The following is a 72,089-nucleotide window of genomic DNA, read 5'->3' as shown; positions in this document are numbered from 1 at the left end:
ACTCCAGCTCTGGTGCTGGGCTGGTGGCACCCTCAGAAGTGCAGATCTTGGCTGTAAGAACACCCTGAAAGCCACCCCAAAGAGATGTGTTCCTATCTCTCACACATGGTCAGACCAGGGAGTATTTCTCATTGTGTTTTGGGAGAAAGAACAGAGAAATTGAGAGACTCATATTAAAAATTTATCAATGCCAATTCAGATGGGATTCACTTACTTTTTAATATATTTCTCTTTTGTGAACTTACCCATCTTCATATATGAATGTGTGAATCTTTGAGCTGAATAAGGAGCTGGGGATTTGCCTATGTAAGGGCACAGATAAATTAGAGAAACAAGCACCTTCTTTTGATAGAAAGGCTGTTGCTCAAAGAACTATCTGTAAGGGAAGATTATTAACTTTTTAATTTCAGATTTAAGGAGATGTGATTTCCATTCTGAGATTGAAGCACACTACTAAGAGTATAATTTAGATATCAGTTACCTGTTCCTTGCAGCTGCCAGCCTGTATTTGGTTTCAGGGTTCTGATGTTGACTATTAACCTATTTAAATATTCATCAACAGCCTTCTGCCAAGGTGGATTAATTCACTATCTCGGGTCGCTGTCAAGTTGTCAGTTTGTCAGATATTTTTTATTTGCCAGTGCCCTTTTAGAGTGACAATGATGGCACACTTACAGCTGAGCAACAATTTTACTGTTGGTCTCTCCTGCTATAGAAAAGCTCTCCAATACTTGAGTGGGTAAAGCTTGCTGTTGTGGCAGGTCTGAAAAATAGTCTTTTAACCAAAAAGCAAGAATTGTATATGGAAAGGAGCTGATGAACCATCTTGTTTGATTTATGACAGTGAGGGCCTGTAACACCAATATCAAAGTTGCCTCTGAAGCTAAAGAAACATTATCAGTTTTTATACCCACTTCATTTTTTATCCAGAACCATGAATAAAAGGCATTAATATTAATCATGGAAGGATTCTAGCTCGTCCCTCCAGTGATGACCAGAATAATCCCACAGCACCTTTGATAGAATATGGAATCATTAACTTATTTACTGAACCAATAAAAACATTCTTTATCATTAATGTAATATTTAACATCACATTATTTACGTAATAATTGATACCAGTGCCTTTAAAAATCACACACAAACTAACTAGATTTCTTTTGTTTACCTCAACTTTTAGATCACCTTTTGAGGGACACATTTAGAAACTTTCAAGACATACCCCTGCAGCTGGTGATTCATGTATTTTTCATGATGGAAATCAAGTCTGCTGCATCCAGTGCACAAACTCCTTTTATAACTCAAGTACTTCCAGCTTCCAAGTGAGTATTAAAAACACAAATTAAATAAAAGAGTTTCTCAAAGCAAGGAAATTCTGTTGAAATGTACAGAGAGAAATGTTTATTTTTGTATTTTGGGGGCATTTAGGAGTGGTAGTCCTCCAGGAAGAAGTCTAGGTAAGTCAGTGGGTTTTAGAATGGGGATGTAAATGGGATGAGAACGAGACCCTTGGACTCCCAGACATGCTTCCCTCCCCAGGGGCTGTTTTAGGTCAGCTTACCACAGTGGAAGGGGTTTTCCCTCTCTCAGGCATATCTGATGTGGAGGGTGAGCAGAACATGACCCAGCAGGTCAGAGCCCAGGAGAACTTCACTGCAGCCACAAGCATCCCAGAAAAGCATTTCCAGAAAGTGGTAACTCAAATATGGCTTTTCCAGGCTCAAACACCTAAATGCATCTCCCAGGACCTGCACACAAAGAAGAAACTCAAGCTTTAGAGAGAGCTCTAGGCTGGAAACTGAATTTTCTCCCTAATTATGTGGAAGCTCTGACTCCTGACACCCAGTGACTTCCAGCAGGCTGGTTCCAAGTCTAGAGAGGGCACCAGTTTTCATTTAGTTAAACACAGTAGAAACAGAAAACCATCTAATATGGTCTGAAAAGTCTGACAGTCCAGATTAATAGCTGTGTTAAAAAAGATGACCAAACACACAGAGATCTGAACAGTTCAGTTGGGCAGATATCCTACCCCCTTTGCTAGAAGCAGTTTGCATACGGTGATTGATTTCAATGTAGTCTGCAGTTCTGTTGAGCAGGTGCTCTATTAGCAAATCTATCATTAAATAAATATGACACATGTAATTCTACACGTGGGGATGCTTTCACAAGGCTTTGGATGTGTTACAAATTGGTACATGGGTAGACTGTGCTATATAAGATCAGATAGCTGAGGCTGCAGCCTGTGCTGTATATATTTCCACTCTGATAGCAATGCAGTGATGCTGCTAGGTTAAGAGAAATATGAAAAACAAAAAAAAGAAAAACTCCCTCAGGAGATCCCTATTTCCTGCAGAATTTTTTTTTCTTTCTTTTTCTCTTTTTTTTTTTCAGTTTTGACAAGAACTGAATGACGGTGAATTGGAGCAAGAAAGAAAGGAAATGATATGTGGACAGGCAGAGTCAATCATCTGGGAGATCAGTTCCAACAGATCCAAGGAATGAATCTCTTTCATCATCTTCAGGTTCCAGTGATGCTCCTGCAGGCACTCAGCTACACAAACAAGGACTAGGGAAACCAGGAGCATTCAGGACTGAAGTTAATGGCGTGCACATTATTTTAGCACCCAGAGTGAGTTCCAGAAGAAAGCTAGTATGGTCAAATAATGATTTGTGTTTGTTTGCAGTTTCTGTTCCTAATTAGTCCGTAGGGCTGTGAGCTGGCTGTGCCAACAGTGCATTTCCTGAGGGACAATTAATCCTCACCCTTCCAAGGCTGCCTTACGGGAAAGGCAGTTCTGAAAAATGTTAACAATACTTGACACAGACAATACAGAATGCATTTTAAGTCATTGTTTGTCACTATTTGCCCCAATGAGTAGATCTGCTACACAGAGGTGCTCTTCACAGAGCAAGGTATCACAGAGGAGAAACTTCTCACTCACCAGAATGTGATTCCGGTTTCTCTTCAGGGTCCTCAACGGCCTGGTGAGTTAGGAGATTAAGATTACATTTCCACAATTCACTCTCTTGAAGGGAGTTCTCTCTTCAAGAGCTGCTGATGAGCTGCTAAGTTAATTTTAAAACATTTATTCTAAATGTTAATGATAGCATAGTTTCACAGGTTATAGTCTAAACTTTCTACTCCTACAGGCCAGGAGTTTCACTCCGTATGTCCCATATGCAGACTTATTTTAGTGAAACCACATATTTCTAGTCCTCATTTAAAAAACCCAAACAAACAATTATTTACTTAATGACTTCAATGAGAAGCGCCTAGCCCTCCCTTGTAAAGCTGTTGCAGTGTTCAATCCCAATGGAGGCAAGACTTTATCCTTAATCTAATTTAATGTATCCACTGGATTTCAGTCCAATACTATCAGATATTTTAACTATGTAAATATTTACAAACCACTGTCTACTCACTTTTGTGTTAATCCACTAAATGGATTAAGCTTTCTACGGTTTTCACTGGGAGTTGTTCATTTCCAGTACACTCCTCCAGCTGGTTTGCAGACAAGCAGTGCTTTGTGGGAATCACATGGCCAAAAGTGGAATGAATGAAGTATTGCAAATCAAAACCAGAAAGAAAGAAGCACCTGTGAAGGCCAAACCACTTCAATGCTTGGTGTGGGAAACAGTATTACCTGTCCTGGCAAAACTAGGATTGGAATAGCATTCAAACACCCATCAGGCTCATCCCTGACTAATTAATCTGATTTTTACTGCCCAGGCCAGCTTCCCCATTGAATTTGCTGTTAGCTGGGTGTAAAAAATAATTAGCCAATTTTATCAATAAATAATTTCATTGAAAAATTGCCAGATGAAAATCTGAGAAAGCCACAAGCAAAGTTCAGCACGGAGTCTGGGGTCAGTACTGGGTGAGCCTCAGATCCTGCCTCTGTTGCACTGAATCACCCCCAGTTCACAAAGTTCGCTTTTGCAGGGCTGGTTTTTATACAGTTTTTGGGCCAGAAAGAAGGCTGCCTCATCCTTTTGTACACCTGGTCGTTGTTCCATATTCATATTTCTTTTCTTCCCATCTGCCGGTCCAATGAATAATTTTCAGGCAGGGCTGGATGCCTGATTACGTTTACAGGAAGCAGGCATTGGATGCACACCCAGGCCGATGTGGATAAGATTTCCATCGGGTGTTGATCACTGGGTCATTGGGAATCCATCTTCGGAGAGACCCATCTCCTGGTGGAGCCACCCTTCTTTCTATTACAACTGCACTGCTTCCCCTGTTCCTGGCAGAGGCTGCAGTTTCCCAATCGTCTTTTATTTCTTATATACAAAATAATTTTTACCAGACGTTTCTATAAAACATGAATTAATTCTACAAAAATCATCACACTGGCCATGGAGAGCACAGAGCAGCCCAAGCCTCCACCGATTCCTATTCCACATTTCCTATTCCATCCCCTCCCACTGCAGCTTCCCACGCCTCTGCCCAGGAACCACAAAAAGGATGTCACACCCCAAACCCAGCCCTGTCCCACAGTCTCCTGACACTGACAGAAGTACAGGGAAGGGCCATAGGTCGTTCCCACATCTCAGCATCCCTGGATGCACCTTGGTGAATCCAGCTCCTCCTCCCACTCCCTGTGAGCACATTAGGAACATCTTGGTGCTGGGCGGCAGCAATTCCCGGTGGGGAGGTTTGCAGGCAGGAGGGGCAGGACCCGCCTTGTCATGTCCAGGAGCGGGGCTCACCGTCCTGGTCTTGCTCCAGTGCATCCTGAATTTCAAAAGGGAATGGAGAAGCAACATAATTTTTAAGAGGCAGAGAAATAATTGGGTAATCGCCGTCAGTTACATGCTCAGCTTTCTACTGTTTACACAAATGAATCACAAACAGCAAGATTGATCCCACTGGAAACCTTGGGCTACCTCTTGAGGCAGAGATAATCGTTCATCTCATGCTTAGGCAGTCGGTAAACAAACAATAGCACCTTACACTTCATTTGTCAGCCTACAAGGCACGGGTTGTATTCATGTTTTATCTCTACACTCATCTTACACAATGCTCTCATGCAATTCGCAGTGATTTTTTTCGAATTAGCAATAATTATAAGGAGACACACACCACTGAGTAAATTATAGAGTCACTTGCCATTTCCCCAAGCAGCACACTGCTGCTCTCTGCTTCAGTTTTCATGCTCATCTGCACCTGCTACAGGGAAAAACTCAACATGACACAAATTCAAAATATAATCAAAAGCAAGCTGAACCAGTCCAGAGGAGAGTGGTCAGTATTTGTAAAGCACTAATAATTTCTGTATTATAACTGGACTGATCAGCTTTATCAGCATTTCTCAAGCTACAGTTTCAGATCCTTGCTACAAATATCTGAAGGATACTACGAGACCTTTTTTTCAGTTTAAAGCACACTGTCAGTCATATGTATTTTTGTAAAAGTGCTGATGTCTGTCTGTTGGCCCAACAAGTTCCCAAGAGCTCTCTGGTAATTTCTGAGAACTCGGAAGGACAAACCAAGTTTGTCTCCCTGTTTGCTGCAGAGACCATTGCTCAGTGCCATTCAGCATCTAAATAGAAGGGATGACACAACATTCAGGTTTAGGGGAATGCAAACCAAAGAGACACTGGCTGTAAGTTTGCCATTCAGTGCTCCTTCTCTGAGGACCATTCTCACTAGCACTGGCAGCCCGAAAAGTGAATTGAATCTTACTGGCATCAACCAATACCTTGGAACTGAGGTGTGAATCTGTCTTTATCATCATAGACTGTACAAATGGGGCTGCAATGCCTGAAATAGCTCAGAGTTTTTAGCCTGAAATAGCCCAGCCATTTTTGAATGGCTTTAAACTTCCACCATTATGCTCATAAGAAACTGTGTTTGCTCAGCCTGTTCTTTTTTCTGTTCCCTGAACACCATTTCCACTCAAAATGATCTGTTTCGAAACCTAAGGAGAAAACACAGTTCCTCAAAAATTTCCATAGAGCATCTGTAAGCTGCACAATATCTATAAATTTCAGTATATAGCCTGGAAGAAAACACGGTGATGGAACAAGGAAATTTTTATAGGCATGAATTTAATCATTTAGAACCTGAAGGATGGAATAGCTAAAACCCTCTGATTTACACCATCTTCTTTCAACTCAGCCATAAGTAAGCACAGTCAAAATTATAGGAAATCAAGACAGAAATGAAAAGTTACAGTATCCTGTGCCACTTGTTGGCAGCCAATATACTGGAAATGTTTAATATTGGCTAAGGAAGAGCTCACATGGGGATAGCAGGATTCTCTTTATCGACACATCTTCAGCTCAGCCTATACAAATAGAAGTTCTGGATATATCCACACCTTGGCAGGATTTGTGCAAGGAAGAAGCTCTCTTAAAGATATCCATAAATCAGTTCTGAAAGCTGAGGTATAGAAACACTTCTCTGTCCAGCAATGTCTGTAAAGGACTTGGCACTGTGGAATGAGATCCACTCATTTTCTTCAAATAATTGATGATAATCCCTGAAGTCCTGCTCATGTTATTGCACCTTAGTGTCATTTCCAGGGCTTGTGCCTGTATATTTCCTATACTGTGATGCTCCAAAATCTGTTGTATGTACACATATCCAATACTTTATATTGGATCATCACTGACCAGATTCTCCTGCAGTTCTACTGGAACCCAAGAGAACCAGATCCTGCTAACGTTTTTACCCTGTTATCAGCATACAGAGCTACCAGCAGGCCCCAGCCCGGGACCTTTGCTTATAAGGCTCTTTCTAAATAATCACTCTGCTGAAAGGCTTTAGTAAACCCAGTCTCCTCTTACAATGGACTCTTTACAGCCTCCCTTGCTTCTGCCATTCCTTATTTATACCACTCAAATTACTCGGCTCTTAGTCTGCCATTATAATAGAAGTCCACTTTAGTTTATTTACTGTTTGTTAACAGCCTTTGCTTTTACAGAATGGCATACTTATTTCTGCATTTGCAGAAATCTGGAATGTAACAGGAGCAAGAGAGTAAAAATCCATCAGAGCTTTTAAGGACTTTAATCATTCACATAAACAGCCAGATGACTGCAGTCATTCAGAATAAAAAATAAATCAAAACATACAGACTTCCCTAAGCAAGTAGATAGCTCTTGAAATGGCTACGAGATAAAGGAACAAGCCAGTTAAAACAGTATGACTGAACCACATTGCTTTTGGAAACTCTGATAATGACAGAAAGCACAGAAAGAAATAGAAGTATTCTGGCTACACTGAAACACAACAAAACAGATTGCTTCCACTTAAGAAGGCTTCAGCTCTTGCGTTCTTCTTAAAGGGGTTGTGTCACCAGGATTTATTATTAATGGGACATAAGCTTGCAAGACACTCAGCTTATGTTAAGAGGCCTGAGGCAGATTTAAGGTGCCAGTTTGGCATTGTTGCACAACTCCAAGTAGATGCTTAACTTCAGCTCTGTTGTTCCCACTGCTGAGAACAAATCATCAATTAGATAACCTGTGTTGGTATGACAGCAGGAACTGGAGCTTCTGAATTAGGGACTCATGCCCTCATTGACATGTGGTGAATGCTGTCAGAAAGGCCACACAACATGTAGGCAATTGCTTCTTGAATCCTTGCAGAGGCAGCTGGAATTGAAAATTGTGGTTTAACAAATTGTTTGAAGAAGTGAGGCCAAATTTCCACTCTGAAATTTTTTGCTGCGACTTTTTTTGACTGGGATAAGCAACAGGCCAATTTCTGTGAAGGAGGAAAAAAAAAAAAAAAAAAAAAAAAAAAAAAGGAAAAAAAAAAAAGAAAAAAAAAGAAAAAAAAAAAAAAAAAAAAAAAAAACAAAAAAGAAAAAAAAAAAAAAAAAAAAAAAAAAAAAAAAGAAAAAAAGAAAAAAAAAAAAAAAAAAAAAAAAAAAAAAGAAAAAAAAAAAAAAAAAAAAGAAAAAAAAAAAAAAAAAAAAAAAAAAAAAAAGAGCTATCTCTAAACAACTGCAGCCAATTACCAGAATGGAGCTGGAAAAATAGAAGGCTGTTTGCCTCATGGTAAGAAGTTCAGGCAGCTACTGCTTTGCAAACCTCCTGGTGCAGAGGCTTGGAAAATGGAACAGGGTTCACCTAGACAGAGATGTACTCTTACGCCAGAGACAGCTAAAAGCAAGAGTTAAGGCTTACCATCCTTGGTGAGTGTTTAGTTTCACTTGGATGGATTGTTTGAACTTGTAAACCAGGATTGTTTAATGTTGCACAGAATCCATGAGCTGATGGAAATGTTAACTCCTACCAGATAACTCCTGTTACATCTCTCTGTTACACAGGATGTTGCTATATGGATTCTTGTGTGTAGCATACATCCGATTGAATTACATTACCAATGTGCTCTTAACAAAATGACAATGCAGCTAGGTCAATAAACTAAAAATAACTTCTAGAACAGGCTATTGGAAAATTAATTCGTTTGGGTCTAACCCAGTATTCACTTCACTCTATGGAAAACCATCCACTGGTAAGCACAAGGAATGGCAAACCAAGTCTTCACAAGATTCTTTATCCCTGGGCAAATGATTTCATAAATGCAAGTCTAGAATAGCATCACTAAGTGAAGAACTGAGGATAAAAACTGGCTGAGTCCCTAGCAGCCCATTTCAGGCATTTGTTCACCCATACTGTTTGTCAACTGAAACCAAGTAATTTAAGTTCTTTTACACTTGTACTGTACACTGCCAGAGGCGAAACATGACTCAGTTTGCTGCTGTGTCCTTAGAGTTCTCTGCTGTATCATGAAGGCTCCTTTCCTGTTCTGGTTGAATTAAGGACAATGTCACCATGAACTGTGAACAGTCTTGGTTTTGCTACTTTGGTTTTTGACCTCAACGTTACTTAAACTAGAAAGGAGACAGTATTAAAATACATCCAAGTAATCCCAGGAAAGAGTGTGAATGAATTCCTAAGCTTTAATAAACTCCCAATCTTTTAAATTCTTCCTAAATATTCTTCTACACTTGTGCTAAGCAGCCCTAGATCTCACAGCCATGGACTACTTGCCTCCAGTTTTAAGCATTTAGATGTCAGTTATGGCACTGAATTCAAGGACTGAGTTGTAGTGCCTTATCTTGGTGTAACTCGACTGGGCAAGACTGCAATTACTACGAACTATGAACCATGGCTATGAATCAGCAATGCTGATTTCCACCTCCTCTCACCAAACCACTCCTCAGTTACATCAGTGTGAATGAAGGAAAGTGAACCAAGCCGTAAGTACCAGCATAACAGCTTAACATGCACAAAAGTTTCTAAACTTCTAAGGCAAAAGTTCTTATAATATGATGAATACATAGAATACTGAAGTTGTGCTCCCCGGAAATCAATGTAAGTAGGAATTAGTAGCTCAGTAGTTGACAAGATGCAGAGTTTTTCTAGAGTTTCTGACATACTCTGATTTCTTTCTTAGTCATTTCCAAGCATTAATACAAGATCTTTCTTCTAAGCATGTTAAGATACCTCACAGGAGACATCCTTAGAAACCAAGTGAAGAGAGCAACCTGAGCCAGGAGTGAAATGCAGACCCAAATCTGCATCACTTCTCTTCTAGGAGAAAGCTCTGACTATCAACAGTTTCCTGTGGGATGCAGCCTGCCAAGTGAAACACTTTTGCAGGGAATGAAGATGGTAATTACTGTTTTACATCACATTATGGTCAGGACATGCACTTGAGATGTGTGTTCAGGTTTAGACAGATTCCCTCTCAATAGCCCACAGCCCAATAACCACATGCCTCTGAGTACCTCTGCAATGTTAAACAGTAATTGTGGCTAAAATAACAAAATTACAGCAATGAAGACTTACATGGAAGCTCCAATGCTTTTACAACTGATACAATTCAGATGTTGTATTACTGAATCCATTTAGTTTTCTGTCCTTCTATCAGCTTGAGTGTTTGTGCAAATGGGACTGGTGACTGACTTCCTAATAATCAAAATGTAATTATTCCCTAACTTTACATCATGGAACTGTAACTTTTTATTTCATCAAAATAAATGTTTAAGCAGTAGCATCAATGAGGAGCAGCTACCTATCAGCTGAGCTGTAAGTGACCTACATCACTGTTGATCATGCTTCTTGATTAGTGTAAGCTTTAAAGCTCATAAGCTGTACTCTGCACTAAGACAGACATTTAATAACAGTGATAATTAGCAGTAGCTTGCAGTTTTCTAGTACTACAGTCTACCTAAGAACATAAAAAATCTTAACTTATCTCTATATATAGTATTAAGAACAAATTTTGAGCTACCCTGAAGTTACATGTCATCATACATGGTTCTTGGGTGCAGTTCTCTTCTCATCAATATATACTATTAACAATGCTTATGTAATCTAAACCAAATCACTAATTAAAAACCTTTAATAAACGTTTTTTGGAGCTGATAGTTTTCTTAATCTAACAGGCATACCCATAAAGCAATCACAAATGAAAATATTTCTGTGTATAAATACATACACATGAGCAGCTGGCCTGAATTTCCAAAATAGTCAGCAGCAGATTAGGGAAAGAGACTAAGAACGAGGGACGCATTCAGGGAGCCCTCCTTGTAATCTGGTGTTGGTTTCAGGCAGTATATTTGGACATCATAGTTGTCAATATTCTGTGGGTCAGTGATTTTGAAAATGATCTTGGCTATGTGGGAGTCAGAGCAACCTCAGGGCTTTCAATTTCTCCACCACACTTCCAGTGCAGCTAGCCTCTCTATTTTACTGCCACGTATTTCCCTTGCTCATGGCTAGTGTCAATCTGCCTGCAACAGGAGGAGTGAGAATGCAGATGGAATGGGAGGAGAAAGAAGCCCAAGGCTGCAGGAGAGATTCCCCTGTACCATGTCACTCACTTGCTTTTGCAACCTGGTTGCTGGCTGGGTGCCCAAGTAGAAGGAAGTTGCTCAAAGAAACAGGGTCAAGTACTAAGGAGAAAGATTTTTTAAACTATTTATATGGCTAATGGTGTAGACAGGCAATTAGTGTGACTTTCAAATTGCAGTTCCTAATTGCATTGTTAAATACTTGAACACACTTCATAAAATTCAGTGTTTTTTCCTACTAAGATCAAAATGAAGGGAGAACAGGAAAAATTACAATCCAGTGTGTAAGCAGCCTATTTTTGTGCACCTAAATAAGATGCCCATGTGAGAAGTGCAGTTTCTCATCTCTTCCCTGGTATTATCAATTCTGCATGGCTTTGCAGTGCTGACCTGGAGGCTGAAGATGGGCTGGAGCTCGGCCACAACCATCCCAGCTTCCAGAGAGCATGAGTGGATGGACAGGCACCAGCAGCAACCCCAGCAGCCATCCTGGGCTCAACCAGCCCCACCCCTAAATCAGATCCTTAGCTCCATCTCTGAGTGTGGATTGGAGCCACTAAGCAGGACTGTGGGTAGTAACTATGGGGAGGCTTGTTTTGAGGCACTTGTGTTTTTTTCTCAATCTTTCACAGATTCAATTCACATTCCAGGTTGGACATGATGGCAATGCAAGGCTGCCTCCCAACTGGGGGCTGGGGTGGGCTAGGAGTGGGACCTTGAGGGTGAGACAAGATGGGCAGTTAACACTCAGACCTACAACACATTCAAAAATCAAAGCCTTTCTGTGATTCAGAGAAGCTTCTCTGGCTAGTTTGAATATCTGTGCCAGACACTGGCAGTTACATGATGTGAACACCCCGTCAGAGACAATTATTTTGCTGATTTGTCCTTGTGACAGCTCAGTTATACACCAGCATTTACAGAGAGTAACAGAACAAAAAAACAACTTAGAGCATAGCCTGAAGTGCAGTGACAAGAGAGATTCATCTCAGGGGAAAATAATAAGGAAATACATTTGAGCACAGGAGCATCAGAGGGTTCAGAAAGTCACCGCAGAGCGTGGGAGGGCTGGGTGTGAAGGCAGCTGACAAACGAACGCACCAACCGCGAGATGAAGTGCTTCCCTCCGGAGGAGATGGCAGCCTTTGAAGAGACACAGCCTGGCGCCCAAGAACCTGCTCTGTGGCTTTGGCTACTCTCTCTGACTTCCCACTCATCCTAAGCACTGCCGTTGCCCTGTAGGTGGATCCTTAATCCCCACAGGTAAATTGCTCCCCCCCACTTCTAACTCTTCAAATCCGTGTCTCTGATCTGGGCTCCCCCTGAGCCTGGCAGTTTTATTTCTGGTGTTTTCTGAAACAGCGAGCCTTCTCCTCCCTGGGCTTGGGGAACTTCTGCTCCAGCTGAGAGGTGCAAATCCCAGTGGGCATTATCATTACTGCAGGCAGGCAGGTGGAAAGATGGCAGATAAAAAGGAGCCCTGGGCGCACTCTCCTGCTCTTCTGCTCTAGCCTCATTTGAAGCAGAAGCACCCTTCTCTGTCCCTGTCTGTGAATACAAATAAAAAACCCTGGAGTGTGAGAATGCTGTAAATAGTCAGATTGGAGATGTGTGTCTGACAGCTCCTGCGCTCCACGGGGAGGACGTGTTCTGTGTTCTGGGTTTGTGACAGACTTCTTACCTCCCTTTGAACACATCTTGGACTATTTCTGATTTCAGCCCTAAATGTGCTTGTCTCCCCAACTTTCAGACAGCACTTACAGAGGCTTAACTCTTGCGCCAAGCCTCAGCCTTGACCTGGCACCCAACCCGCTAAGATGCCTTTGGGAACTCCAAAGTCAAGCAATGTCATCCAAGTGCTTTTCCCTTCAGATGAGTCTTGGAAATGCAAAGTAACACTGCAGGGATGACCCTGAGATGGTGATATATTCGTTTCTGAGTGTTCACAGGATAATTTTCCCATTGCTTTTCCAGTGCAATAACTGACTCTTCAGGTGCCCTTGACAAACCAGCTATAACAGCATCATCCAAACATCAGCTGGATCATTACATTACCAGCTGCCAGTCAACATTTTTCCCCCACTGCAGCCATGGACCATTTTGCAAGCAGCCCTCCTGCAGTAGTGAGTGGCATTGCTCTCTGTCACTGAACCCAGTTGTAAAGTTACATTTTTTCCAGAACAGTTAGAGAGCATTAGTTTAAATCCCTCTGATTTAAAAGTACAATGGCCAATCAGCTGACTGGCAAGCAAACAATGTCACCATTAACTCTGGAAACCAATCACACTTTCAAAATAGCCAGAGAACAAGAGGAGAAAAAAAGGCAATGCCTTTTGTTACTGAATTGTGCAACAGAGGCAGGCTCCAAAAAGCTCACCCATCACTTTGGGTAGTTCCCAGCATACACTGTTTATCCCTGTAATCAGAATTTTGGGGGAGCTAGTGCAGCAGAAGCCAGTCACAGGGATACCCTTTGCTGGGGCAGACAGTGCACAATGACTGATCATTTAGGGCTCGAGCACAATAAAACTCTTTGCAAGGGGAGTCAGAAAACTGACACCCACACTGGACTATGCTGGTGCCTAGGGAGGGCTCAGAGCTTAGCAGCTTGTTAGGCCCAGACCTGCCTGGGATGACTGGTGTAATTTTGGCCAAAATCTTCACTTATTGCAGAATAACTGCTATTTCAAGAGCAAGCTTCCAGCTTTCCTGTTCAGGAGAAATGAAAACAGCTCTTCAAAAGAGTTTAATGATGATCGAGAAATTTGAGTTTAAGGAGCATCTTGAATTTTTCAGTTGATAAATTGTCTGGCAGCTAAAGTCTCAATCAAAATAGCCTGGAAATAATATGCTATCTGATGTTTTCCTAAGGAATCCTGCTTGCTCAGTGCACCCCGTGTTTATGCACACTTCCTATTGGTATTGCTGTGATTTCCAAGTCACACTACATTCTGTACAGCCTCACATGAACCACCAAGGTGATGTCAGTCCTGCTTCAGGTGTTCAATCAGAATTGTTGAAAATTACAGATGCATCTCTTGCCCTCAGTTTTATGTCACAGATTTAATACAGATACGGATTAATAAGCCTTTCCTAAGTGTCTAGGGAAGCAATACTTAGTGGAGGACCAGTTTTCACCTGTGTGAGCTGATTTAAAAGACTGATTTATATCATCCCCCAGAGATGTAGAGTCCCAAGTGTGGGGAAATCAGCGACTTCACTTTAAGCTTTCTCTCCTTAGCACTGAATTCTTTCTGCAGCTGGTAGTTCCCTCCTCCCTCAATAACAGAAACTCCTTTCCTATTCAGAGAGCTCAAAGACTTTGCTCGTGGAATCCACAGTATAGAAGCAGTGGAAATTAGCATATGCGTGGGTTGAGAAGGGCATATACACAGTATTAAAACCTCAGAAAATTACCCAGTAGGCTTACTGCTGATTTTCAGAAGATACAAGGAAAGTGATGTTTTGTTATTTTTCTTTGTGGACTGGGAAATCAGATTTTATTTTTCAGGAAACACTATTAAACTTCTTATTCCTATCAGTCTTCAATGAAATACCCATGATTATCTGGTCTTCACAGAGCCCCTCACAGAACAGGTTTTGTATCTGTTTAGAACCATTTGCAATGAATTTTAGTAGTGACATGAACCCTACTGTGACTCACCTTCAGCACAGCCTGACCAGCCCACGGGCTCCTTCTGCCCACACCATCATCACTGCAGCTCTGTGGATTCAGACAGTTCTGCCATCAAATGGCACTGAACCAGAGCAGAGTCCAGCCAGATTTTGGAAGTTACCTTCCCAAACCATAAACCCCAAAGTTTATGACGAAACACAGATACACTGAAGACTTCCAAAACAAAAGCACTCAGATTATCTGTAGGACTACGCTGCTGTGCAAACAAGTGTGTGACTTCAGGAATTCTCCCACAAGGAATTAGCTTGTGGGGTCTCTGGCTTTCCACTAAGAAATAATTTGTGCTTTTCAGCAGAGGCAAAGAAATGTATTATTAATGATACGATACTAATAGTGCAGGCCAAGAGCCATAACTGCACTGCTGGATGCCTGCTCCTGAGCAGAACATGATGCAGGGAGCTGCAGGGATGTGTGGTGAGGAAATACTCAAGCTCCATCTAGTGGAAAATAAATCCCGGTAAAGTCAGATTTGGACTCACGGCCGTTGAGAGTGATATGCACTAAGGGAAAAACAAACAAACAAAAAAACAAACCCGGGGTATCGACTTGGTTCCCTGGGAGGGAATGGTCTCTTTTGTCTTTCAAAGGCAGTTAGGGTGTCATTACTGAGAAAATAAGTTAAGGCTAGGAAGAAAGGGAAAAAACTCTGTCTGGCTACTGGGACTTAAGGATTTAGGCTTCCTGCACATATATTTTATTCTCCCTTACTCCTGCTATATCCACCTTGAGCTTCTCACAGGCTCTTCCTGCTGTCAGAGACCATGTGCTGGCTGGTACAGGCTAACCATGCCACTGTGACCAGGAAGAGTTAAGAAAAAGCTTTTGTTCGTTTGGCTCCATGGTCCCATATCAGAGGAGGGCAGAAAAGGCCCCTTTCACATGCAGTGACAGTGTTACTGCAAAGTTCTACTTGTACAAAGGGAGAAATGTGTGTGCTGGACTCACACAGCTCCAGCCCACCTTGTCATTTGGAGGAGCCAAAACAGAACAGGGACCCTGTCCCTGCATCCTGGACTTGTATGATGAGAAGAGCTGCTAAGTTTGAGCCTGACTTGTCTCAAGATGCCTGGAGTTTCTGCTTGACTTCAGGGTTCCATTAATAGATGATGCATGTGTGTAAATCCTCCCTATGCCTCCAAAAACCTTGATGCAGAGCTTTAGAAAAATTGAGATAAAAACTTAATACCTTAGATTATTAAAATCTCAGCACTTCTTTTACTGCAGAAGCTTTTTGCAATATCTACTAATCCTTTTCCTCCATAAAACCCCATATCCTATCTCACAATATACTTTGCTGTGTTACTGCTAATCTTTTAAATCTGGGCATGTCTTCAGGAGGTGGACATTAACACAAGCACTGGGGAAGTGCTGCACTTAGGGGGTGCTGGATGTGCTGCCTTCAGCTGCAAAGTCAGGGTGAGACAAGTCTCCTCCACCAGTGCCCACCCCACCAGCTCCATCAGCACCACGGGGCTGGGGCAGGAACTGCAGCAAGGGCACCAGGAGGTGCAGCAGGTTGTAGAGGGGAGGGGAATTTTAACGGGGCTTTCTTACCAAAACCAGGACGATACATATGCAGAAACCAGCACCTCTTAGAAACCACCTAATTCTGCAAAAGGTGAGTGCTCTCCACATGTTGAAAGTGCTCCTTCATCTCTGCTTTGCAAAAATGAAACGAGCAGAGAGAGAACTGTAAAGGCTGGTGCTACAAAGCCACAGGTTGTGTTGACAACACTGACAGGTTCACAGTGTCAGCTTTAGTTTTGTTCAAGTCTCTACCAGCAAAGATAAAGAGAAACTTGCCATTCCTTTCCTGAGATAAACCCAACCATACTGTTTTTCCATTCAAGGATTTTTTAGAGGGAGAAAGTGGTAATGTTTGAATTAAACTGTATATGCGCATGGAAATAATTTTTAGAACTTCTGTGGCAGGCCAAATACAAAACAGAAGTTCACTCTAAGTAAGGTCCTTCTCCCTGTAGAACAGAACAGAAAATTGTTCTGCTTATTCACATAGAAAACCTCTGATGCATTTTCCTGTACTTTTACTTTAAGTGAAAGTAAAATGCTTGCAATAATAAAAATGCAGTGGTTGATCATGTTCTAAACACAAAGAACTGTTTCTAGAGGCTTTTCTGCGGAGAAGAAACACCTAAAACTGCAATCTGTGTATTATAAAAGCAGTTAACTGTAAAGAATATGGGAGAAAGTAAGAAAAAAACAACACCAAAGCCTCGAATTTGTGTGGGATAAGATATGAAACCACAGAAAGTCTTAGTATGCCAGTGCATGCAAACAGACAGGCTGTGGCATGGCCAGACACAGACAGGACAGTTTAGATCTGGTCTTATCTTTAAATGATCTGCATCTTTCCTCTTCTCTGCCAGTGCCCATGATGTCTCCTGCTGAAATAAGAAGCAAAGGAGATACAGCTACAGCCAGGACAGTGTCCTTTGGTGTTTGAGTGCTGCTCTTTCTGCTTCAAACACAGCTGCAATCTCCTCTGCATTTGTTTCACCTTATCAATAGCAGAGGAGCTCACATCCTCCAACCCACTTAGTAAGAAGAGAGTTTGTCCCTCTCTTGGGCCCCAGCTTTATTATCAGAACTGCGAGAGAAGGCCTTAAAATGCTTCTCCAGCACTTTCATTTGTTGTCCTGTGATGTGGCCGCTGTAGTCGCTGAATATGTAGATTTGGAGGTAAGTTTCTAAAGCAGGGCTTGGGAAGTATTCCTGTTAATCCCATTATCTGATAAACGGATTTTTGAACACACCTCCCGCCATCCTGCATTAATAACTATCCCTCAGGCACAGTAGGGAATGAAATTTAAATGCTTGTGAGAAGTTGATAGACCATATGCACAAAATCTTGGAATTAAACAAAACGAGTTTATGGAAAGTTGCAGCATTGTCAGGATCACATCCCTTGCTCTCTCCTGCCAGGTCCCCATCTTTCAAATCACCAATTGGTACCTGCTGCTGATTTCCTGCCCATTTGTTGAATGTGCCACCCCATGCAACTTGTCTACCCCAAAGTGTGCTGGAAGCTGAGCAACACAAGATCTAGCCACTCCCAGAATTTAGGAAATTTAGATTCTGCTCCAAAGCTGGACACTGGCTCCTACTCCTGAGGGAGCCATTCATTCTTAATCTTCTGAAATACACCAAATCCTATAATATAGGGAGTTAAAATCTGTGGTTTACTGTAATATCTCTGCATGTTAGCAGGACTTTTCCATCACATCACTATGAAGGATGGCAAAGAAAAGCTTTTGCAGCCCAGACAACCAGTTGATACTGAAACCAAACCTTTTACATCCAGGCCCTCAGTTTAAATTCAGTATAGGCTGCCAGCAATGAAGAACAATGGTTTTCATTTATCTGTACTGAATAGATATGGAGACTGGACTTAGAGTCTCCTTAAAAGATATCTTTTCAGAGAAGAGACTTATCAGTGCCCTCTGAATATTTATTATCAGAGCTGTAGATTAGTTCCTTGAAAACACGGGCGGGATGCGGGAGCCGTGCACCGCCCGCCGCCGTCGCTAAAGGGAGCTCCAGGCTCAGAGCTCGGCTCTGCCTCCCACTTCAAATGTCACCAAACCCTTCTCTTCCCTCCTCCACTAGCCAGGGACATGGAATTAACAGGGTCATTTGCGAAATGTAAATCTGCTCCTTCACTTCAAGTTTGTAAGACAAAACTCTTTGGGAGTCTGGGCAAACTGTGAGTAAATGGGAGATACGCGTCATTTCACCGAGTATTTCCCGGGAAAGTCTTCAAGATATATTATATTTTCGAGCCGAATTCTGTAATTGGTGTAAAAAGTACACAGCCTAAGCTTGCAAAGACAGGCTCAATATACCCCCCAGTAATGCTCATCAATTTCTGAAGGCTAAGATTTTAAAAGCATAGCTACGCATCACTTACAGCTTACAACAGAAACACGTCTGAAATAAAGTAGCTCCACTGATTTCATGTGATTGGCTTTGAAGGGATACTGTAGAAGACCAGGGTATTTCAGTCACAAATGCAGTGTTTGCCGAGGTGCACATCACCCTTTCACAGAGAAACACACGGCAGCTTCGGATTGCTGTGGCATCGTCAGTGCAATCAGTGCCCAAAACATGCAACAGGTAAGCAGGGCAGTTCAGCAGAAACACTCCGGGACTCCGGGACCAGGAAAACACCATCCAAAAAAACCACCCCAAAACCAAACCAAACAAAATCCCCCAAAACAAACAAAAAACCAAAAAAAACCCACAAAACCAACCAAACACAATACCCACAAAATCGCCGCTAACTGTTTTGCAATGGCAACGTGACTTAAACACCAAGCAGCCAACCCCCCCCAGGGAACAGGACCTGCTGCATGGCAAGCACAGCTTCCCAATTCAAGGGTCCCTGGAGCAAAAAATCAAAACTTGCAAAGACCTCCAAAGGCAGTGATGGTTGGGAAGGGCTGCTCGCAGGGCTGGGGACCAGGCAGGAGAATATTTCTCATTTGAAGTGTTTCTAGCAGGTGATGAAGCTATAAAAGCTACTTTTCTGGTATGAGCAGTGGTACCTTTCCCAATTTTGTTGGCCCTCCTGGGGTAGCTCTGATTAGCCAGTTTTGTTCAGACACTGCTGGAGTTAACTGTTTTTGAAGATGTGAAATACCTTGTTTCCTACAGTCTCTTCCTACAAAAAACAAAAACAAAACCACCACCACCAAAAAACCCCAAAAAAACCCAAAAAAACCAAAACAAAAAAAACAACCCCCCCCACAAAAACAAAAACAAAAAAACCCCAAACAAACAACAAACAAACAAACAACAACCCCCACCCCCCCAAAAACTCCCAACCCAAAAAAACCCAAAAACCCCCCCAAAACACACAAACAAAAAAAACAAAAACCGAAAAACCACAAAGAACCCCCCAAACAACACAATCCCATGTTTGGGGTACTGCTTAGAAACAGGTGACCTTTCTGCATGTTATTTGTCTTAAAGAGACTCACAAGTCAATAATGTATTCATTATCATTATTCAGTTAATGCAAAACAGTAATATGGTGCAGAAAGCAGCAGGGGCAAGCAGGCAGTCTCAGAAAGAGCTGGGAAATGTCTGAAAGGAAGGAAATTCCCACCACTAGCCTATCTGCCATGCCAAGCTTGTGCCTGTACAGATGAAAAAAGGGATGGGTTCCAGACAACTCATGATTCAGGTTTATAATTACTGCCAGCATTTACAGGAAAAAAGAGGGGTTGTTTTCCTTACAGGAAAAAGAGGGCTGTGTACTCCAGCTCTGGCTCCTCACCTGAGCAGCTGCAGCTACAATGAAGAAGAGGGACAGTTTCTATCTCAACTCTGAAAAACCTCAACCAACTCTGAAAAAACCCCAACCAACTCCAAGTTGATGATCTGAACATTACTTAGCCAGCCATTAGGGACAATAAAATCCTCCAATCAGATCCGATAGAAAAACCCTAAAAATCAGATCCTGCACTTAATAAGACAGGGTTATCTGCTGCTAACCCTGGCTGACTGCTCTCCACAGGGCATGAGTAGATGTGCCATCAGGAGGGAGGTGGGAAAGAACAACCTCCCTTAGTTCACACAAGTGCAGCAGAGCTCATTATGTGCCCTGCTGCCTATTGCTGTGAGAGGTTAGAAATGCTTCTTTATTTCCCCTGCCCTAATGCACTTGCTGCCTTCCCCATTCTGTTTATTTTGTGCCACCAAAGCAATGACAATCAGCCATGGGAAGCATTATTCCCTTATTCCCCAGCCTCCTTTCTGAGGTGAGCACAGTCCTGAAACAGGAGTAACTTCCAAAATTAAAAAAGAAAAAAAAAAAGGAAAAAAAAAAAAGGAAAAAAAAATTACTACCACATCAATTTCTATTCAGATTTCTTGGCACATTTCTCCAGTTCTTTTGCTAGAGACCAGGGTTCACTTCCAACTCCCCAGCCTTCAATACCTCGGGACAGTGAGTGCTGGCACAGGCTGAAACCTGGTGACCTTCCTTTGAGAATGGTAAGTCTTGCTAGAGTTTCTGTGAGGTTAATCGATTCCACTCAGTCCTCTCTTGCGAAATCCTCGGACAGGAAAGAATAAGGAGATAAAAAGCCAAGGGAGATTTTCATGCAATCCCTATAGATTTCTTCAGTTTTTAATGGTGTTTGTCTCAGTCTCACCATCTTTGGAAAGTATGCTGCTAGATACTCAAATTACTCCTTAAATAAAAACCCTCAAATACTGAGCTGCACTTTTAATTTGCCAAGACCACCCAGTCTGTGCCATATTTGAAGTGCTACACAGCAAATTACAGTGCAACACCATGTGAGTTACCAGAACCACTCGAGATCCCCAAACTTTGTGGAGAGATTTACCTTGTAAAGCCTGGCACGCAAAGAGCATTGAGTGCAAGGAAATTTGAGTGGTTATAGACACGTGGAAATTGTGTTAAACACTGCCCTGTGGAGCCATCCAGGCAACACTGAGCCAAATAAAATTGTCAAACCCTCTTTCCTCTTTGCCACAATTTCTGTTGAGTGCGTGCTCACAAATGCAGTTTTGATACTGAAGGTCCAAACTCATCCCTTTGCAGCAGCTGGAGCTCAGTGGTGCCTCTGTATTTTCCTATTGCTGAAGGAAAACGTGGACTGGCCTCCAGACTTTCCTCTTGCTCCCTCACACTGTCAGTTGTAGCATGACTGGGGCAGTGGTGGGCCTTTGTCTAATGTGGGCATTTCACACGTGGCAAAAGCAAATGCTACCTCAGTGAAATATTGAAGGAAGCAAAGTGCTAAAATCCACTTCGCTCCTCCCTGAGTAAGCTGGTCTCCAGAGGGCTGTCCTGTCAAGGCACTGCTCTTGTACCTAAGCTTGGGCACACTTTGGGTTGTGTACAATGCTGGGCACAGGAGTGCTTGAGCTGTGCACATGACTGGGCTGAACTGGCCACTGTCCTGCTCAGGGCCAGCAAGGAGCACCAGTGCCCTCAGGGCCTCAGCATTTATGGAGCTGTGGAACACACAAGGTGTCCTTGAAAACATGACCAAAAGGATTTTTCTGCTGGTTAAGCACCCCCATTCCAATGTTTGCACCTCACCTTCTGTGATCAGTGCTGCTTTGACTTGATCAGGATCGCTTTACCCTGCAGGTCCTCAGCCATCCCGGCCAGCAGCAGCAGGAGGATCCACATGGAATAACTGGGCAAGGACTGCTGGCACAGCCCAGCTCTGCACAGCACTCAAATCCCTAAATAGCAGCATGAATAAAAATAGTTCAGTTTGGACATCTGAAAACCAAAATGGGGTAGGAATATATTTAAATCAAGAGGTAGTTTCTGAAATGCAGAGTGATTCCTAGTTATTTGCCACTGTTCATGAGGTTGCACTGAGGGATGCTACTTCACTTCATCACATTTAAAATGCTACACAAACATCACACAAATACCTGACATTTTGAGCAACAATCTTTCCATCTTTCATCTTAAAAAAAATCTTCATTTTTCTTCTAGGTTGCAGACACTGATTAAGAGTGCTATATAATCTTTGGATTCATTTGTCCAACAATCATCTAATTAATTAATCATTGGTAATTAAAATGACCTCCTTTTGACTGCTACCTGATCTCAGAAAGGTTCAAAAGAAACTTGACACATGTTGTGTCATGTTCCAGCATAACCCACTACAGGTATTTTATCATGTTATGCCACATCTAGTTTCCAGAGAACACAATCTACTGAGGAACAAATTAAAGGAGGAACCAGTTGTACATGTATCAGATCTAACCAGTTCAAATATCTGGAACATACAGGAGCAGGTGAACTTCCAGTGTACCTGTAGGACCATCATTAACCCCAGAAACAGCATTATTTTTGAATATATCTAAGCAGGAACATCTGATAACAAAGATTATCTGTGCAATCTGTACTTAGATGCTACAAGAACCCTCTGACTAAATCGGACTAAAATCTCAGCTAAAACTGACAAGAGAGAAAAGCATCCCTCATGTTTTGCCTTTTCAAGTACTGAAAGCCCATAGACTTGAATCTGAGACGTGCAAACTACGAGGAAAATGAGTGGTGTGGGCCCATCCTACACTCCTGTGAATTTCTCTTACATGGGATGTGCAGACTGACCCACACCTCCCTCTGTTGTATTTCCTGGTCACTGCAGTAATGAGGGGAAAAGGCTCCCAGGTGCTTCAGATGAAACACTACCATGAAAATCTCAGTTCTCCAACCACACTAACATAATGCTGTTCAGGGAAAGCTGCTACCCCCCCATCCCATGGGCAGTCCAAACCTCAGACAGGGAAATCCATGTGCTTCAAAGATTCAGGGCACTTGGCTCTCATTTGCCTTTTCTAGGTGTTTCCTTCTCATAGATCCACCAATGCACAAGCTCTGACTTAACTTTTAAAATTAATTAAAAGGCAGCAATAGCATTTACTTCTTTCTTCATGGATATTTCATCAATTTGAGGAGGAAAATAATTTTTTGGGAATGATGGTTCAGCTACTGAGATGGAGTCCTGCCCTCCTCACAGCAGCACAGTTAAACATTTCCATTGAGTAAGCTGATGGGTGGAAAACAGAAATAAACTTTTACTTTTTTTTTTTTTCTGAGGCTGAATAGGAGCTTTTTAAAACAAGCATGAAACAAGTGAACCAAGAGGTTTTGGGGCAGAATTTCTATAGAATATAAATAAGTTGTAGGTCTCTTCCAATGGGATATTGGTTTTCAGTATATAATTAATAACAAGAAAACTGTATCCTGACTTTGGGGTCTGCATCAGCATCCTGGAACAAAACAACCATAAATAACATCAATTATTTATTAAAGTTCCAATTAACCTGGCTGACACTGATATACTTTAACCAAGGTACACTTAGATAAAAGAAGAAACTCTCTAATTACTTGGAATGGGACCTCCTGACCCATTCTGCTCTTTTATCCCAATGCCAACCTAATGAGGAAGGAAGTGTGAGACAGGAAACTGTGCAAAGCTGTAGCACCCACAAGATGCCCCTTGGGAAATGATTCTACCTTCTTACTAATGATTAATACTTCATTGCTCTCTGTGCCTCTTAACTGTTTTCAGAAGAAATGTTTTTGGGCCTGAAATTGCTAATGTTCATTTTAATGTGGAAATCTGCCATCTAATGAAGGTCCTGGTCACATGTTCCTTCTCTGTGACACACCACATACACATAACTTGTGATGGTGGCACCCAGACTTGCTGTAGACAGATTTCAAGTGTGCTCCTTGAAGTGAAGTATCTTGGTCCAGGCCTGAGTGACGATCACAGTTAATTTTACACTTTAACCAGAACCGTTGGTTTAGACGTATTTTTCAGCACTAAAATTTGGTGCAAAGACCGAGGGGAAAAGGTAGACCTGTGCAAAACCTGTGCTGCCTGTAGGGAGAGCAACATCAAGGTGAGGGGTGAGGGTGGAATCAGGAAGGTGTTTGCGGGGCATCTAATAAGGAACTACTTTTTTCTTCCTCTCTATGTTCCTTGAATCAGATAACTCTGGATACTCTACCCAGGGGAATAAATCCAAAGGAATCTTCTCTCTCTTACAAAACAACAGGTGGTTGTAGAGCCCAGCAGTCTGCTCTGGTTTAGTTCTGTTCAGTGCTCAACTCTTCTACCCTAGGCTGACCCACCAGACTTTGACCATATGCAGTCATGCAAAGGGCCAAGAAAGCTGTTTTTTAAATTATTCAAAAATGTTGTACTCTGCCACTGAAGAACAGTTCCCCAAAGCAAGGCAATTCCAGTAATGAAAATGCAGAAGAACCAGCTTGTTTTTGAAGAACAATCTTTTGTCAGTGCCAATTCTTTCTCTGTGTCTTATTATCAGCACTTTAAATAGTTTGAAATTAATGATGCTGCTGACCCCTTCTTAGTGGTTTTTCAGTGCAATAGAATTGGACTCTTGGCTTTCACACTTGATCTCCCACCAGCCACACAAGTCTGACTTCTGTCCTTTGGAGAAGAGGTGTTGGTGGAATCCATCAGAGGCACCTCCTAATTATAGTCACAGTCTTCAAAACCCAGAGGAAGCAAACTTGTCACTGAGATTTCAGCTGGATGATTCCTGCAGCAAGTGCTTTCCTGGGCCCTTGCAGTCAAAGGTTATCTTCCACGTAAGCCATGTCAAAATTTACACTTAAACACATTGGATCATGCTCTTCCCTACATGGAATTTCACTGCAGAGGGGGGGAGATTTTCCTCTAGTGCTGCTGAAGCACACAGCAGAGAATTCAGCAGCTCCAAGCCTGGAATCACAATACATTTCCCAAACTATTGCTGTTGGATGTAATATGCTCTATTTGCAAAAGCAGACAGCAGACAACTCCCCAAATACAGCTTCTCCAGCAAGACTTTCAGAATTCCTTTGCTTTAGTTGGGAATTTGGTCTCTATCATTTTCCTCCTAACTTTGAGCAATTCTTCCAAAGCCAGCAGAGAATGAAGACAAACCTAAAAGAAATTCTTCAGTTGCTGAAAGGGTCAGAGTCAGGTCATCTGCAAGATTTGAACAGTTCATCGATGCCCCAAGCTAACGCTGCCATGTGCATTATTCTCCTCCCCTGCATTTTCTGCAGGAATATGTCTGGATCATTCAAGCAGTTTGTGAAGATTGAAAAAAGTTATACAATCAATTTTTGGCCTTTTGTGACATCCCCAGCGACTTCAGTAAGCCCTTGTGGAAAAAGGCCCATGCACAGTTCATACGTGATGCACACCCCTTGATCCAGCCCCGTTCAAACCAAGGTCTAGTTGAAACAACATCAGTGGGAATTGAATCAGGCTGACAGACTATTATATGTGCTCCATAGGGGACTGGCTCATAAGTCTCTTGTGGCAAACATGCTACTTATACAGTCTCCCATTCAGATAAGTGACCTACTTATTGGTTGCATGTTGTAAGCTATTTTGGCGAGAGCAACGTGATCCTTGCTGCTCTTTGCTTTGAGTAAACTTTAGCCTTTGGGTATAAGAAGAGGGAAATTTGACATCCATGTAATAGAGGACAGCCATATACATTCAGAGTGGGATTTTCAAAACCATTCATAACCGCGAAAAGGAGAAAGAATAAACTCACAAAGCTTTGATTCTCAAAGGAATACAGTCATTTAGTAAATATCTAGGTGGCTTTATTCTCTATCACACTGGAATGGGCCTAAGTCCTGGGAAAATAGGACAATTATTTGGTATTGCATGGCTGCAGGTGTACAGGAACATTAAGGAGTATTGCCATCTCTATTTCTTATCATTTGAGGGGAAGAAGTCCAATTTTATTAGACTATTACTAGTGTAAAAAGAGGGTAAAGGACACGACTTCAACTTTTTTTTGCTAGTTTGTGCTATTGATTAAATAATCCCATCATCTTCTCTACAAGACTTTGCTTAGGAGTGAACAGGCGTAAACCCCACCATAGCATATCCAAAGAAAACCACCCTTTTAAAATGACAAAGAGAGGGAAAAAAGTGTTGTCCTTGAGATCTTATCTCTTTCCCTTCCAGCTTTACCCCTCCACTGTTTTATGCAAAGCAAATGGTCAGCAAACTGCAGGAAGAGCTGTCCTTATCAGCCAGGGCTGCCCTGGCACACCTGCCTCAGCACGGGCTATAAATGCCTGCACACTCTGGCTCCCAGTTCAGATGACTCTGTCCACTGGTGAGCAGCTTGTGAAAGCCCTTCAAAGCTCTTCAGCGAGCCAAGGGTGACAGTTTACTCAATCTTTTGTAGCTCCTCTGACCCTGCCTCGTTCAAAGGAAAGCTTTTTTTTTTTTTTTTTTTTCCTTATAATTCCTCCCACTCCCTCCTTTAGAGGAATGAGAGAAAATTTAAGTGCCCTGCTTTGACACTCAGCTTGCTGCTTGCATGCAGTCAGGCCAGCTGCCTCCCAGATCTCCACTGCATTGTCGATGTGCTCCTCTTGTGCCAAGACAAAATTTATAAATAGATTTGCCCAGTCAGTAAGCCCTTTCTCTTTAGAAAGACAGGGATTCAGGCAAAAAGAGGATTATTGATAACATGCAACATCTTTATTATAGCAGAGACTGCTACTGCTACTATAGTTAAGGACCTGTCAGCATTTCCATTGTAAGACTTTTTTTTTTTCTTGTGCAAGGGTTTAACTTGGCAGTAAAAATTTAAATGTACTTGAAGCTGGACTTTTTCTTGCAAGAATTCAGCAAGAGTGTTAGGCACAGGGCTCTCTCCTCTCCCTAATTAGCAGTGAATTCAATGAGTTTTAGAGCTTCTCCTGTTTTCAGAGCAGCAGTGAGTAACACCTGATCCACCACCACCTATTACAGAGCAGAGAGAAGAGTACAGGGCAAACTGAGGGCCAAATCCTGCTCTCATTAGTAATGGTGCTTGAATAGCATTTGGCCATTACAGGAACACAGTTTTGGCTAACTTCCCATATTTTCATCTACCAAAAAAAACAGCAGAGGGAGATGCTAAAAAAAGTCCTTTCAAAATCATCTCATTTAGGTAGTTAATTTTCCTTGCAATGCATGCTGGTAGGACAGCACAATCTGCCAAGTGATGAATGTGTCTTGGGAGTCACCAGCCCCACCCCTCTCCCCTTGCAGTCTGTGCCTCTCTTCAGCCCCTGGCAAATTGCTTAATTTCTGTTCTGCCTCAGTTTCAGGGTTCAGGAGGGAAACAGTAAAACTCACGCAAATGGTTTTGCACACAGAATTCATTCTGCTGCAGCTCAAGCACTTTCTGGCAGGGAATAATCTGTCTCCCTTAGACTTCAGCAGTAATTAGCCCAAGTGCAAAGCCACGGCTTGTTACTGCAGAGTTATCCCCAGACTTGTGTAACTTCAGAAGCCTTGAGGACAGGACTGCTAAAATACTGCAGTGTACACACAAGGGTTTCATAAGGCCATCTTGCTTTCAACAGCGCTCACAGACACGTGGGAGTAAGCAGCAATGTGTCCTCTGATCAATTTTCTCCTCCCCTTCAGGTTTAAAAGAAGAGGAATAAAGTATTCATGTATTTAATGGTTTTCACATCTTCTGGGGGAAGAAGAAGAAGAAGAAAAAAAAGAGGGGGGTGTTGAAATTCAGCGACTGATATTTGCTAAGATTTATGAAAAACGAGTGGTAAATTGACTGGGGGTCTGCATGGAGGAGTGGTAGATGTATTTTTCTCTGCCTTGCTTCTCAGTGGGATGCTGCATGTCTTTTTCTCACAACCAATACAGCAGAACATTATGCTTTAAGGATCTAAACAACTTTGCTCCCTCTCAGCCTGAAGTTAAACCCCTAATATTAGGAGAATGTGGGCCTTTTTTCAGGGTGGTTTAAGCCCAGTGTATGTTACATAAAGTCCTTTACACACATGGCACAAAACATTCTTTGACTGGTGTCTCTCAATATTTGTATTTGTGGTCAACTGAGTAGTATCTTTTGTGTGCTGATTCCTACAAAAGAATAATACTCGTCTGTTTTTTCTGTTGACAAGATCTTCAAATCCTACTGCCCCTCTGACACATTAAAACAGTGCATTTCTGTCTAGTTTTATTTTTATGATATGAGGATTTAGCTAAGACTTTGACACCATGGAAACTAGACACAGGACATGATCCTGTTCTATCTAAATATATTCCCCAATTTTCAATCACATTTGGCTCTTTTATATTTCAAGAAAACTGCTCTTTACCTTCCTCCATGTGGGCAAGATTTTTGGCCACCAGGATCACCTTGGACCCACCCTTAGCTTTCATCATCAGCCATTAACACTTCAAGAGAGAATCATATCCACTGAGTAGAGGGGAGGCAATACAATGGGATGTAGCATCATGGAGGTAATTCTCAAAGAAATTGAATATTAAATGGAAAGTAACTTTTTATCCTCATATGCGCCAAATGCAGCTTTAATTAAGGAAAGCAGATCATCTTTTTCCTTGTGTCTTTCTTAAGCCATCAGCTCCACTATAGATCTTTGATATTTTCTATTACTGTCTGTGGGCATTAGTTTTTTATGGCTAGTTACAGCTCACAGTCATAACACTCATTTATACTTCTTATCTACAGGGCTACAACATGACCAATATTATTTTTTTAAACCACCAAATTAACTCTTTGTTATAGTTCACATTTGAGTAAAGGAGGTGGGAGGGATAAGCCTGAAATGCAATTTAATGAAAACAGATTTCCCATTTCAGTGTGGCATCAGATAGCTGCACTTCTGGAGACAAAAGGCTATACCTGTCTTTTAAAATCAGCTTCCTGGCCTAATGTGGGTTTTCCTTCTGCTGTGAAATCAGGACACCAAATTGAGGCCAGAGTCAGGAACTCAAAGTAGTTATCAGGTAACCCTGGTGCAAGTGTGGGCACACAGTCCTCACAATGCAAAATGGAGCTGCCTCTCTATTCCTTCCTATTAGACATAGCAAAAAGCCCTAGGAAGGCAAAAAAAAAATTTCCCCTCCAAAAAAATTTCAGTATTTCTGTCCACCATGGGCTGAATGACTATTTTTGAGCAGCTTGTTTTAAGTGTCAACACATGTTATTCTGCCTGCACAAGACAGTGAGCTGAGAGTTGAATGAAGCAGGCGAGACATGCAGGAGGAGTTGGAACAAATGTCTTAAATTTTTGAGCCTGTCTGTTTTGCCAGTGACCCATAGGGTGAGGAGCTGTGTCAGCTAATCACTCAGCTGGCCACTGCCGATAGACAAATACCTTGTGGTGACATCTGATGGAGTTGTTTCAAGCACCAACCTTTCAGGGCTTGGAGCCAAGGCTGAGCCAGAGCCTGGTGCTTGTGCACAGCTCCAACAAGTGCAAAACACTCAAAAGTGTTCAGATGAATTCCTTAAAGACCAGGTGTTTGTGTTTACTTGGGCATTTTTATCCTAAACCAGTGATGATAATTAACTGATTAAAGATGTCACAGTCATCAAAAGGGATAGCACGTTTTCAAGGAGTGCTATCAGTCCTTGTATGGCTTTAACTGTAAAAGCAGATAATTACATCCTTTTCAGGGTTTCAAGAGAATTGCTTTCAACTGTAAACAGAAACCTTGAAAATTTTCCAGCACAATACCCATTTTTAAATGTCCACTTTTCCTAAAAGGAAAAAAAAGCTTGCAACAGCTGTGTTTCAGGTGCATGTTCAGGGACTAATTACTGATATGGACAGTACTCAGATAATCAGATGAGGCTCTGCTCCTCATCAGGGTGTCTTGACCCATGGATGGAACTGGCCCACATAATTTTTTCTTTTCTTATTTTTCAAATCACAACAGGGCTCCACGTGCAATGCTGGCCACGCTGAGAGGAATGCAGATGACTTCAGGACTGAGTCAGTTCCTCTGTCATTACTCTACAAACTGCTGCAGTGGCTGGTTCACTTTTCTTCTTTCCATTTCCCCATCCAGCATCTGATAAATCTCATGTTCTTTGTGCATTGAGAAATAAGGATTCATTGAAAATTCTGGATGCAAACCATAGAGGAAGGCAAAGTGTGAATGCAGCTCTGTTTGCCTCACAAACCTTCTATATTCTGATGGATTTTGATGCCTGGGATTGATCTCTGTATAAGCTGCACAAACAAAACACAGGTCACAAAGGACCATCCAACAAATAAACCTAATTACTGATACCTTCCACCTGACACAGTCAGAAGGGTTTTTACATCAGCTTTCTTCTACCCAAACTTCTCTGGGGTCTGACCCAATGTCCCCCAAAGTGGCAGCAGAACCAGATTTAGCTGGACTAGAGTTGAATGGAGCTTTGCAAATGTAAGTTATAACCCATTCAGTAAACTAAGTTGGATATCAAAACTGGAGTGCTTTAAAAGTCCATTTTTAGCTGCTTACACAGGAACAGGCTTGCCAACCTGTGAGGTATGAAGTGCATGTGGAGTGTGGAACTACACCAAAAGTCCCTTTCACATCAGCAATCTTAAGCACTCAGCACTGAGCATTGTTGCTTTGAATGTTTCCAGCTCCTGAAGCAATTCCAGGCAGACATGCTGACAAAAGAATAATTTTATCAGCATATGGCTGATCACAGCATCCAATTCCACCAGTGTGAAACGGCCCCATAGCGCACACCAGCATTTCTGCATACAAGTGGAACAGATGCTGCAGAGATCAATGTAATAACAGTTTAATTAATTTTAGTGTCAAAGTCAAATGCTTCCTTATTTCCAGTTGACACGTCCCTAATTTCATGGTCGGCTCTATAAAGTTTGGAAACGGGAGGAGAAATGTGATTTGAGGGTTAAATACTGCAGAAAGGCCTTAGAAATGCAAGAGAAGCACTTCTTCATAGTATTCAAAACCTTGAAGCCATAGTACTGTTCATTGTCCTCACTTTGCTGTGAGTGTTCGACAGTCACAGTTTCATTTTCACAAAACACACCCCTTGCTCCAATCATCCTCTGTCATAAAGGTGTAGCAGCATCCTGGAGCTCCAACTCTCCAACAAGATCCCATTGCAGGTGACATCCTGGGCTAGGAGTCAAGAGACTTGGCTCCAGACCTCACACTGCAAGCAGTATTTTCTGTTGGACATCCTGAGAATCTATTTACCACTAAAAAAATCTCATTGCATCAGAGTGAGATCTTTTACATCACAGCACTGGTCAATGTTGTACAGCTCCTACTCCAAAATGGGTTCAGCAGATGAGCTGGACATGTAAATATGTGTCCTTGGACAAATATTTTTTATATTTCAGGTCACCAATAGCACCAAACACTATCTGTATATCACAGCAATGGAAAGGCTGCATGTCCTGCCTTTCTCATTACTGCCCTACTGTCCAGCCCCACAGAACAGACAGGGGAAAAACAGCATGCTAAATAAAAATGCATTCAACAAGGAAATATTGCACCCTGACATCTGGTCAAGGGAAGTTAAGCAACCTATTAATAAAACAATTCTAGGAGCTATTGACATAGTTGTGTTCTGAGTAGCCTTTGGATTGTCACAACACTGAGAAGAGACAGGGAGTGGTGAGAGACTGCTTGCTGCACAAAGTATTACTATGCTGAAATGTGTCTAGCAAATGTTTATTCCACAGGCAGGAACTACGAGTGCCTGTTGTGGTCACTTAGGCCTGAAACCCAAGATTTCAGTGATTTTGTCTGAATGCATTTGCCGAGCACTGGGTGACATCCACCAACACAGGCAGCTTCTCAGGTTTCAGCAGGAACTAATCTACCATCCTCCTGCATCTATCACTTCCAATGACCCAAACGAAAGAGCATCATGCACACCCCGCCTGCTCTGACACTCGCTGGGCTATCACCTCGCAATTAGGACTCTGCCTCTCAAGGCATTTCATTAGCAAGAGGTTGCCAGGACTCTGCACACGTTGTCAAACAAAGAGTGCCCCGATCACAGCAGGCACTGCCACAGAAACCCCCCACCCCTCCGGCAGCCTCCTCCCATCTCGACACAAAGGCAGGTTGAGGGGAGAAGTGATGGGGATGGGAAGAAGGGAAACCTTAGCAATCCTTGAGCAAACACATTTGCAATGAAGCTTAGGTTACTACACATGTCAAGGTGGTTTTTGTTTTTCCTCCCCCTCCTCATCATGTTGGCAAACTGTTGATGACCAAGGCATGGAGGGCTCTCAACAGGGGACCAGCAGATACCAGGGGCAAAAGGACCCGGGGGTTCGTTGTGCAAAGGCAAGCATTTGACAAGGCACATCCTCTGGGTGCTTTTGTTTGAGGGCTATGCTTCACTAACAAATCCTGTTGCACTAAGATCGTAGGCTGCAGATATCCTAACAAAAACAAACCCAGGGTACTACCTTTACATCCAAATGATTTCAGGGAAGAGCTGTTAACAGCAGGATGACAAACACCACAGTCCTTGAGCTCATGTGTGCAAATCTGGAACAACTGCTTGCGTTAGGATATCACACAGAAAAATCCCACAAATCAAACACAGTAATACCAAGTGCTTGTATAGCATGTTTTACCTGCAGCTCTTGGAGCGATTACAAAGAGAAATGAAGAAGAAAGGCTCATTACCACCATTTCATAGATAAGGAAACTGTGGCACAGAAAGGAAGTGATTTGTCCTGCAGCCCAGTGGAAGAACAGGGCAGTCAAGTCAAGCCTCTTAAGTCCCAGTCCGATGCCCTCTCCCCTGAACTATTGTAGCCGACTCTGACCCTGCAGGAACTTCACATTTGTCATTATGCTTTACACCTTGATCATGAGGCTGGGTGTCTTCAAAGCACTGCCCTCAGCTCCTTGGCCAGGAGAGGAAAAAGCTCCCATGTACCTAATCAAATATAATTGCCATTCCCAGAGAAAAGAGATTCCTTCTCAACTCCTCTGGATGATAATTCACCCTGTGTTCAGGTGTAAATGTAATGCTATATGTAAGCCAAGATAAAAGTAGCTCCTCTGACCACTTTTAACTCAACATCCCTTATGCAGTAAATTTCATACACAGCTATTGAAATAGTACCAGAAATTGGCTGTAATTTTGTTGTCTATTAATATAATTTCATACAGCAGTTTTAGAGTATTCTTACTAAAACGTAGGCTCCAGGGAAAGCTTGTTTAACAATAAAAGCCTTTCACCTTTAAACACACAGATAGCAGCAGCGAATTAGTTTAACTATTGAACTGCAACTGGGGGACAAGTTTGCACCAAGGCACTGGCCCAGCATCCTTGGAGGCTCAGGTACTGCACTTGTACCTGCTCCAGCTGCAGTTGTGTCACATGGGAACAGAGAAATAGCCAGGACAGGAATATGGGTCAAAATCAGCACTTAAAAGTTAACCTGGAAAACAGTAAATCACCAGTGGGTATTCCAGAGCATGAGCACAGGGCACTTGCAAAGAGGGAGCTGCTTAACAAGCCTCTGCAGTGTCACTCCCACGATCAGAGGTGTGGGTTTAGAATGCAACATGAATACAACCTCAGGAGACATGTGAGAGCATCCTGGTGGGTGACAGCAGGTTTCCCCCCTGTGCTGCTACCAAAAGGTCATTACTGTGACCAAGTCACACAGTTAAATTATCAGATGTGAATAGTTAACAAACAGGGCCAAGGAGGATGGGATGTTTTTCCCTTAGGTGCCTTGTGTAAACTTAGAGCCTGCTATGCTCTAAAGGTGGCCATAGGTGACTTGTAATCCTGGCCAAAAGCAGAAAATCACAGGATTAAAAGTGGGTGGTCAGATCATTCATTTGACTTGCAGGGGAATAAAACCCCACGATATCTGCTCGTAGACGACAAGCAGTTTTGCAGAGAACAAAGAAATCTCTCTCACAGACAAAATTGGTCTGCCAGGAACTGAGCCCATCTAGCTCCTCACCTCCCCACCACCCTCCCCATATCTTCCCCTCTAAAAGGATCTTTTCTGGGATTCAGGGAATGCGTGTTTATAAAATAGTTCCATTCAATTAGGGCACAGAGTACAGCAGCTTTATATCAGAGGCAACCCAGAGCGAGAGCTCTGTGGAAGTGCAGGTACATGGTAATGATGACAACCCTGCACTGGTTGTAGTGTCATCACCCCTTATTCTTAATCAAAAGGCTTCCAATCCCTTCTCGACGTGTGCACTCGGAAATGAAGGGACTGCTGGAGCATCATTTGAATGTGGCAGCCCTAGATAATGATGAAACGAATAAAAGACTGACTTTTTTGTTTAGGTTTGAGGAAAGATTCAGGATTCCTCTCGTGAAAAGGCAGCAGTTTAATAGCAGTGAGGCAGAAGGGCTTCTCGTTATCTGCAGAGGCTGCTGCCAGCACAGCACTAATGGCCACGGCTCGGGCTTCCCCGGGACGCTCCCTGTGCCGCAGAGCCCGAGGAGCCCGTGTGCCAGGGGCTGAGTAGGGACTGCTTGAGACACTTGGCCTGGGGCTGGGAAACAACACAGGGCTTAGCTGCATGGGCTTTCCCTTGTGGAAGAGGCAGGGACAGTGTTTCTGGGCTGCCCCAAGCATTGCAAGCCACACAAACCCACAGCTGGCTGGCCAAGTGTGGGGTCTGGGCACCTCTGCCCCAAATATCTTCCTCCTCTGCTGGGGAAGCAGCTGCTTCAGCAAATGTGATGCTGCACAGGGTGGAAAGGCCATGCAAATCCACTGTGGGGCAGGAGTTACTTCCATGGAGTAGAGGCCTTAAGCAGGCACATAAAACCTCTGGGAAGCAGCCTGTTGATAAGCTGTATCTTCCTATACACTGCCCTGCAAGGCTGATTTTGATTCTGGATTTGGGTGAAAGGAATGGAAAGCAGCTAAACACTTTGCTTCTCCCTATAGCTCATACGTGTACCTCTCAATACAACCTTCTTAATATCTCTTGACATATGTTTTTACAGTGTCTTTTGTAAACTCTGAACAGCAGGCACTGTAAGTCTTAGGATCTTTTGTCTGAGGGAGATCAGGAGCTGTGCTGAATGACCTACTGGATACCTGCTGGTTCCATTTGGGGAATACCAATTCCACGCCAGGCAAGGGTGATAGCAAAGGCCTTTTTGTTTTGTTGATTTCAAGGAGTATTATTTCAGAGAAGGAAGCTGATTAACAGTTTTTCAGTGACTTAGGAACCCATGGAAATAATTTTTGTTTCTATTTCATTACTGGTCTCTCTATTGTTACAGTCTACAAGTAAAGTTTTCACAAAAATAAATTTTTACAAGTGCAAAATTGCAACTATCTTTAGCAATTTGCTCAGCCCTTTTCCGGCATTCACGTTTACCTATACTAGAGATAAATACACAAACCATAATTCAAAACAACTTCTGTTTAACATCAGCTAAAGTTACTCTGTTCACTGCAGTAACATTTGCCCCAAATGCAGAGATGGCAAGGTCAATAGTTTCATTTTTTGTGCTTCTGATACATTAATATAACAGTTTGCCATTCCTCTCTATTACTATATACGTTCAAAGCTTCATGAGCTATCATGAGCAGCCTGATCTCTGACACACAAGACATGTTAACAACAGCTTTTCCCATTCAGAAAGCCAGCAAGGAAGAGAAGTCAGGCCTTTCAATGTATGTTAAGTAACAAATACAAGATCTCCATGATGTCCTACATGATGAAACACCTTACAGCAGGTTAGAAAAGGAGGTATGGAGAATCAATACATTTCTTCTCACAGTTACATAGCTGCATACATCACCACTTTTAACTTCACTGTCTTCAATCCAGCCCACTGTGTCCACAAGTAATATCATAGGGACAAGGCTATAGAAAAGCCAAGGACATTATAAATGAACAATGTGGTTATTCAGCGCATACATCTAGGGTTAGGGCACAGTGACCAGCCACATAAAAAGCCCAGAACACTATGATGAGATTTCACTGCATAGCAATACCTGATAGTGTGAGCACCTAATGGGAAGAAACAGCTGATAAAACAAGCTTACAGAGCATGCACAAGAACATGGGTTTAGTCAAGAGACTAAATGTAGTCAAGCATAAACACAGAACAGATATGTGCAGGATTTCAGGATTCCCCCCCTGCACCCAATCACAAAACCGTAGAGAATGAATTAGGATATTTGGTTTATGTGGCACAGTTTGGTAGTAGGAGGTAGTCTTCCAGGGGTCACCCCTGGACAAGAGACTGGAGCTGCCCCAGTGTTGGACAGAGCCAGCTCCAAAATGGACCTAGCCAAAACTGAGCCCAGCAGGGGCCTGTGCCCTGAAGGAAGCTACAGCCCATGCTGGAGCTGTTCTTGGAGAACTGGTGGCACATGGGAGCAGCTCCTGTGGGACTGCATGCCATGGGAGAGCCCAGGCTGGAGCAGGGGAAGAGTGCAGGGAAAGAGTGACAATGACAAAGTGTTACGAACTGAGCACAGTTCCCCTACCCCGATCTCCCTGTGCCAAACATGGGGAAGGGATGGAAGAGCTGGGAATGAAGGAGTGAGGTTGAGCCTGAGGAGCATAGGTGAGGTGGAGAGGGTATTTTTATTTCCTACTTTCCTTCTCTATTTTTAAATTGAAAATAGATTAAATTAATTTCCCTAAGAACAAATTATTTCTCTTTTGTTGATATGCTGATTGGCAAGCAATTCCCTTGTCTTTATCTTAATCCATAAGCGTTTTTTTACACCTTATTTTATTTCCTTGCTCCACTGAGGGAGAAAGAGAGTAACTTGGTGGGCATCTAGCAGAAATTCCAGGTTATTCCACCAGAACAGCATTGGGCTCTAAATGCTAAAGTACAAAACAAAGCTCCACTACTCCCTAGAAAATGAGGTTTACTCCAAAAATATGCCTTTGACCAAAAGAAGTAAAACTATTGACAGAAAAATAAAAGGAAGAATAGATTGAAATTCAAATAGCTACTACTTTTTTAAAAAACTGCAAACCAAGTGACTTAATGCATCGCATTCAGTAACTCTTACCTTTTTAAGAGCTTAAATGTGCAATTTCTCTTTTTTTTCTCAAATGTCTTCTACTTATGCTCATTTTTGACATAATTTCCTTCCATTCCTTCTTTCATAGCCTCTACCTCATCCTGATACACAGAAGGTGACCTCACCTGAGAGTTAATAAGCCAAACACCATCTTTTTCTATTGGTCTTCTTCTTCCTCTGTCATTTTCAATGGAGCAATTAAAAGGCTCAGCAAACTCTCAGTGCTCTCCATCTGATCTCCAGGTAGCTTGGTGAAATGCACAGCAAGGGATTGGCAGATGAATGTACACATGAACTTGAATAGCACAAACTGCTGAGAAAACATTTTAATCTTGAATTATAATAACCATTTCGAGTTGAGCTGAGACTGTTTCCTAATCATTTCAAGCTTCATCAGTCATAAAAATGTCCATTCACTTGGGCGTGAGTTTTATGAAACCAGCCTATGATCTCATAATAAATCTCTTATAAACTAGTTGAGGATTAGCCCTGATTATGGACAAGGGAAAGATTCAGCAAACACAAGACATGAGAAAATAGACTACATTTGCACTGTGCTTTAGTTATTAGGTGATCAGCTGAAGAAAAGCTGAGTTGAGAAAGGCCATTGTATCCTTAACTGGGTAAAGAAAAAGTGTCTCTTCCTATAGCAAACACATCAATGCCAATAAAGTTGGGTCTTCTCCTGTGTTATCTGACCTTATTGGCATTGATGTGTTTGCTCCAGGAAAAGACACTTCTCAAGTGTGATGAGATGGTTCTCTCCCAGCACTGCTGGGTGGGTGTGTGCTCTTACCAGGGTAAATGAGCGTCTTGGTTAACTATAAATTAACTGCAGACTGTTCAGCACCCTGCTTAGCTGTAATCCCCTATTTGGATTAGTGTGTTGCTCCAATTGCATGTGCCATTTTGGGTGCTAATGAGTAAAATACAGTGTATTTTACTCACACTGAATGAACATCTTGTAATTAGTACTAACCCACCTCATTGCAAAGCTGTCTTCTCCCACAGATGCCAGGATCTATTGCTGGTGGATAATTGTGAGGGCATGTTTTGGCCACAAAACAGCAACTTTAAAGCACGATCCTTATAACCACTTGTGACAAAACCCATGTCATCACCAGCCTCTCATACTTAGGATCCTCCATGGAAACTCCATTGGGACGCCTAGGGATGGAGCAATGGAAAAAAAAAAAAAATCTGTCTGAAGAAGCCTAAAACTGACCAACAAATGATGCTTCTGAGATACTGAAATGAAAAACTTGGGTGGAATTCAGTGAATTATGCAAGCTTAAAAATATCAGTGTGTCAAAACATCGGATTTACGTAATGCCATGTTCTGCTTCAGAAAATTCCAGTGTGTCTTCTCTAGAGGCAAAATATTTCAAGGCAGAACACTCAGCCATGTAGAAACCACCAACCAAAGCACTTTGCAGAGCTCCCACGGCAGCCACAGATCCTTGAGGTGCTTCCCTCAAGGTGTTAATCCCAAAGCTCAGTGACAGAATCTTAATATCACTGCTCGTCACCACACCATTAGTCTCGTTGTAAAATAGATGTATTTTACAATCACATCAAAGCACTGTCCTACTTTGTTCTGTCCAGAGAAGAGATCAGGAGTGGAACTGTAGCCAGACATTGCTCATTGCTTGGTGCTAGCCCTTCTCTAGGAACCATCCTTGGTTTTCCATTATTTCTTTATGAGTGTAGTAAAAATGCTCTGGAGAGGCTCTCGTGTTTTGCAACGTGAATGAGCACAGCTGACCCAAAAGATTAATTTCAGACTAGTTTAGAGCAGTGATAAAAACTACATTGTGCTTCTGTTTGCTTTCGATGATGTTTGCTGTGCTCACAGACACAGGAAAAAACCAGGAGGGCAGGACAGAAATAAAAATTTGTTGCAAAGAAGGCCTAAATTTAGTCCAGAGAATTAAACCCCAATGTGTCAACACAAATTAAACAGGCCCGCTTCAGAGGTGGAGGATCCATTGCCGTGTCACAATAAAGTTGTTGTTCATGGGCTGAAAATAAGGCAAATTTGTCACCTTCATTTTCTTCCCTCTCAAGAGAAGAGAACAGGAATGCTGCAGCACAGGGAGTTGACTCCTTTGGGGCAGTGGCTTAGTAGCTGAGCCTGAGGAAAGCCCAGACACCCCATATGGGATAGGAAATCCCTGGCTGAAGGAATGACAAAATATACCACCCCCTTCCAGCAGGTGGTTCTCACCTGCGCTCTGAGGCCCAAAGTGAAATAGTCAGCAGAAGTAACCATCCTGAGTTTTCTTCTTTTAAGAATATACATCAATGGCATAGTTAAATACAGCAGGGCTGCCAAAAATGTTTTCCTTCACAGTGAATTCCTTGTCCTCCATTTTCAGACAGGTACCCAGTTGTTAGCCCAGGAACACGGGGCTATTTTCCTGGAAGCTCTGCAGGAAACACTGCTGCCAGCTGTCACGGTTCCTGTTTATCCCCCTCGGTGGGACACACGGCAAGAAGGAGGCTGGAGCAGAGGGCTGCAGGAGTGGGATGTCCTCCTGCAGAAGGAGCTGAACACCAGCATCTGGAGCCCCTCATTGCCACCTGCGCTCAGCTGCTGCTGTGCCAAGGAAGAGGGACTGCAGCCAGCGAAACGCGTGGAGGAGCACCCTTGGCAAAGACAAATGAGCAGGTTTAGGTGTGAATGGGTTTGTTCAAGTACAATGGGTAAAGAACAGCTCTGCATTCCCTGGATGTGTCAGCAAAGGCTGCCTGAGAGGAGTGGTGCTGGGAGAGGGGAGATGGGAGGAATCGGACTCCTTTGGCTGGGACTCAGGAATGCAGGAGGGGGTCTAGTTTCTACTTCCACTAGAGGGGTCCCAAGCACTCTGCGTTTCCTAGCTGTAAGAATTCCAGATCAAATGGTATATTTTTCTTCCAACTTTCTGTCTCGTGATTAGTTTGTGTGCTCTTCCAGTGGGCACTTGCACCAGGGCCACAGTCTCAGAGGGGACCTCACTGCTGCTGGAATACTAATTGTGCTGGCAAGATTATTCTATGACTCATAGATTATTCTATGTATGAATTGCTTTTCCTGCCATTTAGGTTGTAAAATGCTAGCAGTGTGCAGTAGAGGATTTTCAGGCTATTGTGCTTTTATTCTGGACTCAGATCTGGATCCTGTCACCTGCAAAATGCTGCACCTAATGCTTAATAGGATATCGTATCCTGCATTTTGCACATCTGTATAATTAGCTGGAGAAGAGAGGGAAAAGGAGAAAGGAAAAAAAATCCACCTCTGTATAACTAAAAACCTCTCAGTGGTGTTTGTTTAGTGTGAAAGAATGATTAGTAATTTTTAGTGAATAGCAATTTTCTCCCTCAGGTGACTTTTCTGCATTTCTGTAGAGCTCACAAACACACCTGACCTGCCAAATGGGAAGGAAGGCTGAGACATCAAATACTGTATTTAATCTTCTTTATTTTGCTATTTTTAAACATCAAGTCTAATCAATAGAAAGAATATAGTCCTTTCTTTCCTAACTCACCCTGTGTTTGTGGAAGCTATGTTGTTATCTATAGATATCCATATATTATGCATAGGTAGAGGGGAGAGGAGAAAGTTCATCTAGATATCTATATAGATATAGATGGATATAGATAGATATTGATATATAGATATCTAGGTGTGCTTTCCCCCATTCCCTGCATCGTTTGGAACTGAACAAAGATGAAAGAAACCTCTTGGTTATGCCAATTTCCCCCTCTCTCTCCCCTCCCTGTGACATGCTGAGGAAATTGTACTCTGGTTTCTAGGACTGGTTTTCTCTGCCCCATTGTGCAACAAAAAAGTGATTATTTTTAATGTGGTCAAGAAAGAAGCATTTTTTCCCTTCTCCTTTTTCCAATTGATTGTGCTGCAGGAGGGATCTTGCTTTATTGTATGAGTGAGGAACATGGGGCCAGATTCACACGTGAGTAACTCCTACTGATGATGCTGGAGTTACATCAGGGATGGATTTGACCCATGATCTGTTATTTTTTTCCCTTAACTGCAGCTTGTCTGCAAAACCTCAATCATTACACCTGGTTAGACTAGAGCCTTGACAAACTGTGTGGCCTCAGCATTTGCCTTTATGAATCATCCCTTGTCTCACATAAAGAAATCCAAGACAAGCTGAACACGGCTGTTGAGTTTGATGGCAATCACACATTTTTCCCACCTCAGGGCTGTGTGTCTAACCCTTTCCAGGAGCTGGGAAAATATTCTCAGCTTAAACCGCCCCATTTAGTGCTGCTTTTAAAACAGGAATAAGAATATTTGCTGCATTTACTGTAGGCAAAGGTGCTGGAACAAAACCATTGTAGACTGAAGTTGTACACATACAGAAGTGGTGCCGCCTCTTCCTGGCTGCCTCATTAATTTCCTACCCTGCTAACCCACCCCAAGGAACAAGGGGGCAAATTAGAGTCTACAGCCAGTGACTCTTAAACCAGTAAAGCCAGCAGCAGTGGTGGGTTTTCACGTGGTTGTTTCATGTGCAAATGACCTGGGATCTGCTAACATTATGGAGATGTCACTGAATGGGCCCTGTTTGAGACCCAGCCTCCAAAGCTCCAGATATTTTCTCATGGTAGGGCACAAACTCCTCCAGGACTGGCTGTGAACTATTAATAGAAATAAAAAGCTTATTTCATAGCACTCCTGGAAAATCCGATTGGGCAGCTGGAATAGAAGCTGAGGAAACATGGAGCCTTTCACAGTTTTTCTCCAGGCCTTCTTTTCAAATTTGTTGGGATCTTCAAGCTCGCACCATCCAATGCCCTAAGCTGGATCACCCTGAGGAATGGTTTATGAGGTAAACAAGTGCTGCACCAACTGAAAAGCAGATTTAAACAGGGAGCTTCAGAAAGATGATGAGTGGGTTTTGTTTTGTTTTTGCCGTGCTGTTTTGCTTTTGAGTCAGAGGAAATGATTAGCTCTTCAAATTTCCCCAGAACTCAGGAGTGTGACTACTCAGTGGCCACCTTGAAGGATGGGATGCAGACAGAGAGACTGGAAGCCTTGGATTTGTCTTTTCTTTATAATTTTTGTTTTAGATGATCATGATGGTGATCATTTAAATGGCTAACATACAGCATCTCATATGCACACACACACACAGAGTTTTCTACATTTCCTCAGCCTGCTGCTTTCCCTGGATCTTCATTTGCCCAGACAGCCTGAGGGATGGATGTTAATATGATTATATTTTTATATGCTTTCTTGGCTACCAAAGATTCCTCATTTACTTGGGCAATGCAATTTTCCTTTTTAGCTCAATGTTTGCCCTCACAGTTGTGTTCTCCCACATTTTGGTGAACCTGCATATAAAGGGATGCAAACAGGGCTTGGGAGCACAAGCATGTGCTGCTATCACAGAGGAAGGGAATTTTTCATGCAGGCAACAGCACACTCAATTTCAGTCAGGCTGCCTGGAAAACCCTCTCTTTAGGCTGTACCTGCACCCTGCCTGGCAGCCCATGCTGGGCTCAGCACGGTGCTGTCAGGGCACACGGAATTTGGGAGCACACACAGCCAGGGGGCCACACAGAGCCTCCAAGGGGTTTGCTGACAGCAGGGATGGTTCCAGCCTGGGAATGTTAAGATGTTTGGGATGTTTTTGCACATAACTGCAGAGAATGTCAGCCCTCCTCAGACTCCAGACTAGATGTTCTTGGCTAAAGAAATTACAACTTCCCGGTGCAACAAGAGCTACTTAAAAAAATTATTGTGAAATTTCTGCAAGTGTCTCTGTATAGAAAAGCAAAAGAGGATTCCACAGAATAAGTACATTTTGATTTGTTTAATATTACATTTAGCAGATATTTACAGGGGAGGATGCCTCTTTTGATGAGAGCAGCATTTTCCAGGTGCTGTTTCTATTTCTTCCTTCTGTTGTTCCCAGGAGTGGGATCCTTGACCTAATCAAGCTTTTTACCCACTGTTTTTTTTGGACTTGTAACTCACATGGGAACATTCTGACCTCATAGAGTGCTATTACATCCCATAGTATCACTCATCAGGATTACTCTCCATTTATACTTTATTGAGCAAAGGAATTATTATCACCTTCTCTTTGAGAAGGGAAATATGATAACTGTCTGACTTAGTAATGGTTTGACTGTCTGAGAGAGGATAGGTAAGAGAATTTATCACAGGTCCCAAGAATAAAAGCACTGTGGGAAAGTCAGTGTAGAACTCAGATTAATGGAGGAGTAAACTGAGGCACAGAGTAACCAAAGTGATGTAACAAAGCCTGTACCTGCCGATGCCAACAGCAGGGACCAGTGGAAGATGATGCCTTCCATGGATTTAGTCAGTGGGAACTGGTCCAAGAAGACTGGCGTAAAAAAGAAACATTAAATAGTTTGGAGGAAAACTGCTTGAAACTGAGCAAACACAGTTATGCCAGTGTTTGTTTTGGAAACACAATGTATGCTCAGGTGAGAAAGTGTCCCGACTTGCAGCATATTTTAGCTTGCCTGTAAACAGAGCTCCTCTGGGCTTTACACGAGAATCACTTTCCCTCCTTTGGAGAAGAATGACAGACCATCCTTTTGACACATGACAAAAATGAAGAAAACAGAGGCCAAACACAAACTTAGCAGAACAATCTGCCATGAAAATCAATCACTATTGTCCTCTTATTTGGAAGATAATTAAGTGCTAGAGTTCAGACTTCCTGAGCTATGAAAATAAAATATATATCATTTTAACTACAATTCCAACATGCATCCATACATTCTTCAGGATACTCTGGTTTATTGCTTTTGACCAAAGCCAAATCAATGTAAGAGGCCTGGCTCTAAATGTTCAGTCTGAGAATGCTCACAGGCAGCCTGCTGGAGTCCAGTGATAGAACAATCCTGCTCTTCTCCGTGACTGTTGTCTACGTAAGAAGATGCTGAATTTTCACCTGGGTTTTTCCCACCTGCTGCCTCTCGGACATGGAAGAGCCATCTCTAGGACCATGCTTTTGATCTCCTACACATTCTTGTCTAATGTGAGGCAAGGAGTAGGGTATCAGGGAGATTTTTCAGAAAAAAACCCAAAAGCAATTGTAACAAACTGCAGTGATGACCTTACAGGAGGAGGAAGAACAGGAATGGGTAGTGAGAGTGGAACATAAACCCTCCACTTCCCACCCAACCTGCATGAAGCCACCTGAATGCCACTCTTTGATTTGTTTAGAAACTAAGTTACCTGAGTTCTCACCTTTGCTACTTGAGTTCTACCTCTTTCTTTCTCCCAGGAGTTTCCTTGACTCTGAAGAGCTCTTTTCCATTTTTGTCTCAATTCTGTTTATATTTATTTCTTCCTGCAGTGTTCTGGTTCAAATCCATCTTGATTCTAAAGGATCCTGACAGCAAAGTTAGTTAGAAAGCAGAAACTTAAGCACTGCAAGTGGTCTTCAGGATATCCAGCCTCAGCTTAGTTTCCAGGAGCATATCCTTTCTTCCAGAGCACTTTACTCTTGGTTGAGGCTATCGTGTCCTGATTTTTTAACCTGTTGCTTCTAACTCAGAAGGCTCTCCAAGGCTTTTCTTACCTCTTGCTTTCTTTGGTAAGCTTTTCTCATAGGTACTTGCCACCATATCCCCAAAGCTATCATCCCACCCTCTCAGGATGAGAGATTTCTTCATGGAGCTTATACTCTTTCTCCTGCTTCCCAATACTCTCTGCCAAATCTCTCACCCCAAGGACTTTGCAGTTTTGGTGTCTTTTTTAAGTTTTACTGGTCAGAAGCCTCAGCTGATTGCATGGCAGACACCTCCTGACATCTTCTTGTTTTCTGTGCCTGGAGAAGGGCAGCTGATGGTGCAGGAGATGATGTGGAGTCCAGTACACCTTTACACATGCAGGAAATAAATATTTCTGGATGTGCTGCCATAACTTTTTGCTCTTCAAGCACTGAGTGGGAGATTTGGTTCTTCCCCTTTATAGCTGGTGATGGGACAGGATCTGTGCTCATGCTCATGACAAACGTCCCACTCAGTGCTGGCCATCAAATCCTGCGACTTTGGATTTGCAGCCATTTGGCAGCGATCCCATTTCTCAGTACAGGGCTCCTTCCAGCTTGAGATAATATTTTTTTCTAGGACAAAATGGAAAAATCACACGGCCAAACTTCTTCCACAGTTTAGGGAACTCGATGCCTGGTATCCACTAGGTGACACTGTTTACCTACAGATTTTGTCGAATTCGTGTGAAACTCCACAAATCTTTCAAAAGTAGCATACAATATGTTTTGCTCTTAAAGAAAAAGGAGACTGGTTGCAGAGGAGAAGGAAAATGGGCTGTCAGTGAGGTATAATTAAGGGCAAACCTACAGTTATGAGACTTTATGGTCTGGTTTCAAACTATTTACTAAAATGCATTTTAAAAGCTACTTTTTATCAGCCCCATTTCAAAGCCTTAGGAAATTGTTTTATTTAAGGAAAGAAAAATAGAAAGAAAGGCAGGCACTAACCATCACCACAAATCTCAGCCTGGCTCAGATTTTGTCTTGGAGAACAGTGTGAACAGAATTGCCTGGTGGCAGAGCCAGGGAGAAAACAGAAGAATTTTCTGCAATCTCATCTGAGGAGAGCTTGGTGAAAACCGCTCTCCAACCTTGCAGACATTTCAGAATTTTGCATTTTCTCCCCAGTCTTAAATAGGATCAGAATTGTTAATCTCAATTTCTGAAAATTGGTTTTCTAAAAGAAACAAAAACTGGTTAGATGCTAATTTGCTTCATGCTTAAATATTATTTTATCCTTAATATACTTTCCCCTATAGAATCATGTCCTTCTCTTTGCAAAAGAATACATTTCATTATGAAATGCTGACCAAGTAAAAATGTTTAAAACTGAAAATTAGGTGGGCCAAAATCAAGAGCTTCTCACAATATATATCAGCTTTTAATTAATATTTTTAAATTAGAAAAATACAAATCTGCTTCTGCACACTAATGCCTCTGGTGATGTTGTTAGGAAGTCTGTGCTAGACTTAGCTGTGATCTGGGAATCACACTTGCAAGGAAGCCGGATGAGTCTGTTTGAATTGGGAATGCCTTCTGGAAAAACTTTGCAGAATTCCATTCTTCTCATTTGTGCCGCTGACAGGCCAAAAGAAACACTTCTCATCTTCAGCCTTTAGGTCAGGCTTTTAGAAATACCAACGAGCTGCAAGCGTCAGGGGAGGTGTCTGGGGAGCACAGGGTGTTCAGAATCTCTAGGAACAGGCTGGGCACCTCCAGAGCACAGGGAGGATTGCATGGGAACCCTCCAACCTCATGCTCTCCCACTGTGAGTCAGCCCTTTCTATTTTATTGTAACCACAGCCCATAAGTAGCTTATGGCCCAGTTCATAAACACGGCCAGAGATCACTTTTAATTCCACTGTCTAGCCACATTCAAATATAGGTTTTGGCTACAGCTCCAATCAGTCTCACGAAACACAGATTTGGGGAACATTTCTGTATGATCTTGCACAGGAAGATCTTTTCCCTATAATTTTGGCTCTTGGCCTTTTCCCTCCAGGGTTCTGAAGGAAAAGACTACCTAAGTTGGACGTTTAATTCCTGAAGCCCATTTCCTCATCTGCCCTCATCAGATCCTCCCCCCTGAAACCCTGATGTCCAGCCTTGGTTAACATCAGTGAGGCAGAGCTTCAAATCTCTGAGGGGCAAACCCACTGCCTACACTGCTTCCAACACACTCTGGTACCTGTTAAACCAGAACAATGTCCAAAGACCCCAGCCAAAGCAAGATCCCCCTTGTGCCTTCTGCTGAGCATGGGGCTCTCCCTTCATGTCTGAAGCTGCAGCTGACCCCTGGTAGCTCAGGGGTTTTCTAGATATTTGCAGATCTCCGGAGATATTTTATTGCTGACAAAGTTTGGTTCATCAGCAATAATGATGGAACAAGAGGCAAGTTTTGCTTCAAAGCACTTGTGATCAGAGCACAGATGATGGGAGGGTGAGAGACACACAGGGATCCTCCAGGGATTGTGCCCCTGAACCAGGAGCAGAATTGAGGTGTGCATGGACATCCTGTGGAGGAGGCACAGCTGCTCTTCCACCTCCATCTGTGTGATTTGCTCCGTGGCCTCTATTTCCAGCACTGCCTCTCTGAAAACCAACCACAGAACTAATTGATAATTGAGCAAAAAAGCCTTGAGGGTTGGACAAGATAATAGTAGTTTTCCAAGAACCTGCAAGGCACTGAAAAACTTTTATGGTGTTTTTGATGTAAAATTATTATTTTTCACCGCTGTTCAGTGCACACAGTAGCTGCTGGCACAGTTTCAATGGTTAGGTGGATGGCATGTTATTTTTACATTTTTGAAGTGGCTTTGGGGCCTGACTCTTACACACAACAGATGGAGCAAAGGAGGAACAGAAGAACTGGTGTTAAGAACCAGTGAAGCCCCAGATTCGTCTTGTGGTATGGGCAGAAACAGATTTTATTTACTCCTCTGATTGGAGTTTTGTCTGTGTCACTCTTCCAAAATTGTTTCTACAGCATGAAGAAAAGCCCAGGAGAAGGCATTAAGGTTGAGGGCCTTGTTTTAAGATGTGAAACAAACCAGCACAGAGGATCTTTTCCCAGCCATGTTCCTCAGTCTCAAATCTGAACACGTGTGTTTCAGCCCTCATTGGGGCTCTCCTTCCCCATGAGTGCTACAGACAGAAAATATTTCGACAAAATAACTTTCAAGTTAAAGCTTTGTAAGGCAAAGTGAGGGGGTGGGAAAGGAGAAAAAGGAACTCATTCTCCAGAGAGCTGAGTCTAGCAGGCTCATTGCACTGGTGACACCGTCCAGATCTGAGACTGCACCTCCGAAGGCAAAGGGCAGGAGCTAGTTTGTTTAATTTTGCATATTTGCATATCTCTTTCTCTCACTGCATTGGTATCAGATCTGCAACAACCTATTAAAGCTTTCATTTGAATAGCCATTATATGCCTGAGAATGGAGACTGGGCTCCTTAGGGGCGCTTAGGAATAAACAAATCATTTGTGGCACATGTGTTGTTCAAGCTTCAAGCAAGGTAAATGGAAAATACAGATTATGGTGCCTCAAGTCCTCTCCATTTTCCCCACTTGTCAAACATTCCCAGATTCTTCAAAAGAAGAATCTAGCCATATTATTAGCAATAAAATGGCTTATAGCTGAAATTTTGAAAAGATTTAACAATGTTCTTTGCAGGAATTGTGTTTCTCATTACATAAATCTCCAGGCTCTCAGACAAACCACCACCACCACAGCGAGCCATTATGTCCTGCTGTGGCGGTGTCTCCACTTTAAAAAGGTAAAGATTCAGGGCTTTTTGACTTTCTTGTTTTCCATTCTTATTCCTTTTAAAGAAAAAAAAACAAAAAACACCACAAACCCACAACAAACCAAACAATATATTCACCACAGAAAAGTCCCTGCAGATTCATCTGCACTGGGGCAGATTAGTCCCTGTTAGCACCAGTGACCCATGTGTGGCCAGGGATGGGCTGGAGACAGGACAGGGGTGAACAGATGGGGGACAGAGGGATTTCTGGGTACCATTGGGAGTGGGTACAGGCTGCTTCCCCATCTCGAGGGTGCTGGGTGCAGATGCAGGTCCCCAGAACACCAATAAGCAAAGCCAGGAGCAACCTCCCTTCCCTCCACTCTGCCTTCTGCTCTCCAGAGCAACAGAAAAGCTGGAACTGCCACTTGCCTTCAGCCAGAGTGTTTCTGTTGATGCTTGTGGCCTTTCCCTGCCTGTAGGATGTGTCATAGGCTTTCTCCCAGCTACTGATGTTGGCTGCATTTTGACCTGGCTCCTGACTTCTGCACATGGGCTCCTGAACCTGAGATGTGCCTGGGCAAAGGCAGGGTGGGGATCCTCGTCGGTCTGCTAACATGGCTTGGAAAGCAAATACTGGGAATGAAGTAAAATAACATGAAGTGAAATCCTAGCAAAAAAATGCTGAACCTGAAGTAACTTAGTTTTTTTTAATCTTCAATTGAAAAATATGCCATCAATTGCCAGGCAAATTTCTCAGGTTGATATGGCAACTGGAAACACTGGAAATTAAAAAGCTGAGCAAGTGTTATTAAAGGAGAAAAAGAGTCTCACTCTTGATCAGCAGGGATTTCCATACTCCCTTCCTCAGCCTGCCTTCTTTTAAAATCACAACCTACAGGAACAGCTGACTTTCTTTCCATCACCAGAGGCTGTTTCTTGGAGGGTGCAGTAACAGCTTTGGGCTTTTGTATGATGGATCTATAGTCACAGCATAGCTTTTACTCCCTTTTTCAGCAGCAGCATCCACCTGCTAGCAAGGCCTGATGTCCCCACAAAATTAATAATATCACTCCTTTAGACAGCCCTGTCAGTATATGGAGGGTATTTTGGGAAAACAGACAGAGTTGTGGTTATCTATATTGTTGCCATATCACCTATATCTCTCCTAGTCTCAGCAGAAGCCTAGTAATGTCTCTGGAGTCCTGATCCCATCATGTCTGGTAGTACAGGTCAGTGGGAATGGCTCAGCAGCCCACATGGAGGGAACAGCCCATACTGGGCAGGAGAGCTACTCCTAACAAAGGAATTCATGACCTGTAGGTGTCCAAAGTGCAGCTACAGGAAGAACATAAACAACATTTGCTGAGTTCATGCACTCCCTCTCCTCCATGTCCAGCCAATTAAGTACAAAAGAGGAGAAGGAAATGGCTGTTAAGCACCCAAGGCTGCCCCTTGGGAAGAACTAAACAGGACATTTAAACTTACATGTCGGCTTCTTTCTCCAGAAAGATTTAGAAGAGTGAACAAACAAGATCACCAGAAAATTATCTACCTCTTAAGGTTGACAAGGACTGTACTAGCCTAGTATCTAATAAATATGTTAATTTCTAACCTCTTGTTTTTTTCAACTTCAGTTGCTTGATCAATAATCTCTAATTTACCAATAAAGGTAAAGGTGACCTGTTCTGGAAATGCCAAGAAAAGTGATGGGTACAGCTGCCAGAGATAGTGGGCAAAAGCAGACAGTTCTTGCCATAAAATGCTGTGGTCTGTGATAGGGACTTTACTGCCTTGTGCTAAACTTTGGGGCAGGTAGAAAGAGGCGCCTGCAAGGTGCAGAGGGCAGTGTCCCCCAGAGCTCTGGACAAGCCAAAAGCCTCTCAGGTGTGTTGTGATCACCATGGGGCTTGACTGGAGCACACAGTCCCACACAGCTTGGGATGCAGGCACAAGAAGAAACTGGTGGTGCTTGGGGCAGTTTCAGGCTGGCATTCTCCCTGCCCTCTGCTGCTCCTTGCTGATTAATTGGTGTCCTGGGGCTGCCCACTGGGGCTGTGCCAGCGAGGACAGCTGCCCAACACCTGGCAGGAACCTGCCCTCTGGGAGCACACCTACTCCAGGGGACAAACCCTACTTCCCTTTTGCTCCCTCCCTTCACAAATAACGAGACCATTTGATAATTATGTTACAGCCTCTCAGATCCAACTAACCATATCTTCTCAAGCCAGAGTCCCACAAATCAGAGCCAACTCATATTTATCCCCTGAAGGGGACAAGAGAATATTTAAGAACCCACCTTAGAAAAAAGAGAGAGCGATTAGCTTTATTTCGTATTTATTTTATCTTTTCTTTAAACAAAAGATTGCTATTCTTTTCACTCCCTACAACCAAGTTAATGGATTTATTCATCAAGTTTTCCAAATTTAGACATCAAACTGATGTTTTTCTCCCACTGCTAATTTTATTCTTAGCAGCACTTACATAAAGGCAAGTATTGCAATATGACAAAAATACAAACCTCCTCTGACCTGGAATGTACCAGCAGGTAAAGTACAGGGGAAAGTACAGGCAACTTCTCACCCAGGCCTTCCAAAACAGCAAGTCTTTAAATAGAAGTGAGAGTTTTTTTAATGCTTTTTTCTCTCAAAATCTACAACTGACCTATCTGCCTTTGTAGTCTGGCCCTGGACTACCAGGCTGTGCCCTCACATTACCACAGTGGTTTGGGATGATGCTGTGTTTTGCAGAAAGGCCAGAGTTCCTGGTCTCAGTTCAGCAAGCAGCATTTTGTGTCCTTATGGGGTCTAGCTCTGTTCATGGAGGCCATGTCCACGCTCTCAGTTCTTAAGGTGTCAGTCTCCTGATTTTTCTCCCAACCTGTGTTTTCTGCAAGCACAGTTGTGCTCACACTGGACTCCCAAGCACATGCCTTGAGTTTGCATTCTTGCATCTGGCCCAGTTTAGATGCTGTGGGCCCAGCCAGATGAAAAGAGACTCCAGCCCTCCGTATTCCTGCAGCCTCCTGTGAGAGTACAGCTGGTGCTCAGCTCTACCTGCAATAGCGGCCAGCAGGGCACAAGTAGGAGAGCTCCCATGGACAATCTCTGCCTCTGCGGACTCCTCTCGCAGAGCAGGCAACCTGCAAGAACACACTAGAGTGTCTCTTCTTTCCCCCTTTTTCCCATTTCCCAAAGTGATGCCGTTTAATGTTGGCGAAAAGGATACTGCCTGCCGAGGACACTGAACTGCCTGCTGAAGAGCTGAAACATTCTCCTGTGCACATGGCCAAGAGAAAGAGCCATAGGGCCAAAATCCGACCCCTAATGTAGAGAAACCCTGAGCAAGAGCCGAGCCCAAACCCGGTTTTAAAGCCTGCTAAGCACACAAGGCGCTCTCACACGTAATTACCACTCGAAGAGGGCGGTTCGGGTGCTGTCACCAGCAGCATGAACCTCTCCGCACTGCTCATTTCTGTGACAGCACCTGTTCCTGCGCGCTCCGTCCCGTGGCATCCCGTGACTTCGCCTGGCAGAACAAAACCCGGCCCCCAGGAAAGCTGCAGGTTTCCACCAGCTTTTGCAATGCCTCAGTCCCACACATTCCCATTGGCCCCGGTCGTGCCTCATTAGTTTGGCTTAATCAAGTGACGAGCAGGCCGCTCGAGGCCGGAGAGCTGCCGTCGTCAATGGGGGCTATTCTCCCTGGACAGACACATGTCACACCCATTAGTGTCAATGGGAGTCACAAATGCACAGCGGAGAAAGGCCCCAATGTGTCTGACGCGCATTAGGGACGAACAGAGGGCTCGGTTCAGCCCCGGGGTACGAGCCTGCAGCCCGGTGCCTCGCGGCAGAGCAGGAATTCTGCTCAGCCTCAGGCCGGTGGGATAAGCACCAAAACAAGGAAAGAGAGCAAACAAGACACTGGTATCACCTGGCAGGTGGCGGAGTCCCGTGTAGGAGCCGAGGGCCGCGGTCTGTGCGGCGCACGGTGCTGGACACGGCCGCCTCTCCCTGAGGGGCCCGCGGCTCAGCGCAGCGACACCCGGCCTTTAGGGCTGGCGAGGGGGCATTTACCCGCAGATAAAATAAAATAAATTTAAAAATAATAAATAAAAATAAATTAATAAAAATAAATTATTGGGGGGGGGGGGGGCGTGTTCAGCCCCATCCCCGTGCACAGGAGAGGGATTGATTCCTCATTGAAATCAGTCCGCCCCGGCAAGGATCTGCATAGGAGCTGCATCTCAAAATAGTCAACTGCCTCTTTGAGCTTCCCGGTTTTGGGGAACCTTTTTACTTTCATATTTCTTCCTCTTTTTTTTTTTTTTCTTTTTTTTTTCTTTTTTTTTTTTTTTTTTTAATTCTTTTCAGTTTCTATTAATTCTCCTTAAGATTTTAAAAACAAAAATTTAAAAATACTTAAAATGTTGGAAAGGCTTTTTAAAAAGTATTATCCCAGCCTGGGGGTTCTCATCTCCGTCCCAGTGAGGGAAAAGTGAGCCTGGCAGGTTCATGGCACATGCTTCATTGGTGTGCATAGGAGTTACACCAATTGGTTTTTAAACGTTTGCTTTTCCATTTGTGCTTAAATTAATGTGACCCCATAAATACTGCCATTGATGCTGTTTCGTGTGTTGATGCATTACCTAGAAAGGGGCACAGGCTCCCCTGCATCTGCACCACGGAAATTTCCCATGGAGATTTCTCCCAGAACTTTGGTGATATTTGGCTTGCCTTACCTTCTGTGAAAGAAAAATCTAGTCCAAAATGTGTGGCTCTGTATCAAACTACAGGTACTTCACTGGTACTCCTAGAGTTAATAGCCCTAATATATATCCCAACAAACTGTCTTTAGCTTTCTCCATATGTTAATTCCCTCTAATCCTGTTATCAGTACAGGTAGTTGGACAAACAGTGTGATAATAAAGCAGTATTTATAATACATGTCCTTCAGTCCTAGATTAACCACGAGATTTCCCAAGCACCTAGGGATTTGATTTACCTACTGTGTGCAAATCTCCAGTAAAAAAGAAAGTATCCAGGAAAATATATTTGCTCCCACACTGTATTGTTTACCATCCACTTTCTCCTTGATCTGTATGTGTGTCTGATCTATGCAATTTATTTATTCAAGCCCTCAATGATAGTTTAAAGCGGGGTCTAAAGAACTGGGACATTATCAACACACTGAAGGAGTTTTCCAGCCCTCCTCACCTCCCAAGTGCTGCCCCTCTCACCACAACCAAGATTTTTAAAGGCAAAGAAGAAGAAATGAAGAAGCTCTCTTCCCCATGACTGCTACAGGTGCTTACTTAGTTCTGGCTAAATGCAGCCCACTTCCCCCCCAACCCACCACCATTTTTTTTTAATTCCTCTCAACGTGTCGTAGCTTTATATGAGGCTAATGGAGCAAGGCAATGCTCAAACGTCAAATTAAACTGCACAGCTCTGTAATCACTCAGACTGACATGGCATAAAAGGATAATTAGTAGTTCATTACATGGAACATTGTTTGTTCAGCTAAATTGATTTCTCTCAGCTGCCCATGTTTTCTGTTTACTTAGTGAGTGCTCCACTGCACATTCTTATTTGTGAACTAGGAAATCCCTTCCCCTGAACTTTTTCCTTCCCTCTAATCAGCACTGAGGATTTTAAATACAGTTTGCTGGAGGTAGATGAACCTCCAAAATTACAGACAGGTGCATGGCAACAATGGCCTGTGTGGAGCAATATGGAGTGCAAAACAAGCTGTGGTGGCTAAGGAGACGTACCCAAGTATTCCAAAAAGGGCTCTGTGTGTCCATCTGCTTTGTACATAGAAATTCCTAGCCTGGTTATTTGCTTTTCAACTTACAGTGAACTTGCCTTTCTCTCATATTGTAAAGAAAAAAAAAAAAAAAGTGGGGCTATAATCCTTCAGTGCTTGGAGTGGAAGGTCTGCAACAAGTTTTCTTTAAAGCCTCGTTTTTGCTCACTAGGACCCAGAGAAAAGAGGAGATTGTTGTTTTAAACATGCATTTCTTTCCTTTTGCAAGTAGGGCTCAGGCAAAACTACCCAATTTCAAATGTTTCTAAACTGGCTGCCTCATGACACCTCTCCACTCAACTGAATTTCAAAATCCTGACAGTAGTTACAAGTAAAAGTGTTGGAGCTATCAACTCCCACGCTCCTAGTGTCAGTCTCAATACATTTCTATTTTGCTTAAAGCCCTAACTTTTGTAGTCATTACATTTTAAAAAGGATTCTTGTTTAGGTAGAAAATATGATCCCTAATGAGTCAGAACACAGGAGAAAAACAGACAAATTACTTATTTTTTGAAGCCTATTTGAAAACTTTTGCTTTAGTGCTGCCTACGACATCCAGACACCACCATAAGACGTGCATTGCACCCTTTCCTGTAGCCCCTGCAGATATCACATTATTGGTTTTGAGGTGTTTGAGTTGGGAGGCATTATTGTTTTAACGCAATTTCTTAAAGAAATTTACAGTTTCTTATGGTGACCCTGTAAAAAAAAAGTGGTGCTTGCTTTCCCTGAATTTCAGTGACATTTATGGACAGGCTCCTGATGGCAATATCAAACTAAGGTATTACCACGCCCTGCTGCTTGCCATGGCCTCCACTCCCCCTTGCAAGTGTTGCCACAACACTGAAGTGGATTGCAGAGCTGGTGCAGCTGAAAAAGAGATTTTCCATTTGTGCTGGGTTATTTTCTGGGAAGATCAGAGCCTCAGCCAGCTCACAACACACCCACAGACAACAATTCTGCCATGTGGGATGGGGACAGGGGAGCAGCCAGGACCAGTGGATGGGTGGGAACTGTTTGGGCTCATGTCATCATGAGAAAATGAACTTGGATCTGTGGGTAAATTAATCCCTTGCAATGCTTCCATCCTGGCTTTACTCACCACTCCATGGAGCCTAAGGCAGTGCCATGATCCCCCAGCACAGCCTTGCCAGTCACATGGAAAAGCAAAGCAATTCTAGTGCCATGTAAATCTCTCCAGATCTCCCTTTAAGTATGTTCACAGCAACAAATAATTTCCTTTTGCCTTCAACACTGTTTTTTCTGCCTGTTGATAGCTGGCCCCAGCATCCAAAGCACCACCTAAACACAGATCTTTACACCTAAATTATTCCTCAGTGACCAAACCATTTCCAGCCATGTTAGGAAGATACAGGGTCTCCCCTTCTGGAATCCCTAAGCAGCTCTGGAGACTCTTTCAGTGACAGCAGACCCAATCCTTCAGCAGCAAACCCAGTATCCTTGCATGTGTAACACCCCAGGTTGATAGGAACTCCCTCATCTCCTTTATGTACATTTATACCCCTGAGCAACTCTCTTTGCTCACTTGGTTAGGGCAGGTTTCCAATTAACCTTCCAAGGAACCAGTCTGTCCAGTGCCATGCCACTGGCATGTCTGTGCTCAGGCCAGCCTGGCCCCATGGGATTCACCCCTCTTGCTCCAGCCCCCAGTGAGCTCCACTTGTGTGTACACATCTGGAGAGACAGAGACACATTCTGTCCTGGCTGCTGAACCAAAACCTACCTACAAAAGGGCAGAACAAAACCAGTGTATTTCTCCATTCTTGACAAGCGGGGAAAAAAAAGGAAAAACACCACTTATCCTTTATAGAGGTGAATATGATTGGTTTGGCTGCTTCTGCTCTGAACTGAAATAAAGTTCTGGTTCAGTAGTTGTAGGAAAAAACAAAGTATGAAGGATAAGCCTTGAAATACACTGTCAATGGTCTCTTCCTTCAATTACCAGCTCAGTGACAGAGCTCACACCAAAGGCATCAGCGATTTCACTCCAATTCTTTCATCTGCAGAAACTATTTGAAAAAATGACTTGAAAAATTTGTTTCCACCTGTGATTACCTTCAGTGTGATGGAAACCTCTATTTTTTGAATGAGGAAACTATTTATTAAAAGAAAATAGGTCCAGAGTGCATACTGACTGCAAATATGAGTATCAGCAGCAGCGCTCCCTGTGACTGACAGTGGCTGCCATCAGCACCTCCTCGACCTAATTCTTTAATGAAAATTGAGTTTTTCTCTAGTCATCACACTCTCAAGACATTGTATACCTGTACTGTTACCTTCTCCAGTAGCACTGAGAGGCATTCTACTATAGGCTTTCTCTCTTTTTATTTTGAATCTTGCTCCAGTCTGCCCAGAGCAGAGCCAGCAGCTGCTTGTCCACACTCTCATGGGTTGATCTTTCCCTTGCTCCCCACCATGGCTTGCTACTTTCTGCCACTCTAATGAAGTTTCTGGCCTGGATCTGGCTGGTGCAGAGCATGGGTGAATCACTGCTGGGCCAAGCTGAGGCTTCCCAAGGAGATTTTGCCACATCCCATCTATGGGTACAGATCTGCAGATGATCCTTTGGATGGGAACCCAGGAAAATCACCACATCCTTGACCTGTACTGGTGTTTTCTTGATTGCCAGGTTCTCCCCTGTCATTAAGGGGCTCCTCTCTGCTACTGGCTGCTTGTCGGAAATGCAGGTTTAGGAAATGGACGGATCATCTTGGGCTCACACAGCTAAAATCCCCAGCAAAGTGTTCAATCTTTAAACTGTTTCAGATTTTTTTTTTAAATTTTGTTTTGTTGCTTGGGTTTTTTTTAAATTTCTTTCCCTCCCTAGAAAATTCCTGCAGCATGTAGCTGTTATTACACTGTCTGCCCTGGACAGTGTAATAATTGCCTGGAAATCACTTGTTTGATCCAAGACACATCTTTAAAGGGAGTTTCCACAGACTATTCCTGGTATCTCATACAAAGTTACCAGTCATAATGAGAAGCAAACCAATCATTAGCTCATCTTCTAGTTCAGCTACTCAGACTTTTTTCTTTGCTACAAGGGTCCAAATTTCTGAGTATCTGGACAATTGCACCATGCTCCAAAACAGTCTCTGTTTGAGGGCAATGAGGTCATTTGGGTTGGGACATCTCACTGCAGATTTCTGAATGTGTCTGGTCTAGTAACAGTTCTGCTGGAGCCAGGATCCACCATCCCCATGCATTCCCCAGATCCTGCTGCCCTTTCAGCAAACAAACTTCTCCTATGGCTGTTTAACCCCCTAAGCAAAACTAGCATTTCTGCAAGTTAAAGAAGCTAATGAAGTTTGGTTTTCTGCACATTTACCTCTCATCATTGCCTTAAGTGTCTGAGGATGAAGTTTCTGTAGAAGTATTTGACATAATTGGTCATTTATATGGGCTCTTCCCCCTTTCCTGAGATGATTTTCCACAGTATAGGCCCCTGCCTCAAGACTAATTGAAAAACTCTTGAGACCTGTAGGAACTTACTGACCTTTGAGACCTTCAAGATTTTGTCAAGCATAGATGAAATCAGCATATAAATTAAAAAGTCCTTCTCAGGGAACACACAAATGGACGTAAACATAATACTTTTGTAACCCTTTGGTCCCACAGGAAAACAGACAGTGGAAGCATGACACTAATTCCCACTATGACACCTCAGCCTGGCACAAACCCTCCACCAGACTGGGAAAAGATGCCCACAGACACTGGTGACAGTCCTCCCTGACCTGGAAGAATCGTTTATATGGCATTTCACAGTGCTGGAGTGTAAGTGAATTACTCCCACTAGGCACTGCACTACTGCAAATTGTTTATATTTGACTAAATGAGTGTATTTTCCACCACTGTTTCAAAATACCTGAAAGCAGAACTGGAGTCCCCTTTCCCTTCTTGGATCTTTGACACAGTTTCACTTGCTGTGTTTTTTTTATCTTCCACAGTGGCTGATTCCCCTAAACTCTTGTAACTGAGGTTGAATGGTGCTGAGTAAGAAACTGTTTTTCTGGTTTTGTCTTTCTTTGAAGCTACTGGATAATTTTTGCACCTGAAAGATTAGCAATCCCCTTCCCAAAGGATTCCAGAGCATTAACAGACATATATTGAAAAAAACCCAAACCCAAACATGTTTAAAACATGCTTGTATGTACCAAGTAGACTGGAGCAAGCTTTTAATGATAATTCTTTGCTATCCCAAAAACAATGACTGATCCACAATATTTTTCCTGCAGACAGCTGACAAGAACAAAATGAAATTTCGAATGCTGGTGACAATTTGCCTTGACATCAGCAAGACCAAGGACCAGCAGATTCACAGTGTGAATCAAAGTCATTCTAAACCATTCTGAAAACAAGCAGCTGATTTTAACTGGTAAGTTTGAAGAACTATAGCCTTAGCTGAAGAGATCTATAATCCACATATAAAGCTCACTAGTGAGCAGGCATTAAACACCACCAACCACAAAAAAATCCCCTCTCTACATGGCATCCAGCTCCCTCTCTTCTCTTGAAGTGTTCTGCACAGAACAGCAGTGCTGTAATTAATAATTTTTCTCCTGGCAATGAATACATAATTAGATAATAAATGCATCTCAGTCTTGGAGAGTAGAGTTGCCATCCACTCCGTATAGTGAAGGCTGGAAAGAAGCAAATTCACCTGTCACCGACTACATTCTCAATTACTTAAGTTTGTTAAGAAAAAAAACCCAAAAAACCAGCCAGAAATGCAGCAATCTCTTCAGACAATGTCAGTGCCACTTGCTCCTGTGCTGCCTATCCTGAGATTCAGAAGCAAGTGCCTCTTTCCCACCCCTCACCTCAGTTGCTGCTTGGTGATGGGACAGAACACAACTCCTGTCATCACACCAGAACTGATGAAGTGTTAAAGTGACTGTGAGCGCCTGGGGCTGCCGTAGAGAGAAACCAGTCCCAGGGCAGAGCCAAACCCACACCTGCCAAAAGCCTCCCAGAAATGGATGGTGGAAACTTGAGGCAGACCCTGGGGCTTGTCGGTCCTCTTGGTTTTAGACCCTGATCATAGAGAAATTCTCATGTGCCGAAAGTCATGAATACCAATGGTGTCTCCGAAGCCAAGGGAGCTTTTCACATGAATAGATTTTAAAAGAAAATGCAAGGATTTACAGGATTAGGGCCTGAAATTCTTGGCTTTATGTCTTTCAATAGAGTTGTACAGTGCCAGTTACACTCAAGAAGTGCTATCACTTTAAGAGACCAAACGTTGTCAAATGCCAAGAACTTTGCTGGAGATGAGATTTGGGGTCTCCTTTAATGGCCAACCTGATGCAAGAGGATTAAGCTCCAAATGAGCCAGATTGCAAATTGAGGCTATGAAGGTCAGTGATCATTATTTTCTGGCTGCCGCAAATAGCTGTTTGCTCCTCTGGCTTTGATAATTTTTAACAATTATTGATATCCTGGCCTGACCAGGATATTAATACAAAAAATGCTTGTTCCTATATTCTGCTTATTGTACCAGAATTTAGCTTCGAAATAGCTTTCAAGGACAGCAGCACTGTCTAATTGTTTCTGAGCATACTGTGTTTAGCCACATACTAGTTGAAAGCCACATCTCTGGGATCTTGGATAAATTATATCAAAAATGCACCAACAGCCACAAATATCAATGATAAATTGAATAAATACATCTTATTTCCCCCCGTCAGCAGGCCTAGTATGGAAATATTCCAATGACTAAGTCTTTGACCTCCCACCCTGTGTGTTATCTCTGCATCTTTTCCTCATCAATTACCCATGTGCCACCCTGTCAAGGGATTCTGCATCCAGACTAGGTACAAGATTCAGCAAACAGCTGTGGAGTCATCTCCAAGCCTTTTTTTTGTTTCTGTGTGAAAGGGATGGCAACCATGTCATCAGTAATTTATCTGTTCATCCAGGATTAATAAAATTAAAATCTGCTAAAATTTAACTAGAAAGGAGAAGCCAGTACAAATCAGTGCACACTTGCAGAAATGCTTATTTTGGTCAGGCATAGAATGATCTCTCCCTTTCTTACACTGTAATAGAAGTGTTTTTGGGCCTCCAATTTCTGGCAAGCAGATGCAAGGCAGGGGGAGAGAGGGGCATGTGAGAGTGTAGAAGGCACACAAGGTGCAAACTCCAGGAGTTAGGAAATGGGAGTTACAGAGCAAGATGGCCTATTTTTTGTACTCTTTAATGTGAGGCCTGTTTTTTTTTAAACCTCTCAGCAGGAATAGCAAAGTTTTCCAAGTCATCACCTAGCAACAAAACCCAGAAAAACATTTGCAAAGCAGTTTTGCATCACTGCCATCCCTGGAAGAACTAACTTGTTGAAGGGTGAATTTGCTATGGAGAGGGATTGAATGCTCTGTTCTTATTCAGAGTGCTGAGACGTGCAGTCCTCTTTCACTGAGAACAGAAATTCATTAATGCACATACACACACTTTAAGTGTTGCTTTGGAGGTGTTCTCAGAGTTTTTGGACCAAAGGGGTGTGGTTTCAACTTGAAACCGTGTGAAAACAAATTGAAACAATTTCTTCTTTTACAGGATGTCATCCCACGTTACAGTTTGTGTTTACACACACTTTCTGTAATAGGATCAATATTTAATTCTAAAAATCTATTCTTAAGAGCATTTTATTTCAAATAAAAATAATTTTGATGAGTAAACCCCTACTTTTGTAGCAGATCACCTTTGCAAGGTCTGAAGTCATGGTGAACAGCCTGGGTTTAATACACTATGTATTTTATGAAAGTAATTAATTTCCATTGTCACATTTACAAAACCCTCCCCCGTATATTTGTTGAAAAATCATATTTTCCTTGTGAGATTCCTCTTTTTTCCTTCCCGCTGAACTGAAGGACTTTTCATGATGCTGAGGTTTTTAATTAAAAAGTCCAGTAGGAGCAAGACCCTACAGGACCTGCTGCAGAGGCTCTGCCCACACAGTGCAAACCTGAGGTTTCTAAGCCATCCTCAGTGTGCTCAGGGCACCTCTCAGCCTGCAGAGGCACCAGCTCACAGCCCAGTAGCAATCTGACCATGACATTACAGGGTTAGATATTGTGAGTGAGCCCAGGCTCACCAGTCCAGTTGCCCCTCTGTGCTGACTGGTGCTTCTGGTTTTCATTAACACCTCTTCTGAAGTTTCTTTAGCTTGTTGCACTGCCCAGTGTAAGCAAATAATGAATTTATGTTTCCGTATTTAATGGGCAGAAAAGGTATAGATGTTATTGGACCAGGAAAAAACCCCTAAAACTGAAGTCATTCAGGGATATTACTTACATTTACACATTATCTTCCCTCACTACTGTAATGGTGGGAATACTTCTAATGAGCCAGCCCTATGGCTACTATGTACATGGAGTGTAGAGCTGAACAGAATAGTCACATTAAATTCAGTATGGCTTTTAACCTCAAAATCTTCCAATTTCAAGTTGTAGATACACTTTTGAGAGGCATTAGTTGTTCTCCTTAATCACTTTAGACCAGGGTCTGCAGAAAGAAGAAGAATTTACTGGAGGATATGGATTTCACCTCGCAGTGGTTATACATAATCACTGTGCGGCTTTGCATAAGGTTTTATTGCAGGATTGGTTACATCTCTTATTACTGTGGGAGTTTTACACAGCTCCCAAATATTTCCTGGGATGTTTTTGGTTATTACCACTTTGCTACTTTTCCAGCTTTCATCAGAGAGTGAGAAACATTTGGAATTCTACAGGACTCCCAGTGAACAGCTCACTCATGAGCATTCCCATTTTACAGAGAAATGTTTGCCAGGACAGAGCCTGTTCTTTCTTTTCTCTGCTGCTAAATAAACGGTTAAATGCTGAGCTCTTAAAATCTTCCCAAAGCGTTCCCAGGCCTTGGGGAACAAGGATGTAATCTCAGGTTTGTGACCCACCCAGTGGGGGTTAAGTGCTGCTGCGCAGTTGGTTCAGAGGAGCCACTGCTCCTTTGCTCCCAGCTTTGTGCCCCGCAGTCACTGGGGGTGTCACACACGGAAACCTGGAGCAGCAGAGGGAAGGCCCTGCAGCCCTCTGTCTGTCCTTCTGCTTTGTCAGCCCTGGTTCCTTGCACAGCCAATGCCCCAACTTGCAAGCATAAGAGGGAGGACTGACCCTTCGAGTCCTCATTTCTCTCATTTGATCTCAGCGAACCTTTCATCCTGTCACCGCTTCCTCTTGTGTTGTGTCTCATCTTTTTAACATCTCTGGTAACCTCGACTTAGTCCCCATTCACAAGGCGAGCGAGGGCAAACGCAATCTATGGAGGGGTTGCTTTCCCCTCCCGAATCATCTTCAGCTTTACCCCTCTCTGTTCCCCTTGCTCTGATTTTTCACCTTCGTTTTTCTTCCAAACTGTCACCAGGTGGACAATAGTTGTTAGGCTGGGATGGGAAGATGGGCCTGTCTCAAAAATCAGCATTTCTGTGGAACATACACTGCTGTCATTCACAGGCTGCTGGATGAGTTGCCCTATTGATAGTCCCTCACCAGGACAGGTGAAAGAGGAGACAACAACACATGACAAATATCACACATGCACTGCACTTTCTGTGCTTTCTGCCTGATACCAACTTAAGAAGTCAGCTTTTTTAACATGTTATTAAATACAGAATATGTGGCCTTCAGGCGTGAATGTGTATGCAGCATGATGCTGCACTCAGAGGAACACATTTCAGAGGTTCTAACAATTGTTGTCTAACAATTGCAGTAAGGGTCTGGGCTTGGCTACTATTACTTGTCTTCAATGTCTTGCAAAACAGGGATAAATGCTTTCCTGTGATATTCTTCAAGACTCCTATGCAGTAGACGTCTATTCAGAAAGATCATCACAGAAACTGGTGAGTTGGGTGCTGTGGTGGAGACAACTGTACATTTCAGGCGGAATTCATATATTCAATTTCCATCCAAATCACAATGAAAAACTCCTGCCCTTGTTTCATCAGGTGCATGTGAGCTGCTGCTCTGTGCAAGCTGCTGCCCAGGTCAGCTGCATCTCTGGGCCTGTTTGCCTCCTTTAGTTTCTATGCATTGCTTCGTATTAATAAATTCTCATTTTCTTGTGTATTAATATATTCAGAATGACAATTGACATAGCTGCCAGCTGCTTCATATTGAGGCAGAACCACAAGCAGCAGCATTTTAGGGCCATATTAACAGCTTATTATAATAAAGATGCTATCTTGGAGCCCTCATTAATGTCAGTGTTGCAGCTGTACATACTGCAAGTAGATGCATCATCATGATATAAAGTGTGCGTACAGCAGATGGAAACAAGATAAGGTGAAATCAAAGCTGTAATCTTAAATATGTAGTCTGCTGCTCAGCGAAACCAACAGAATTCCTGAAATATCTGTGACCAAAAGAGCTGAATATAAGCACTTTAAGAAAAGCTTATTAAGAACACACAAACTATAGGTCAAATATATGACCATTACTAGACTGAAACAGAGAAGTGCTAAATAAATATGTAGAAAAAAGCAGGAACTGTTTGCAGCTATATCTGTTCTGCATGTGGAAACCAGGAGGAAGATGCCACTTTCTTACTAGGATGCTGGCATGGGACTAGAAATAAAGATGGGACATGATACCTACCAAAAATAGACATTTTTGCAGCACGAGTGTGGTACGTTCCAGAGTGTGTGCAACACACTGGCTATGGCCACTGTGTACAGAGCTGGTTGAGAAATGCCACGTTAAACTTCCTCTAACATTAGAAAAGAGTGGAGAGCGATAAAGAGACTAGCAGCACACGGAGCCAATGCCCCATCAGTGCCCTGACACTTGTGGAGTCAGCTTTTCCAAGGTCTCCTCCAAGGTGAGGTCCCTGTGAGGCAGTAGGCTTGGCTGAACAATGGACATTATGCTGAGCCTCCTTCTTCCACTCTTTTTGTTGGAATTTGTTTTCAAAACTCACTACTAAGTAACAACTGTGGAATCTCACCAGGAAATTTAGTTCAAACTGACTCATAATTTCAATTATTGCTGGTGAGGAATAAGTGGTGTCCAGGTCTGACTAAATAAAATTTTTAGGAAACCAAACTGTTCAGAGAAATCCCAGAAAAGTAAAGCAACAGTTTGTTTGGTACTTCAATAACAGATAATTAGTGCCAAGGACATAATTCATACCAGTGTATGAATACCAGGGAAAGAGTTAGAAAACCCATCTGGGAGATATTTTTGGGGGACATTTTAAAGGAGAGAGTAGAAGGATTATGGGGCAGGCTCACAAAGACAGTTTGTTAACAAAGTTACTAATGAATTTTTTGACTGTTAGTGAAATTTTCAGTGAAAACTTCTGTTAAGAGGAATCATGTATATTTCTTCTATAGCTCAAAACCAACTTGGTGATGGGTTCAATTTTTAAGGGACAAATACCAATTAGCAGGATACTTTTAGCAAGATGCATGGAAAAAAATGTAGAAGTATCCCCTCATAGCCTGAACTGCAGAGTTGGTTGTTTGTTTTTTTTTTAATATTGATTTAAAGATTTTTACCAACAACCTGTGTCATGATATACAATTCTCACTGATAAGGTTTCAGCAGACATCACCAAGATTGGTTACTATTACAGAGCAAGCTGAATCTCCTGGTCAAACGATTGTGATTCAGTGTGGCTGCATTTAATACAGCCAAATGCAAGGTGATACATCTGGGAACCTGGAGGGCAGATTACAGCTGTAAGATGGAAGATTCTGTCTTGGAAAAACGTGACCCTGAGCGAGACTGAAAAAGTCAGTGGAGATAACAGCTTCAACATGAGCTCTCAATGCAAAGCTGCAGCTCAAAGGGCAGGTGTGTCCTCTCAGGGTGTGAGAAGGGAGGTATCAGGTTAGAGCTGGGGAAGTGATCCTGCCTCGGTGGGGAGCTACTCTGAGATCACAACAGCAAAACCTTGTCTAGTTTGGAGGTGCACTTGTGTGTCTGGAAGCAGGGAAGAGAGTTTAGATGGGAATCACACAAATGATACAGGAGCTGGAGAATCAGACCTATGGGGGAAGATCCGTGGAGCTCAGTACACTCAGGCGCTTGAGGAGGAGCTTGGGAGGAGACCTGGTCACTACAAATGTTCAGCGCAGGGATTCTCAGAGGGAACAGGCAATTTCTGTTCCTAGAATTCATTTTAGCAGGAAGTGTTGCCACAAAAGCATAGCACAGCCTCCTGGGTTGGCAGGGAAGACAGTGCTACCAGCACCTCTTGGGAAGGCATTTCACCTGATAAAGTTTCACACTGGCACATGCTGTCAGTTTTATCTGAGCTCCACATAACAGCAGAATTACTTTACTTCGCTACACAGAAAGATTGTCAAGAGAAAGAGAGTACCACACTGCCATACCCAAACTTTTATTGTCTGGCCTTCAACTGACTGCTAAGGAGGCCAGGTCTGCAGAATAGAATGCTTTCGGCTGCAGAAGAATTAGTATTTTATCTTTTTAGTATTTTTATCAGTATTATAATTCAGTGATCTGATCTTACATCTGTATATATAAGTATATCTAAATACAGTAACATATCAGCTAAAGGGAAATTATTTTAGTGGTGTAAATCTCTTTGTTATAGTCCTAGGCCTGCACATATAGGTGGTGTGGGGGGATATTCCATTGATCTCCAACAGGAAAATAGGCTGTGAAGACCATGCTGCTATCAGTTTGCTTCTCAGCTATCTCAGTCAACAGAAATCCTAAGCTTTAAATTCAGAAATTACCGTGCTTTATAAGGAGATGCTGAGCTAACTTAGTTTCCTAACTGTCTCTGTGAGGATCTACTTCATTTCTAGAGAAGTCAGTGGTTCAGGGGACACTTGGAGTAGTTCACATGACTTCCTCAAAGAAAGCCACAGAAGCTTGTGCTGCACATAGCAGTCACTGTTTGAGTCTCTGCTAAGTGATACTCCCAGCTCTGCTGAATGATGTGCAGCTAATCCCCAAATACCTGCAGTGGTGTGGATAACCCCACCCACTGACTGCCTGAAAAAAAAGATATCCCATGTCAGGTGTTCCTCCGGAGTAATACCTGGCAGCAAACATCACCCAGACATTGTTTCCTGACAAGCTGTACATGATGTGTCACGTTGCAATGTGAGGGAAAAGACATTTTCCATGTTTACCACCCACTGTTAAACTTGCATAATAAAATGCTGTCTCCTGAGTTTGCTTGGCAGAGAGAAGCTCTTCAGACCTTTCAGTCCTTAGGCTGTCCAAACATTTTAGGAAAGCTGGTGACTGCTCCCTTAGAAAAACAGGTTGGAGGCTTTTAAAATAACCCTCCCACAAAAAAAAAAAAAAAAAAAAAAAAAAAAAAAAAAAAAAAAAGTTTTTCCTCAAGTTCTAGGAGTTAAAGGGGTTCCTTCCTGCCCCCTTGTAAGGATTGTTTTTGTAGCCAGTGTGAGAGGCAGCACTGATGGTCTGGAGTTAATTCCCTCAGGGCAAGTGCCCCCAGCTCCCTGACATATCCAGGCTTTGCTAGTGCACACATGAGGTCTGAGCCCACTGTCCCTGTCACAACTGCCTGACAGAATTCAGCAGATCACTCTCTACACTTCTATTTCTGACATTGGGGTATTTTGGGTACCTGAAAATTACCTCAACTGGAGGTGCTGAGCTGCATTCACCCAGTGACTGTTGCCGTGTTGGTGCCTCACAAAACTGCTGCAATTTTGCCGACTGGCTCACTCAGCAAGAGTTACCCAGGTTTTTGTGAAAACCCTGCAAGGGTGTCACAGAATACGTTCATAAATTGCTGTTGACTTCAGATTAAGGAAAATGAATGCTTGTGCCTAGAAACTGAATTGCTTTTCTCTGTTTTAACTCAGTAGCAAAGGCAAAATAAAGACAGCTGAAATGCCAAAGTTTTTGTGGGCACAGCCTCATATTTTGTTTAGCCAAAATCAAGAACAGAGCTGAAATCAAAAGCAGAGTAATGTTTGACTGCCCTGAGGAGAGTTGCTGAATATCTGAAGCACACTGTTGAAGAGTCCTGTTCTGATGGCATCAACAGAAGGCTCATGGGATCCCTGCAGTTACACCTATCTGCTTCCCTGGGAAGAGAACTTGGGGTGCTCAGGGAGGCCTGGGGGAAGTCGAGGCCCAACAAGAGATTACATAAAGGAGAACGTGAATATTATGAAGGAAATATCTTAAATTTTTTTATCCGCTCTGTCTGTTGCCAAGAAACCTCAGACCAAGCTACACAGGAACCTTCCCTGGATCTATTTCTTGTAATAATCCTAATTGCAGCTCAGTTGGTGTGTGCAAAAATCCTTCTCCCCATTTAGCAAAATGAAAGGTTCCATCAGAGAGAGCACATCTGCATGTGCTAAAAATGGAACTGCAAGAGCAATGCAAAATCTATTAAACAAATATTTTATTTTTTTGGTGGGGAGGGGCAGGAATCTATAAGTGCCAGGGCTGAACCACGTAAAAATGAAGCAAGATGAAAGCCTGCATCAGAAGTTCTCCTTGCCAAAGAGGTGTGCACACACTTGAAAGTACTACATATTATGCTGCATTGCTGCACTGTAGATCTAGCATTATAAAAAGTCTCCTTTAACTATCTGGTCTGAAAGAAGACACACATGGTTCAGGCTTGCACTAATATGGAAAAGTAAAAATACCCATAGAAGTGCAATGAGAGGCTCTGGGGAAAAAAATGAAAGAAGAATGAAAGCCCTATTTCACTCCGTCCCTTTCCTATCAGTCATCCTTGCAGCTGTCAGTCAGCCCCTCCAGCTGTGTGTGACTGACGTGTGCACTGGGCAGGGCTTTCAGAGCAGTAATTTTGAAGTTCCCCAAACCATCCATCCTTCCAAACACTAAGTAAATTCTGCAAGAGAAAAGGCTGGGTACAAGTGAGGTGACTTAAGCTGCACCTTGACGCCAAGAGCCATTCCTCTCCAAGCTTGGAGGCTGCTTTTTCATTTTCATATGTTGCCAGATTCAGGAAAAAGTCCTCTTTCTGCTGCATTACTTACAGTTTTGTTAGTGGTGCTACTACCCTCAGTGTAAATAAGATTGATTTCTTCAGTTCTGAACTGATCTGTGCTGGAAACATCACTTATCTTTAAAAGACACAGAAAGTCCTTTTTCTATAGAGAAAAGAAACCCTTAGAGAAAAGGGGACTGCAAAGTTCAGAGTTCCAGTACCTTGATTCCCAATGAGTTTAAATACTTAGAAAACAGAAACAAACACTGTCATCCCTTAATTGCACATATAGCAATTCTCATGATAACATTGTTAGTATTTCTCCAATTAATTCTTTTCAAAAGAAAACTGCCAGAACCTACTGAAGTCTTCAGGGACTACCTTTGCCTTTCACAATCCTTACCTGCCTGGCCATACCAAGAACCATGTCCCATATCATCAAGAATCAGATTTGTTGCTGGTGTAAATCAGGTTCTGTAAGAGCTCAAGATACCATTTAGCCTGAAATGTTTAAAGAGTTGAACTGCTACATGCAGGTAACTCAGTATATCAGAGGCACATCATGTAGGTTGATCTGTCTGTCACATATTTTGGATACCTTCATTTACTCCACAGTTCATTCAAAAAGTGTGGTTGCCTTAGAAACCACAAAAATGCAGAATAATTCTAAGATAAACCCAACTGATAGAATCACTCAGCAGTGGCTCAGAAGTACACAGCCTTTCCATACATTCAAAAAGATATATTGCATTAAAAGCAGGAGAGAAGGATTACTCCCTCATTAAAATATAGGGGTAGAGAGAAGTGGCTGATTACCCAACAGAGGATGACAGATCCTGGGATCGTGTTACGTGCCCAGGCAGCCTTAGCCTGGGAAATGCCTCTGGTCACAGGATTGCCCCTGGGGTATTCCTGTGGGAAAGGATGAGGCTGCAGAGGATGGGGAGAGCTCTGAGTCAGAGCAGGAGTAATCTCCCGGGCCACAATTGCCCTGCAGCTCTGGGAGGATGAAGAGAAGGAATATGCAGGTCTCCATTTCCAGATGTTCCCTATAGAACAGGCTCCCTCTGCCTGCTTCTCCTGGAGGGATTTCCCCATCCACGTGAAGCACTTCAGTTAGGAAGCTAAATCTGCTCCCCTTCCCTGCTCCCCCTTTTCTCAGAGCTGAAATACTGAAACTTGTCTGCACCAAGCTGATGATTTCCTATCTGAAGGACATAAAGTTAGCTCCCGAATGGAATGTGAGCTCTTCCAGCTAGTAAAAGTTTTATAACCAAGGACAAAAAACCCTATAAAAATAAAATAAAATAAAATCATGCACTTCAGCTGGTGTAAATCAACCCTGCCTAACTCCAGTGGAGCTGGCCTTAGGCAGGGATGGAAATTTTGAGGTATTTCCAGTACATGGATGGCAGGTTTATTGGAAGTCATTAAAATTCAAGCCTTTTTCAAAAAATAAGAGAGAGAGAGAAAAAAAAAAGAGTAAATATTCTGGACTACTCCCAAGATCATCCTCCATCAAGATCCCCTCAGTCAATGACTGGAAATGCTTAGACAGGGACACTGATAGCACCAAGTCTTAGTTTATTTGAGTACATTAACAAAATAATTTACACCCACCATAGCTAATCCCTGGTTTAGTATGAATAAATGCAAAGCCTCATTATTGATCCCCTTTCTATATTACTTCTTCCCATTTGTCTTACATGCTTGCCTTCAGCTGGCAGAACACACTGATGGCAGGTATGACTGGTATATCATACAAGATATTGAAAAGACTTTCCCTTGGAAAGGGATGAGAGTTCCCAGTTTTTCCCCACTAAATGTCTTGGGAACTGCGTGGTTTTGCTCTGGTGCTTCACATGCAGCCACAGTGCCTGAACAGCCATCAGAGGCACTGCAATGTGCTGGATCACACCAATGAAACACCAAACCCAGTAGTTTCATCAGGGAGCAAAATCCACCAACTTACTGACACTCTCAGATAACTTGGAAAGAGAATTAGTTTTGACCTTCCTTGGTTCTTGAATCACAGACGATTGCTGACCCTGATGTTGAGAGGCAGCAGGGCCAGGGAAAGATTGGGAACAAGGCTCTGTAGACACTAGGCATGCAAAAGCTGATTTATTTCTCTAACAGTTGCTGTGGTTTGGGTCCTGCTTTAACCAGCCACAGAAGAAATCCAACGGCATCTCTGATAGCAAAGTGACAGTTCATCCATCAGTGGCTTGAAGCCTGCACATCCCTGCCTGTCCTCAGCAATTTGCTAACTGAGGTGGGTTTTTTGAGTGCAGCAGTCCCAACATTCAATTTTACTGGACACTAGAGCAGGAATCCCTATGATCCCTTAAGAACTAAGCAGCAAAATAACCTCTGTAGATGCCCTGTTCTATTTGACTCCTAATGACAGTAACTTGCTTGGCTGTTAAGGACATTAAGCCTTCAATAAGTATGGAAAAGTCAAAACAATACATATAGGCAAAGGAGCCACTTGTAAAAAAGGTTGAGAGAAATCCAACAGTCCTTTATTTAATATAAACAAAGAAGCTGATACTTCACTTTGATCTCATCTATTCTTCCCACCCCCAGAAAATAGAGAAGCAGAATACAAAGACCCAAGAATGCCAAGTAGGGGAGAGAGAAAAGAAAAAGCCAGATCATCAAGGTAAATGATTGACTATGAGTTATTCACGTCACAGGATGATGACACCAAGTTTTGTGTGTGGATCCTCCCCATCTGAGACAACCTCTTTACCAAAGATCCCAAAGCCTCCTGCACTCAATTTCACTTCCCTTTCCCTCTGCCACTGCGGCTTTACACTCAGAAAAACAGTTCTCATGAAGTATGACCAGAAACAACAGGGCTGAAATAACAATCATTAGGAAAGGGCTGCGGAGCAAAAAATACTCCCCAGAAGGGAGATGGCTTGGCAGGATAAAAGATGTCATGGATCCACTTATATATGAAGTCTTCTGCCAATCAGATAGTGTCTAGAGGGGCAGCTTGTCCCTCTGTGGGAATCTAATTTCAGACACAAGATCACTGGATTTCCTTTTTCCTCAGAGCAGGCTGTATCTGCAGATCAAAGCCCCGCCGGGAGCTGGTATATAGTATATTCTCACTTGGGTGGAATTGTAGCTCCTGTGAATGCAAACATGGCAAGAGGAGAATACATCCTTTATGTGACATTTCCCATGTTTTTCTGACCACTCATATTGCTGGCCAGAAGAAACAGATTTAAAGGGCAGATTTAGTCAAATTCTGCTCTTTGTGCTTTTTCTCTGCTATTGTGGTGCTTTATTAAGGGTGATGAGGGATCTACCCCACCCACCCCAGTCATCCTCCAGAGCAGGTAATATATAACTCCATTCATTGTGATGCTAACGAGTTCTATTTAGCTGTATTTAACTGGATATCATGACTCCACAAGATGACCTTTCACTCCTGGGAAGTAGTTTTAAATTTGATCCACAGCAAAGGAAAATCCCTCCAATTCATTGGCTGTGAAAGGTCACAAGTGAAATGTGTTTTGATGGTATCTGCTTGTGGTTCAGTTCTCAGTATACCTGAGCATCAAGCTGGTCTGAATCAGCTTTTGTGCTGGCAGTCTGAGTACCAGGCACCCTGAGAAAGCACTGTGGAAAAGGCAGCCAAGCCTCTGGCAGTGCCAGTTGGTGTAGGCAGTGCTTGGAGAGGAGGTGCCCCATTGAACCCAAGGCATGTGCTACCCAGGATGAAACACAGAGGGCCTACTCAGCTGTTTTTAAATGAAAATATTAGAAAATGCAAGTAATATTCAATGTTACATACAAGCATGCAGAGATCTCATGTAAGAATCAGACAGTGATGCCACAAAATACACTTGTAAATGTGACTTCCTGGACAAAGAAGGAGAGATAGAAAAGGAAAGGACTAAAATTGTTTTAACAATTTAACACAATTGTGTTAAAATTTCACTGGCACCTCCTCTCCCCTTGGCTAGCAAGCCCAAGCAAACCATTTAGCTTGGAATTTCAAAATAAAAGACTGTCAAAAAATTTTGTCTTGTCTTTCCTCCCTCCTTTGTGGCCATTCCCCACCCAGAAGTGTATGAGCTTTTTTAGCTCTGCTCATCAAAAAATACTTGGCCCTG

The sequence above is a fragment of the Sylvia atricapilla genome, chromosome 10 (assembly GCF_009819655.1).
Source record: "Sylvia atricapilla isolate bSylAtr1 chromosome 10, bSylAtr1.pri, whole genome shotgun sequence".
Lineage (NCBI taxonomy): Eukaryota > Metazoa > Chordata > Aves > Passeriformes > Sylviidae > Sylvia > Sylvia atricapilla.
Note: the sequence above shows the minus strand (reverse complement) of the source record.